Here is a 72089-nt window from a genome sequence, read left to right as displayed (position 1 = left end):
CACGTGAACTTAGTGTGAATCTGTAATATAGACGTTTGATTTTTCATGTAATTTGCATGTTTTTACACTGAAAGCAATTTAATAACTTTTTTTTTTTTTCTGTGGGAGGAAACACCAGACACTCTTCCATATGAAATTTGACTCCCAGCCCTTCTAATGTCAGAGTAGTCACTTTTATTTTCTTGTTAAATTGTGTTACATTTGATCATATATGGACACTGTGGATGGAAAAACTAGACCAGATTAAAACTACACATTAAGGATGTAACGATATGAAAACTTCATATCATGGTTATTGTGACCAAAATTATCACAGTTATCATTTATTATCGTGGTATTATTGAAATTGTGCTCAAAATGTTCAAAAAGTACTAATACACACACTGAGATAATTTAAGCATGTTGTATTTAAAAAAATAAATACATAATAAAATAATTGGCACAATGTACCTTCTGTTGCAGAAACATTCAAATATTAACCCTTAGTGGTCTGAGCCTATTTTGTCCGTTTTTCAGTCCTTTTGATTTTACCTTTATATACTATATAAACAAATGTTTACTATACCCATGTTTGGGATCTTTTTTCCAGCACAACTTCATCTATATCATCTGTCGATTATTTTTTCACTTTAACCTACTATATCAACATAAAAGGACAAAAAACACAAAAAAAATATAAAATCCAATTTGAAAAATGTATATAATTTATTGCATAAATAACAGACAGATGCTTAACAAACCTTTTCAAAGACTTTAAAAGTGAATATTGGTTCCAAATATTAGGTATAGAAAATCTAAATTGTAATAAATTAAAACTATACTCAAATATTTGACATAAAAGCGGATCTTTATATGGGCGTTTTCTCTGGAAAAGTGCGGTAATCAAACACGGTTATCATGATAATTAGAATTTAAACGGTAATACTAACCGTCTGCAATTTTACCGCGGTTTATCGTTATACCGGTAATCGTTACATCCCTACTACACATTAGGGCTGTGCAATTAATCGAAATTCAATTACGATTTCGATTATTACACACAACGATGACAAAAATTATGTAATCGAGAAAAAACGATTATTAATTTTGAGTTGTTTAATTCACGCGCACGCAAGCTACCATGAGCTGCTCTGCCCCGCCCCCCTCTAAGCTACAGCTGCCTGCTAGCCGGCAGGTCCACCCCAAGAGGAAAGTTGTACCTAGCGGTCTGGAAAAATAGCAGGAGAATCGCAGCAGAAGTGCTTGGTAAACAAAAAAGGCAAGTCAAATTCAATTGTATGGAATCACTTTGGGTTTGATGAAGAGCAAAAACCCATTACGTGCAAAAAGTGTTTCGTAGTTGTGCCCGCACCGACCGGTAACACAGCAAACCTTTTAAACCATCTAAAGTTTAACCACCCCCACCTTTATCATAATCTTATGAAAAACTAAAACACATTAAAAAAAAAACTTCGTCTACAACTTCGTCCGCAATGCAGTCTTCAGTCTCCGAATCACTTTACGCTGCAACTCCCGTATTAACCTAACTGAAACCTCACGGCACGCCACTGAATTTACTATGTTTCATACCACATTGTAAGTAAGTAAATTTTATTTATAGAGCACTTTTCACAGACAGAGTCACAAAGTGCTTTATCAATTCAAATCAAATCAATTCAAATCAAAATCAAATCAAGTTTACAGAGACCCAACAGAATCCTTCAGGAGCAAACACTTGTGATTGGTGACAGTGGCGAGGAAAAACTTCCCTTTAACAGCAGAAACCTGGAGCAGACCCAGACTCCTGAAGGATGGCTGTCTGCCTTGACCAGTTGGGGTTAAAGAGAGAGAGAGAGAGTAAAGGAGGGGGAAAGAGAGAGAGATGGAGATATAGAGAGACTGGGGGAGAGGGGGGCGGGGGGGCACATGGAGTACTTTATGATGAATACATAGAGTGTAGTCAGTCTGTGGTGGTCCTGGGTCAGGTGGGAGACTAAAAAGCCTTTTTGAACAGGAGGGTTTTGAGCTGTTTTCTAAAGCTCTCTACAGAGTCCATGGACCGTAGGTGTAGAGGCAGGTCATTCCATAGACGTGGTGCCACAGCTTTAAAAGACATTGAACATACTTGAATTTATAATTTGCACTTTCCGTAAGTTTTTTTTTTTTATTGCTCCAGTTCTATGGCAGGTCTAGAGCAGTTTAATTCCAGTGCACTATTTGTTTACAAAAGGAAACATACTTGAATTTACAGTACACTTATTTGCATTCAAAGATTTTTTTTGTTTCGTACAAAAGTGAACATACTTTGTTTTAATGGTTAAAAGCTTTATTTATATTTAAAGAGTATATCTTACATTGTTTTGCAAGAAAAAAATAAACAACTTTAAGGTTAACAAATAATCGTTTTTAATAATCGTGATTTCAATTTTTGCTAAAATAATCGTGATTTTTTTTTTTTTTTCTATAATCGAGCAGCCCTACCAGGACTAGTAACATCAGCCGGAGTGAAACAGCTGCATATCTGAGCTCAGCAGAGGTATTTGTGATCATGTTAGGAATGGTAAACCTGGCAGTGTTCGTACCATAGTGTCCTCATATGGTGTCACAGCTTAGCTACAGTTGAGGACAAAATTATTAGCCCCCCTACAAAAATGTCATTGTTTTAAAGGTATTTCCCGAGTGCTTTTACACAGAGCAACACATTTTTAACACAGCTTTTTTAGATATCCTAGTTTTATTTTGGATGCTTACATGATTGTAGTTTGCACACAAATGAAAATATTCCACAAAAAACAAAAAGTACCAGGGTCAAAATTATTAGCCCCCCTGATCCTAATAGTCAGTTGTGTATCCTTTTTGCTGGATAACAGCCTGCAGTCACAGTATTTTTTTATTACAAGTCTCTGACACTTTTTTGAGGAATCCCAGCCCACTCTTTTTTGGCAAATCTTTCCAGCTCCTCCAGATTTGGTGGCCTTCTGGCATGGATGTTCTTTTTTAGGTCACCCTGAATATTTTCAATGGGATTTAAGTCAGGGCTCTGTGCAGGCCACTGAGTTCCATTCACTTTGGTCTTCTGAAGATAGCTCTTCACCAACAGAGATGTATGTTTTGGATTGTTGTCATATTGGAAGATGAAGCAATGACCCAGACCCAGTGTTACTGCTGACTGCTTAAGGTTTTCTTTCAAAATCTCCACATCTTTCTTTGTTCATGATTCCTTCCACCTTGACCAGATTTCTAGTTCCAGATGCACTCTAGCATCCCCACAACACAATACTCCCACCACCATGTTTCACTGTAGGGACGGTGTTCTTTGGGTTCTATGCCTCTCCCTTTTTTCTCCAAACATAAACGCTGCCTCTATGGCCAAAGAGCTCTAGTTTTGTCTCATCAGACCATAGGACACACTTCCAGTATGCAGAATGTTTCTCCAGGTTGTCCTGAGCATATTTAAGTCTGGCTTAAAGGTGTGTCTTCTTCAAAAGTGGAGTTTTTCTTGGTCTGCATCCTCTCAGTCCATTCCAGTTCAGAGCTATAGTGACTGTCTTCTTAGACACTATGATTCCTGATGTGGCCAAGTCATTCACCAGTGTCTTGGCAGTTGTTCTGGGGTCTTTAGACCCATCTCTCACTAGTTTTCTTTCCAGGGTCTTTGAAATCTTTCACTTCCTATCTCTGCAAGGCTTGTTCTGTACTGTGTGGCTGTTTTTGGATTTCTGGATTATACTTCTCACTCCAGTTCTTGACACTTGGAAATGCTTGGATTGCTTTGTGCATCCCTCTCCTGCTTTGTCTACATCAATAATCATTTTTCTCGGGTCCAAACGGATTTCTCTAGTTTTGGGCATGGTGCTTTCTCAACTGACAGCTCAATGAGCCATACTGAGGCTTTTATACCATGTTTTAACTTAGATGTTAAGTGAAATCACTTGATTCACCTGATCACTTTTAAACACATCACCTGTGAAGTTACAGCACATCATTGCACAAAAGTGGTTTGTGCCATGACTTAATAAATGGTCATTTCTTAAAGGGGGCTAATAATAATGTCCCTGGTTATTTTAGTTTTTTTCTAAATAATGCTGTTTTGGTGTGCAAATATAAATAATTTGTGCCTTCTAAAGAAAACTAGTATGTTCAGAAATGCTATGTTGAAAATTCCTTGCTCTGTAAAAAAAAGTACTTAGGAAAATCTTGAAGAAACTTAAAATTTCATAGGGGGGCTAATAATTTTGTCCTCAACTGTATAGTTTGTCACTCTTATCCTCTGTTCCTCTTAGGGATGTAACAATATGAAAATTTCACATCACGGTTGTGACCAAAATTATCACAGTTATTATTATCACAGTATTGTTGAAATTGTGCTCAAAATGTTCAAAAAATACTTACGCACACACTGAAATAATTTAACCAAGTTGCATTTTGAAAAAAAACAAAAAACAAAAAACAAGAAAACCCCAATAACAAATACAATAATAGTCACAATGTACCTTCTGTTGCAGAAACATTCAAATATTAACCCTTAGTGGTCTGAGCCTATTTTGTCCGTTTTTCAGTCCTTTTGATTTTGCCTTTATATACTATATAAACAAATGTTTACTATACCCATGTTGGGGATCTTTTCTTTCAGCACAACTTCATTTATATCATCTGTCTATTATTTTTTCACTTTAACCTACTACTATATCAACACAAAAGGCCAGAAAACACAAAAAATATATAAAATCCGATTTGAAAAATGTATATAATTTGTATAAATAACACAAAGATGCTTAACGCACCTTTTCAAAGACTTTAAAAGTGAATATTGATTCCAAATATTAGGTATGTAAAATTAAAATTGTAATACATCAAAACTATACTCAAATATTTGACATAAAAGCACATCTTTACATAGGCGGTTTTTCCCCTAAAAGTGCGGTAATCAAACACGGTTATCACGATAATTAGAATTTAAATGGTAATACTAACCGTTGGCAATTTTACAGCTGTTTATCGTTAAACCAGTAATAGTTACATCCCTAGTACCTCTACTGATGTTTTATCACTAGAAGTACCTTACAGTGCTTTACAAAACCCAGCAGGAAGCTTTCAGGTTGAATTGGGTTTCTGACTGGAATCCAGGAGCACTCTGGTATTGTATTAGGTTTCTAAAATGAGTTGTTTTTCATGCTTCCCCTCCTCCAGATGTCGTATGTGCTTGAAAACCTTTTATCTTATCACTCAGCTGTCTCCAAGTAATAGGATATGGGACAAAAAAGACACAGAATTATATTAGAAGAACACGCTGAATAAATGAAACCTACTGATTGCAGATGCTTCAACAATGGAGTAACATGGTATGATTGAGTGGTCATGCTCTGTGACGTATAGAGATGATGAGCAGACCCCCACTTGTTCATTAATGGAACACTGATGGCAGGAGCACAAATGGCCAAGGTTTCTATAGGAACGGTGACGCAAGTGATGTTTAGATCTATGGGAAATGCACATCAGTGAACAGACTCAGAAATAGGCTTCTGTGGATTTGTCCAACACATGGAAATATCAACAGCTAAAATGTCCGGTGGGAAAATCCTCCACGTCCATGAATTTATAGATCTCATATTAACTAGCCTCATAATATGTGACCACAATTATTATCATTAATGAAACCTAACGAAATGATGAAAAATAGAATTGTAAAAACATTTTCGTTAACTGAAATAAATAAAAACTGTAATTAAAAGAAAAAAATGGTAACCAACTGAAACCGTATTGCGTGTTTACAAAACTAACTAAAACGGATAAAAATTATGGATAAAATTCCCTTCCTTTTCGTTATTGTCAGTGTCAGACTAGTTTTTTTTTTTATATATATATATATCTTTTCTCTTCTTCTCTGTCATATTCAAATAAATCCCAGACAGGACTCTGCTGCTTTCTCTCAACTTTAGTCTCCATGTTTCCAGGTAGAGTGGGGACCAGAAGACGACTGGAAACCACAAGTGAGGGACCGTTAAATATCACATGGTGCCAGCAGCTAAAATTGCTTGAGGGAAATAAATCGATTTCATATCAATCTGACATCGACAAAGATGAAAACGAAGGGAATTTTATCAATCATTTTTATACATTTTAGTTAGTTTTATAAGCACACAATACAGTTTCAGTTAGTTATCGTTTTTTTTCTTTTAATTATAGTTTTTATTTATTTCAGTTAACGAAAAAGTTTTTACAATTCTAGTTTTCGTCATTTCGTTAGTTTTCGTTAACGATAATAACCTTGGCGAGTACCTGACCCGGGTACCGCCTCCATCTCCCTCCCCTGGGGGAAATGGGGCATCTCTCGATCTCGCTTGCGATGGTTCTGGCGTGGGAGGGACGCGGGGGAAGGGTGGGGAAAACACCTCCGTGGAAGGTCCTCCATCCTCAAACTCGAACCTGCAGTGTGAAGGAACTGGAGGCTCTTGGATGCGGAAGCTGGTCGTTCTAGAAATATTCACTTGGATCGGTCACAGGTGATACTAGAGCCCAACCGATATGGGATTTTTGGGGCCAATGCCAATACCAATATTGGAGGCTAAAAAAAAAAGCAGATATCCAATATATTGGATGATATCTGATATTGGCCGATAACCAATATATATTGGCCGATATATAAAATAAGAACATTGATCTACACAGGATATAATAATCTTATATTAGATAAATATGGACAGGTGGATTAACGTTGCATAAATCTTTGTTTATCTCACAAAGATAATTTACTAATACATTGGTTAGATATTGGCCGATGTTGGTTAAATGGTGATACACTATAGTCGGCTGGCAAATTAATCAGTCAGGCTCTAGGTGATACTGTCACCTAGGGCTGTGCAATTAATCGAAATTCAATGACGATTTCGATTATTACACGCAACGATTACAAAAATTATGTAATCGAGAAAAAACGATTATTAATTTTGAGTTGTTTTAATTCACGCGCACGCAAGCTCCCATGAGCTGCGCTGCCCCGCCCCCCTCTAAGCTACAGCTGCCTGCTAGCCGGCAGGTCCACCCCAAGAGGAAAGTTGTACCTAGCGGTCTGGAAAAATAGCAGGAGAATCACAGCAGAAGTGCTTGGTAAACAAAAAAGGCAAGTCCAATTCAGTTGTATGGAATCACTTTGGGTTTCATGAAGAAGATGAAGAGCAAAAACACATCACGTGCAAAAAGTGTTTCGTAGTTGTGTCCGCACCGACTGCTAACACAACAAACATTTTTAACCATCTAAAGTTTAACCACCGCCACCTTTATCATAATCTTATGAAAAACTAAAACACATAAAAACAACTCCGTCTACAACTTCGTCCGCAATGCAATCTTCAGTCTCCGAGTCTCTTTATGCTGCAACTCCCGTATTAACCTAACTGAAACCTCACGGCACGCCACTGAATTTACTATGTTTCATACTACATTGAACATACTTGAATTTATAATTTGCACTTTACAAGTTTTTTTTTTTTTTTTTTATTGCTCCAGTTCTATGGCAAGTCTATAGCAGTTTAATTCCAGTGCACTATTTGTTTACAAAAGGAAACATACTTGAATTTACAGTACACTTATTTGCATTCAAAGATTTTTTTGTTTCGTACAAAAGTGAACATACTTTGTTTTAGTGGTTAAAAGCTTTATTTATATTTAAAGAGTATATTTTACATTGTTTTGCAAGAAAAAAATAAACAACTTTAAGGTTAACAAATAATCGTTTTTAATAATCGTGATTTCAATTTTTGCTAAAATAATCGTGATTTTTTTTTTTTTTTCTATAATCGAGCAGCCCTACCAGGACTAGTAACATCAGCCGGAGTGAAACAGCTGCATATCTGAGCTCAGCAGAGGTATTTGTGATCATGTTAGGAATGGTAAACATGGCAGTGTTCGTACCATAGTGTCCTCATATGGTGTCACAGCTTAGCTATAGTTTGTCACTCTTATCCTCTGTTCCTCTTAGGGATGTAACAATATGAAAATTTCATATCACGGTTATTGTGACCAAAATTATCACAGTTATCATTATTATCACAGTATTGTTGAAATTGTGCTCAAAATGTTGAAAAAATACTTACGCACACACTGAAATAATTTAACCAAGTTGCATTTTGAAAAAAAAAAACAAAAAAAAAACAAGAAAACCCCAATAACAAATACAATAATAGTCACAATGTACCTTCTGTTGCAGAAACATTCAAATATTAACCCTTAGTGGTCTGAGCCTATTTTGTCCATTTTTCAGTCCTTTTGATTTTGCCTTTATATACTATATAAACAAATGTTTACTATACCCATGTTGGGGATCTTTTCTTTCAGCACAACTTCATCTATATCATCCGTCTATTATTTTTTCACTTTAACCTACTACTATATCAACACAAAAGGCCAGAAAACACAAAAAATATATAAAATCCGATTTGAAAAATGTAAATAATAATTTGTATAAATAACAAAGATGCTAAATGCACCTTTTCAAAGACTTTAAAAGTGAATATTGATTCCAAATATTAGGTATGTAAAATTAAAATTGTAATACATTAAAACTATACTCAAATATTTGACATAAAAGCACATCTTTACATAGGCGGTTTTTCCCCTAAAAGTGCGGTAATCAAACACGGTTATCACGATAATTAGAATTTAAATGGTAATACTAACCGTTGGCAATTTTACAGCTGTTTATCGTTAAACCAGTAATAGTTACATCCCTAGTACCTCTACTGATGTTTTATCACTAGAAGTACCTTACAGTGCTTTACAAAACCCAGCAGGAAGCTTTCAGGTTGAATTGGGTTTCTGACTGGAATCCAGGAGCACTCTGGTATTGTATTAGGTTTCTAAAATGAGTTGTTTTTCATGCTTCCCCTCCTCCAGATGTCGTATGTGCTTGAAAACCTTTTATCTTATCACTCAGCTGTCTCCAAGTAATAGGATATGGGACAAAAAAGACACAGAATTATATTAGAAGAACACGCTGAATAAATGAAACCTACTGATTGCAGATGCTTCAACAATGGAGTAACATGGTATGATTGAGTGGTCATGCTCTGTGACGTATAGAGATGATGAGCAGACCCCCACTTGTTCATTAATGGAACACTGATGGCAGGAGCACAAATGGCCAAGGTTTCTATAGGAACGGTGACGCAAGTGATGTTTAGATCTATGGGAAATGCACATCAGTGAACAGACTCAGAAATAGGCTTCTGTGGATTTGTCCAACACATGGAAATATCAACAGCTAAAATGTCCGGTGGGAAAATCCTCCACGTCCATGAATTTATAGATCTCATATTAACTAGCCTCATATTATGTGACCACAATTATTATCATTAATGAAACCTAACGAAATGATGAAAAATAGAATTGTAAAAACATTTTCGTTAACTGAAATAAATAAAAACTGTAATTAAAAGAAAAAAATGGTAACCAACTGAAACCGTATTGCGTGTTTACAAAACTAACTAAAACGGATAAAAATTATGGATAAAATTCCCTTCCTTTTCGTTATTGTCAGCGTCGGACTGATATGAAATTGATTTATTTCTCTCGAGCAATTTTAGCTGCTGGCACCATACGACACTTCACTGTCCGTCACTTCTCATCACTTGTCGTTTAGAGTCAGCCTCTCGTCCCCACTCTACCTGGAAACATAGAGATTAAAGTTGGGACAAAGCAGCAGAGTCCTGTCTGGGATTTATTTGAATACGACGGTGAAGAAGAGAAAAAATATGAAGAAACTAAAGCTAATACTAAAACTAAGCATTTAGAAAAAAATTAAAACTAATAAAAACTAGCAAACCTGCTCTAAAAACGAATTAAAACGAACTGAATTAGAGAAATAAGTCCAAACTAAATAAAACTAACCTATAATGAAAAATCCAAAACTATTATAACCTCGTATGTGACATATAATATACAACTTAAATATACTCTTAAGGCCTATGTTTGGTTTTTGTTCCATTGTTTCAAGGTGTGTGTTTGCTCATGTGACTGAAGTGTCGTGCTACACCTTTGGTGTTGTATAAGAATTTTTTTATAGGGTAATAATTAGGGCTGGGTAAAAAAATTGATTTGATTGAGTTTAGATCTATTTCATTTTAATTTTATGTAATTAATTAATAGTGGATGAGATCAATTTTTCAGAGCAGGAAAGCGCATTATAGTTTAGTTTTATTTAGTTTTGACTTTTTTCCCTCTAATTCAGTTAGTCTTGATTAGTTTTTAGAGCGGGTTTGCTAGTTTTTTTTAGTTTTCGTTATTTTCTAAAAGCTTAGGTTTAGTTTAGTTTTTATATATATATATATATATCTTTTCTCTTCTTCTCTGTCATATTCAAATAAATCCCAGACAGGACTCTGCTGCTTTCTCTCAACTTTAGTCTCCATGTTTCCAGGTAGAGTGGGGACCAGAAGACGACTGGAAACCACAAGTGAGGGACCGTTAAATATCACATGGTGCCAGCAGCTAAAATTGCTTGAGGGAAATAAATCGATTTCATATCAATCTGACATTGACAAAGATGAAAACGAAGGGAATTTTATCAATCATTTTTATACATTTTAGTTAGTTTTATAAGCACACAATACAGTTTCAGTTAGTTATCGTTTTTTTTTCTTTTAATTATAGTTTTTATTTATTTCAGTTAACGAAAAAGTTTTTACAATTCTAGTTTTCGTCATTTCGTTAGTTTTCGTTAACGATAATAACCTTGGCGAGTACCTGACCCGGGTACCGCCTCCATCTCCCTCCCCTGGGGGAAATGGGGCATCTCTCGATCTCGCTTGCGATGGTTCTGGCGTGGGAGGGACGCGGGGGAAGGGTGGGGAAAACACCTCCGTGGAAGGTCCTCCCATCCTCAAACTCGAACCTGCAGTGTGAAGGAACTGGAGGCTCTTGGATGCGGAAGCTGGTCGTTCTAGAAATATTCACTTGGATCGGTCACAGGTGATACTAGAGCCCGACCGATATGGGATTTTTGGGGCCAATACCAATATTGGAGGCTAAAAAAAAAGCAGATATCCAATATATTGGATGATATCTGATATTGGCCGATAACCAATATATATTGGCCGATATATAAAATAAGAACATTGATCTACACAGGATATAATAATCTTATATTAGATAAATATGGACAGGTGGATTAACGTTGCATAAATCTTTGTTTATCTCACAAAGATAATTTACTAATACATTGGTTAGATATTGGCCGATGTCGGTTAAACGGTGATACACTATAGTCGGCTGGCAAATTAATCAGTCAGGCTCTAGGTGATACTGTCACCTAGGGCTGTGCAATTAATCGAAATTCAATGACGATTTCGATTATTACACGCAACGATTACAAAAATTATGTAATCGAGAAAAAACGATTATTAATTTTGAGTTGTTTTAATTCACGCGCACGCAAGCTACCATGAGCTGCGCTGCCCCGCCCCCCTCTAAGCTACAGCTGCCTGCTAGCCGGCAGGTCCACCCCAAGAGGAAAGTTGTACCTAGCGGTCTGGAAAAATAGCAGGAGAATCACAGCAGAAGTGCTTGGTAAACAAAAAAGGCAAGTCCAATTCAATTGTATGGAATCACTTTGGGTTTGATGAAGAAGACGAAGAGCAAAAACACATCACGTGCAAAAAGTGTTTCGTAGTTGTGTCCGCACCGACTGCTAACACAACAACCCTTTTTAACCATCTAAAGTTTAACCACCGCCACCTTTATCATAATCTTATGAAAAATTAAAACACATAAAAACAACTCCGTCTACAACTTCGTCCACAATGCAATCTTCAGTCTCCGAGTCTCTTTATGCTGCAACTCCCGTATTAACCTAACTGAAACCTCACGGCACGCCACTGAATTTACTATGTTTCATACTACATTGAACATACTTGAATTTATAATTTGCACTTTACAAGTTTTTTTCTTTTTTTTTTTTTTTATTGCTCCAGTTCTATGGCAAGTCTATAGCAGTTTAATTCCAGTGCACTATTTGTTTACAAAAGGAAACATACTTGAATTTACAGTACACTTATTTGCATTCAAAGATTTTTTTGTTTCGTACAAAAGTGAACATACTTTGTTTTAGTGGTTAAAAGCTTTATTTATATTTAAAGAGTATATTTTACATTGTTTTGCAAGAAAAAAATAAACAACTCTAAGGTTAAAAAATAATCGTTTTTAATAATCGTGATTTCAATTATTGCTAAAATAATCGTGATTTTTTTTTTCTATAATCGAGCAGCCCTACTTCACATTACTATCACATTTGTCAGAAGTCTTCAGTAATATCTGACCTTACTAATATACTCAGTTACATGTGAGGGACGGTCCACAGATGTGACCACTCACCTTCAAACGTCTCCTTTCCAAAGTTAAAGAGTACGACTCCTACGTTGCCCCTGTAATCTTCATCCACGACTCCAGCTGAGGAGGATGCGAACAAATGAGACAAATACAGACAAAAATATGGACAAATAAACAACACAACTGAGGCGGTTAACGACTGATGACTGGACTCACCGCCAACGTCGATGAAGTGCTTCGCTGCCAGTCCAGATCTGGGCGCTGATGAGAAAAACAGATTCATATTTATGGTTTTACTGCGATCCAAGGATCCACAGCTGCTGCAGCGTCACCAAACAGGACCACAAACATGAGCAGCAGTAACATTGAAGGTACACACACCAGTAAACACTAGGGCTGTGTTTTGGCAAGAATCTGGCAATACGATATAAATCACAATACTAGGATCATGATACGATATATCACGATACTGTTAAAAAGGCATTTTTTTGTTTCTTTTGGGTTTTTTTGAATGATTTCATTTCCTTGAAGAATTTAATTACACCCAAAATCTGCACAAATACTAAACACATTTTTATTTGATCAGAACAGGATCTAATGTTATATCACAAAATTTCCGTGCATGTTCAAACTGAAATTCTGTTTTACAGACATTACAGTTTAAGGTCCTGTTCAAATGTTTATATTCTATTAGTTCAGAACGAACATCAGAACATGATTTTAGTTCAATCCCAACAAAGGAACGAACATTATTTAATAAAAGAGTGTTAAATACAGGGTGAGTCAGAAAAAACGCTCTTTCCATTTAAAGAAATTGTACTGCTAAAACGGAAACACTGATTTTTCTTTTGACCATACAGTCATATTGATGTGGTTATTGAGCATGTCTGGTGATGTAGTCATAGATTTATTGCATTGCATAAGAGAGAGAAGGTCCATTGTTTATTGGGCACTGAAATACCTGCCAACACAATGTATGCCACAGTGAACAAACTTGAAATTGACAACAATTACAGGAGTCGGGGCTTTGCTTTCACACTCAGGACATAGGCCTACATGACAGTGCCCAGGGAGTTTTCATCATGGCAAGACCACAGCGATTGCAGGTATTATTTCCTCATCGAGTTGTCTGTTTGGGTCAGGAGAGAGAGTGGCCACCTAGATCCCCGGACTTGACCCCCCTTGATTTTTTCTTGTGGGGGTATCTTAAAAACCGTGTGTATCAGACTGTTCCACAAACTCTTCAGGAACTCCGAAATCGCATCACGGCTGAAATCCAAGCCCTACGACGAACACGAATGGCGAGAAGAGCTGTGTTAGAGATGCGACAATGAGCACAGATTTGCATCAATCTGAATAGTAGCCAGGTTGAAGGTCGTGCCGGACGACTTCGTTGAGACAAAACATTTTGATGGCGAGTAAACATGCTGTAATGGTTGACAATTTCAGTTTCATTCACGGTGGCATAAACTGTGTTGGCAGATATTTCGGTGCACAATAAACAATGGACATTCCCTCTGTTATGCTATGCCATAAATCAATGATTCAATCGCCAGACATGCTCAATAACCACATCAATATGACTGTATGATCAAAAGAAAAATAAGCATTTCCATTTCAGTGGTACAATTTCTTTAAATGAAAAGAGCGTTTTTTCTGACTCACCCCGTAATAATAAATAAAATACAAACAAAAACAAAAATGAACCTCCACAATATCTGCTTTTGAATAAATACCTAAAAATATTGATACAGTACTTTTTAATATCGATACAGTATTGTGAAATGAAATATTGCGATATACTGCAAATCCGATATTTTCTTACAGTCCTAGTGAACACACTCACCTACTCTCCCATAGCAGCCGTGTGGAACTGCTATCTGGATGTCTGTCTTCACTATGGCCTTGTCCATAGGTCCAATGGAGTAATCGTAGGCACTGTCCACAGAAACACAAACACACTGGGTCATTTAGAGGACGTTTCATGTTTTTACCACCTGCTCACAGTTTAGCTGCTTTTGGATTCCAGTCAGTGTTGGCAGACGTACAATAATTTGACCCTCTGTACGATCAATAATTCCAAAAATCCCATAATGTACAATAATGTGACAGCTCATGACTATTAGCAAACAAACAGGACACAACCTGCAGTGCACCTGATGTCTCATGTGTCTCTTTATAGTCAATCAATGCACAACATAGCATGAGTGACACATGACATAGCACGGCAACACAAAACGAAAACAACAATGGACAATAAGCGGGTCAGCGCATAAAAAGCAGGAGGGGGAAGACGCATTAAGGTTTTACCTCAGGTCAAAAGTTATTTGAAGGGACACATGATTGTCATCTTAATTTTTGATTCTAAAAGTTACAGGTTTCAGCAGCTCCAGTAAAGTGTTGTTTGAAGAGACACCTGATTTTCATTTGTGATTTTAAAAAAATGTTTTAAACCCAGTACCTTTAGCAAGTTCTTCAATTACACTGGTCTACAATTTTTTTTAGAATTTATCTGCCTCAGAGATTAAATGTGCTAAATGTTACATATTTTAATCAGATTAATTGAAAATAAATGACCAAAGTGTTGGTTTGCTGCTGTTTTCCAGGTATATGATGGTGTGTTCTTCCACATATATGTTGGTTTGTGTCCATTTATCTAATAGATGTATAAATGTTCCACTGATAGAACCTGCACAGTCCATGTATTGTCATGTGCAGACAGTGTTTGGAAGTAGATCAACCAGCATTTAGGACTTTTTTTTTTCTAATCAGTGACTCTTGCGGTCAAATTTGACTACTTTTATTCTGGAAGTATTTGACTTGTAGACCAGTGTAATCAAGTATTTTAGTGGTTGAAGTGGATTCACTGATGTTTATTCCTAATATATAAACAGATTAAATCTCCAAATATTGATGATCCAGGACCTTGGTCCATGTTGATTCAGTAGATGGTTCAATCTGACTCCTTTTCAGGGCTGCTCAGTGCAGCGGCTTGTCCTCTTCCACACAGGTGGGGGCGCTGTTCTGCCAGTGCTGTTGGTTTATTTAAAGGTGCAAATGCATCATAAGACACACTGTACACAGTCTGTGGTCATGTTTTACTGAAGCACATGGTCCTGAGCAATGTCAAATCACATATGTACGAGAACTTTCCTCAAAATACGATAATTTTAAGCCTCTGGTTCGATAATTTGTCATTTCCTATCTGGTAACGCTGATTCCAGTATTTCCCCTCAGTTTGGTCAAGACTTAACTGAGGAAAGAACATGTTGCATATCTGAATAAAAGGTAATTTCATTTTGACCATTATTACCAAATCTGTGTAAAAAAAAAAATGCGAAAAAGCAAGAGCTGATAGACGAGAAAACTTACTGAAGAAATCATTCGATTATTTAGTTAGTTTTGATGTTCTGCACATGGGTTTTTATGTACAATATTTGGTGTCCAAGTGGCCTCAGCCTTGTATTAGAACGGAAAAACCTACATGTTGACACTTTTATCCAGACTACACTTTACTGGTCCTGTGTTTAATGGTGCAGATGCCTGCAGTTCTAGGGTTAATTTCCAGGGTTTGTACACATTATTCTAGGTCAAATTCAAGCACTTTTAAGGGTAATTTTCAAATTTTTACAGCACACACCTTAAAAAAAACCCCACATTTACAGGAATACATATACTTACTTCACTTGTTATCACAATAATGTACACAGTATTATGCTAAAAATCTCTAAAACTATGTTTCATGATAGCAAAAATGTTTAGAAATTAAAGAACACAAACTGTTATCCAATAAAAAGGGAAGCTACTCTGTTCTTCAGACACACTCACACTGAGGGAAAGATTAAGATCAAAATGTACCTGGAGTCGACCTGAGAACACCTGGGAATGATATTTTTGGCATAAAGTTTTATTTTTCAACATGCATCACCTCAGTAAGTAGCTTTGGTTCTAATTACAAGCACTTAAACTGAAATTCAAGTACTTTTTAGACCTTCAGATCATATAAATTTGACAAAGTTTTATTTTTTAAATGTATCACCTCTGTCAGTAGCGATGCTGCTAATTGCAACTCGCACTCAACCCTTTCATGAATGACGTCCACATTTGTGGACACACAGTTTAAGCTCACTTTCCAAAGGGTTATAAAGGCAGTATTCTCCAAACCACATGACTATAGACCCTAAGTAATAGAATGAAAAAAGTATCATCTTAGTTTTAGAATTTGGACCGCTTTGTGACCTCATAAAATTAACCTCCTAAGACCCAGCTATGGGTTACTGTCCAGTTTAAAGAGTTTCACAACTTTATACAAAAAACATCTGTCCACTGCAAAGCACATTCCATAAAAATCTTTTAAAAATGCATCTGAAAAAAATGTTGCATCACGAGGTTTCCAATATGAGCAATTATTTAATTTAAAAAAGGCATAACTTGTACTTTCCTGGATCTCAGGAGGTTAAATATATTGTCAATAAAACCATATTTTAAAAAAAATTCAAAATGCATTTTAACTTTAGCCGAATTTTATCTAAAAAAAAAAAAATCTAGATACTTTTTTTTCATAATTCATGCGTGAAAGGGTTCAACTGAAATGCGTGCATTTTCCAGCCCCCATATAAAGCCCAGTCTTCCCTGTGCACCTCACCTGTACAGGTCATATCCTGCAGCTTTGGCTGATCCTCTGGTGGGGGCCGTTGCATACTCTGACAGTTTGGCGAACCTGAGGACAGGCCTTTCCTCTGCAGGTCTTCCTTCTGTCCTCGGCCTCTTCGATGGAGAAACTGCAGAAGCGTCTGTAACCTCTAGGACGGGCATGTCGGCACAATGTTGTTCTTTTACTATTAAACACCTTTACACTAGTTAACTAAACTACTGATCATTAAATAAACCAATGGTACCGACGGAGCACTAACTAGCAGCTGACCCACAGACCCAGGAGCAGACCTCTAGCGCAGGATCCGAACACTAAAGCTTCTACTGCAGATCTGGCGGGTGTTCGGCTCTTTGAATGGAATCTCCCGCGCTGGAAATTGCGCCAAATTAGCTCCTCCCCCCAAATCAGGACAAATACATGAACACACAACGGAAAACTAACACGCATTAACTTCGACAGCTCATTTCACTTCCTGTATATCTGACACTGGGTGAAGTTTTGGTCAATTATGTTCTAATGAATGAAAAAGAAGCTGAAAACAGCGTAGCTCTGTAACTATGGCAACTCCTTCGCCACCATTATGCTGCGTCTCAGTTCTCGCGAGAATTGGAAAAAAGAAACTAACCATTCACATACACAAAAACCGAAACGTATCTTTAACAAAATACGGTTCATTTATCTGTCACTGGGTGAAGTTGTGGTCAATTATGTTCTAATGAATAAAAAAGAAGCTGAAAGCAGCGTAGCTCTGTAACTATGGCAACTCCTTCGTCACCGCTATGCTGCATGACAGTTCTCGCGAGAATTGGGGAAAAACTAAAATAAACCATACACACAACACAAAAAAACGGAACTTATCTTAAACAAAATACGGTTCATTTATCTGTCACTGGGTGAAGTTGTGGTCAATTATGTTCTAATGAGTAAAAAAGAAGCTGAAAGCAGTGTAGCTCTGTAACTACGGCAACCCCGTCGTCAACGCTATGCTGCGTGACAGTTCTCGCGAGAATTGGGGAAAAAAAGAAACAAACCATCCACATAACACAACAAACCGGAACGTATCTGAAACAGAATACGGTTGATTTAACGCAGGGACTGCAAATTAATTAATCTGACCCCAGTTCAATTTCTTTGTACGACAAAAAGACAAAGTAATCAAACATGCTACGACCCAAACGAGCAGTTATAAACACCTCCACATGCTAGCACAGCTAACGTAAAACACGGAAAAATGCCGGAAATAAAGGTTCTCATAGTTTTGTCTTTCTTGCCTTTGCTTCGGGTGAGCATCTGAGTGTGAAAGTGCCTTAGAAAGAACCTTGGAGCCGCACCGACAGGCGGCGGAGACCATGGTACGAGAACACCACAGAGACTCTGCAACATCCGTGTCATAGTTGTTGTGTCACGTGACTCGGTCGGCACACAGGGACAGGGCCGGACATGCCTGCAGAAGCTCCGCCCCCTGACCCAGGAAGGACGGGGTGGTTTTTACTGGTCTTTTTTTTTTTTTTTTTTTTTTTTTTTATTATTATTATTATTATTTTTTAGTTTTTTTTTGTTGACAACATACAAATATACAAACAACATGGCATCCGTTTCAAAGAAAATATAAAGGCACAGGTGCAAACAGGAATGAGGTGGATCAATGCTCCTTCTGCAATGGAAGTGATGAAACCTTAGAACACTTATTTTTCTTATGTCTTGCATCCCAGTCCCATGCATGGTCAGTCATAAAAAATTGGATTTCACTAAAAATTAATGATATTCCATGTTTTGAATTTTTTCATATTTTTTATATGGATAATTTGGTCTCATCGGTTTCAGATATTATTAATATAATTTTATTCGGTAAATATCATATCCACTGTGCAAAATGGAGAAATAACAAGCCCTCCTTTTCTGGATTTACAAACAAATTTAAAATGTTTGTTTTGTCTCTAAGAAAATTGGAAAAAAAACAAAACAAAACAAAACATTGCAATGAAAATAAGCTAGAACATTGCTCATTACTAATTATTTTAATTTAAAAAGTCTTCTCTGTTGCATCTCTGCTCCTTTACTTTAATTTAAATTGCCTGATTATTTGCACTGTATTGTACTTGAATGTTTTTGGGGTTTTTTTTGTTCTTGCCGTACATATCCCCATGATTTTTGTACTTTATTATATTTACAGTTGTCCTCAAAATTATTCATACCCCTGCCATTTTTTGTAACTTTTTGTTTTTGTGATGAAATGAATGAGTTTTGTCAAGTTTGTTTGTGACTTATATGTGATACACAAGTGAGGAAATAAGAACAAATGATACTTGGAGAAATATTTTATTTCAGGAGTATTTTATTAGAGGATTTCTAAAAAATGCCATGTTCAAAATTATTCATACCCTAGGTTTATTAAGTCCAAAGTCTTTTCTTAATAGTCAATAGAGTAGCCTTTTTTCTTGATAATGGTTCCTGTAAGTGTCCATAAGTTCTCTTCTGTCTCCTGTGGGGTTTTGGTCCACTCTTCCTGGACCAAAGCCTCCAGCTGGGTCCAGTTGGATGGTCTCCTACCCATCACTCTGGTCTTTAGCTCCCTCCACAGATCCTCTAAATGATTTAGGTTAGGACTTTGACTGGGTCATGTCCTTGAACCACTACTGCACTACCTTGGTGGTATGCTTGGGGTCAGTGTCCTGCTGGGACATCCAATCAGGACCAGTCTAGAGTTTCTCAGCACTTTCACGCTGTCATCCAGGACGTTGATATAATTATGTTAAATTCATGATGCCTTGTAACTTCATGAGGTTTCCAGTGCCACTAGCAGAGAAGCATCCTAGCATTATAGGTTATAACCATAGCATTGTGTTGCCACCAAAATAACCGAGGTATGAAGGTATCACAGACAACCATCCAGCCAGTATTGCACAAAGGAGTTCTCCATGGATGCAGACACAGGAAGATGGCATGACTCAGGATGAAACATCAGGAGGCTCATCTGGCATTTCCTAGAGCTCTTCTTAACCAAGATCCAAGCTTTTGGTCATCAATCCAGTGATTTGATGAAACAAAGATGGAGTTGTTTGGCCACATGGATGTTGACTGCATCTGAAGGAAGCAAGGAGAAGAACGCAAGCTGAACACAGCCCCAACCATCAAGCATGGTGGTGGCAACATAAGGCTATGGGGTTGCTTTTCTGCTAGTGGCACCGAGAACCTCATCAAGATACAGGGCATCATGAAAAAGGAGGATTATATCAACATCCTGGATGACAATGTGGAAGTGTCTGCTGAGAAACTCTAGATTGGTCCTGACTGGACGTCCCAGCAGGACACTGACCCCAAACATACCATCAAGGTAGTGCAGTAGTGGTTCAAGGACATGACCCAGTCAAAGCTCTGACCTAAATCATATAGAGAATCTGTGGAGGGAGCCAAAGACTAGCGTGATGGGTAGGAGACCATCCAACCGGACCCAGCTGGAGGCTTTGGTCTTGGAAGAGTGGACCAAAACCCCACAGGAGACAGAAGAGAACCTGTGGACACTTACAGGAACCATTATCAAGAAAAAAGGCTACTCTATTGACTATTAAGAAAAGACTTTGGACTTAATAAACCTAGGGTATGAATAATTTTGAACATGGCGTTTTTTAGAAATCCTCTAATAAAATACTCCTGAAATAAAATATTTCTCCAAGTATCATTTGTTCTTATTTCCTCACTTGTGTATCACATATAAGTCACAAACAAACTTGACAAAACTCATTCATTTCATCACAAAAACAAAAAGTTACAAAAAATGGCAGGGGTATGAATAATTTTGAGGACGACTGTATGTTCATTTGTATTACTATAATATTGTCCTCAGTAAGAGTTTGTATTTTTTCACAAGTTCAATAAAAAAAAAAAAAAGAATGCAAACAGGAATACACATATAGATGTCAACAGCTATGAAGGCTGCAATTTTGGAATGAATGAATGAATGAATGAATGAATGAATGAATGACTAAATAAATAAAATTAGATGGAGGGCTAGGGCTTGTTGTACAAATTATATTCTTCAATAATTGATAGAAGCTTCAGTGCAGGTTTACTCTCCATGTGATGGAGAGTTTTCACATAGAGCAGAAACTCATTATGGAAACTGGAAAATGTGGGTTTCATCTTCAAATGTTTACATTTGTGTATGTAAAATTGACCCAGATGATGATATTATTTAGTGAAAAGTTGTCTTTGACATTGTCCAGTACATGTCCATAAGTAATGTCCATTACGGAAAATTCTTCAGGAAGGCACACGTTTGTGTGAAGCCAGTTGTAAATGTCCGGCCAAAACGCTACCACATACATACAATGGACAAATAAATGAATTGTGGTTTCAGTCTCATCACAGAAAACACAGTTATTTGTTTCAAAACCAAATCGTTGTTTTATCATATCATTGGAGGGATAGACTCCATTCAGAATTTTAAAATGAATTTCTTTGGCTTTTGAGTTTAAAGGAAACTTTAAATATTGGGTTTGCAAATTTCGTATAGATTTATGTGTTTAAAATTGAGAAATAGAGTTTCTATAGGACAGGATGGGATTTGAATTGTAGTTGAGGATAACTGGTCTTTTAATCAGGAAGTTTAATCCTTTTTTTTTTTTGGCACAAAGCAAATTTATATAACAAGAATGGGAAAAATATTACAGAAGAGTTATATAAAAATACATTTGGAGACATGGTGGAATGGTTAAACACAACTATTACAACTATCTGAAACGAAATAAACAAAAAGATTAAGACATTTGAAATGTAATGAAAATACTGGAACAGAAAGAAAAATAAATAAATAAATAAATACATCTGACTGGACAATAGAGCACAAAGGACTGAGGCAAGATACAATTAAAACAGCAAGGACTTAGATAAACTAAAATAAAGTTTCCTGGCTTTTTTTTTTTTTGGACATATTTACAATATACTGAAGAGATTTGTAACACTTAATATAATCACATAAAAACAAGTTAAAGGAGGGGTTTGTGTTTTTCCACTTACGAGTATGAATACAATATTTACCTAAAATAATAATAAGGTTAACAATATCTTTGACATTAACTTCTAATGAATCCATAAAATAATATCACATAAAGAAAAGGATGGAATATTTTCAATTTTTAAGGACAACCAACTGTGAATATCAGCCCAAAAGGAAATGCTGTGTGAACAATTAAAAAGCAAAAGAAGAAAGTTTAACCCACAAAACATTCATGGCATAAATAATTGAATCTTTAGAACATTTATATTTTGACTGCTCATACACCAGGACATTTTGGACAGCATTTCAAGATCTTCAACATCTGAGAAGGACACTCAATCACCCAAAGTGGAATATAAAGACATTAAATTTGGAGTTACAATGAAAAATAAAAAATGGGAAATTATGTACAACACTTGAATTATTGCTGAACAATTTATCCACAGATGTAGATTCTTAAAGAACCACCCACTGTTCTCAATTTATATATTAATATAATAACAAACTTCAAAAAAACACTGAAACATGTGAAAACCAAAAAAGCCTTGATTGTGTATGAAAATTTAAATGTATTGATACTTGAGTAGACCTCTGTCTTTTATTTTTGTTCTTTATTTTATTTTATTTTTTATTTTTATTTTTTTTTATATGCAATATTCTTTATAAATACTGTTTCAGCATAAGGTTGATATCGATTCTCAGTCTGGAAAAAAAGTACTTTCTGTAATTCTTCCGAATGTATGCCCAGATTTTGTTCAATAAAGCTGAAGGATTAGAAAAACAAAACAAAACAAAACATTCATGGCATAAATTCTTTAACAGATCAAAACAGGAAGAGGTTCAAAGGGCATAGGAGGGATACAAACAAAACAATCAAACTATTTCATAACTGAAATAAAGGTTGTTTTTTTTTTTTTTTTTTTTTTTTTTTTTTTTTTTTTTTTTTTTTTTTTTTTTTTTTTGTGGACTGAACCGAAAAAAAAAACAAACTGTGGCTTTCAAAACCGAAAATGTACCAAACCGAAAATTTGGTGTACTGTTACAGGCCTAAAAAGCGCAGTTGTGAAGCCTGCTACTGGACGTTAGTCTGGTGTTGTCTGTCTTTTATGTTTGTCTGCCACTTCCTGTTTTATTTTGTTAAGTTTTCCTCATGTGTCTTGTCTGTTGTCTTTACTTCCCTTCCTGGTTCGTGTTCACCTTTTCCCTGATTACCTGACTCCGCCCTGATGTGTTCCACCTGTGTCTCGTTGTCTTCCCTCCCTTTTGTGTATTTATACCCTGTCCTTTCCCCTGATCAGACGCCAGTTCGTATTCTCTCGTAGTCTACTTACCAGCGTTTTGATCCTGTCTGTTCGTTTGCCTTCCTGTGTTTCGACCCGTTTTGTCATCCTGTTTTTGCCTGTCTTGCCTGCCTCCATCTGCCTTCCTGGATTTTGACCTCTTCGCTTGGTTTTTGGTACGTGAACTAGCTTTACCCCTATGTCCTGTTGCCTGTCTGTTTGCTCTCCCGTGTTTGACCTGTTTCCGTCCCTGACCTCCCTCTGCTTCTCCCTAGTCGGCGTGCCAACTCAAAACCCGGAGACTAACCGTGGGTTCGTGTCCCTCGCCCGGAGGACGAATCCCTCGAGGACTTCCTTGGCTGCTGTCCTCAAGATCCTGTTCATTATCACAGCCAGTATTTTTGTGATACCTGAATTTAATAAACTCTGTAAACTTTTACATCCGCCTCCTAGTTCTGCATTTGGGTTCTGGGTTCGTACTAGCAGCATTACAGCAGTAGCCAGATCTAGGCTGTCTGACACAAAATGGCAAGTGAAACTAAGGTACGCATCCATGTAGACTGATGTCCACATGTCAGCAGTTCAGCTAACAGCTGAAGTCTGCTTCATTTCTGCCAAGGCCTTCTCTTTGGTTACAGTGTACCTGGCTTCCACCATTGCCTTCACAGTTTTGTGGCTTGGAACGGAGTATGATGGGTCCAGGATTAGAATGAAATTTCTGAACCCTTCACCCTCAACAATCGAAAAAGGCTGACCATCTTTAAGTATCATGTCCACTAAGGCCTCATCCAGCTTCTGTTTTCTGGACACTGTGGGGGAACAGTTGCTATATATGAACATGATACACAACATCTACAGTAAATAGATACACTTACAGTACAGTAGTTTGTTTATATATATATATATAGGGTGGGGAAGCAAAATTTACAATATTTTGAGGCAGGGATTGAAAGACAGTGTATGACCAATTAGTTTATTGAAAGTCATGAGAATTTTGAAGCAATTTTTAAAAAAAAAAATTGCTTTATTTAAATATTCAGAGTACAAAAAGGCACAAACATTGCACAATTACATATTCATTGTCTATTAAGGCACAGACATTGCACAAACTCCAGTTGAAGTATACAAAAAAAAAGACAGACCTATGCTCTCAACAGTCAAATAACGAGAAGACATAAATCAACATAAGAAAAATAAATAAAATAAAGATGTTCCAGTTAAGTAAAAATAACATTAACTCTCTTCCTCTTTAAACCACATATCGTGTAGCTTGACAGTTTTTATGCTCTTTGAATCTAAATATCTCAATGCTTTGATGTATTCCTTAAATTCACAATTAAAACGAATAAAACAGGGGGTTACTTTGGACACTCTGCTTTTGTGGATGTGACATTTCCCAAACAAAATTAATAAATTAGGAAAAGATTCAATTTTGTCATTATTGTGATCAAAATAAGTGATAATGTTTTTACATTCTATCTTCATACTTATTTTAATTTTGCACAGAATATAATTTTCTAATCGAGACCAGAACTCACTTGAATGTACACAGTAATAAAATAAATGTTATTTTTTCTGATTCATTGTTACAGAAAGTGCATTTATTCTCAACATCTAAAAACTTAGAGAGATATGAGTTTGTTACATATATATTGTGCAAAATTTTAATATGTATTTCTTTTATTGTTTATACAAAATCTATATGGTAACAGCCATGCCTTCTGCCAACTGATGTCAAAAAATAAGTTATTCCAGAAAGCTTTTCCTCTTGGAGTAATTCTCCTCTTAGCATAGAATATGTTACGTATACGCTTATTGTTACATTTGGCATCCCTCACATCAATACCATTTATCATCAAAAGAGGTTCAGTCCTCAAACCTTCCTGAAACTGCAGGTGACTCTTCATTCAATAGATCAGTCCTTCAGGGACAGCCTTCATTACTGAACTGAATTCTTTGCTTGTTACAGGAAATGCTTTAGTGAATAAATGCTTTAGAGCAATAGTCCATTGGCATCAAAGAGAGCACATACATATATGATTCCTTTATCAACCCATTTTTTCTTGACAATAGTTTTCCAACATTTTGAAGCAATGACGCGCGAGGAGAAGCAGCGATGACGTTCGAAGCTTCGTACGTCATCACGTGCCGCTGTTGTTCTGACACAAGCTCCGCCTCGGCATCTTCTGCCCATCAGTAGAACCAGTGCACAGTGGAGCTGAGTGGAAGCAGTGCAGTGACACCTGTGTGCTTCTGAAACCTGCTTCAGTTCAGTCACAAGGACATGAAACTACAGCTGTGGACTTTGTGCAGGAAGATGGAAGTGTTGGTGGTGTTTGTGATCCTCATCCACGGTAAGACAAACATAAACAGCCCTCCTCTGTGTCATCTGCTGCAACAGGTCTGTACTGTTACTGCACTGTGAGGGGTCTGGGACATTTTACTCAAATACATCAAATGTTTCACAGACTATGTTTCTGAGAGGAAAACAGACCAACTGTGGATAATTTGAAGGCACATAAAGGGGGGGGGGGGGGGGGGGGTGCGGTCCATCACTGACATCACTAATGAAACCAAAGGTAAACTACCGAGGTGACGTTAGCAGCGGGTTAGATATTCGACGGACATTCAAAACCCATCGCCTTAGGGACTATCAATAAATTACTGCTCTAAATGTTTTTCTTCAATAGCTTCACAGTCATGTGACCCAGAGACTCCAAATCAGTCTCAAATTATTAAAATAAAGAGGACCTTTCAGAAACACCACTTAATATTTCTCTCCAGTCTATATTAATATTTTTTTATGAATATTATTCATATTTTTTTGATAAAAATGTCTGTTTTTCTTCAATAGCTTCTTAGTCATGTGACCCAGAGATTCGAAATTAGTCTCGAATTATTATAATAAAGAGGACCTTTAGGAAACACCACTTAATATTTCTCTCCAGTCTATATTAGTATTTTTTTTAGGAATATTATTCATTTTTTTTTTTTTACAAAAAATGTCTGTTTTTCTTCAATAGCTTCTTAGTCATGTGACCCAGAGACTCCAAATCAATCTCAAATTATTATAATAAAGAGGACCTTTAGGAAACACTACTTAATATTTCTCTCCAGTCTATATTAATATTTTTATGAATGTTATTCATATTTTTTAATAAAAATGTCTGTTTTTCTTCAATAGCTTCTGAGTCATGTGACCCAGAGACTCCAAACCAGTCTCAAATTATTATAATAAAGAGGAACTTTAAGAAACACCACTTAATATCTCTCTCCAGTCTATATTAATATTTTTTACGGATATTATTCATATTTTTTATTTTTAAAAAATGTCTGTTTTTCTTCAATAGCTTCTTAGTCATGTGACCCAGAGACTCCAAATCAGTCTCAAATTATTATTATAATAAAGAGGACCTTTAGGAATCACCACTTAATATTTCTCTCCAATCTATATTAATATTTTTTTATGAATATTATTCATATTTTTTTTAATGAAAAAATGTCTCTTTTTTTCAATAGATTCTTAGTCATGTGACCCAGAGACTCCAAATCAGTCTCAAATTATTATAATAAAGAGGACCTTTCAGAAACACCACTTAATATTTCTCTCCAGTCTATTTTAATATTTTTTTATGAATATTATTCATATTTTTTACAAAAATGTCCTTTTTTCTTCAATAGCTTCTTAGTCATGTGACCCAGAGACTCCAAATCAGTCTCAAATTATTATAATAAAGAGGACCTTTAGGAAACACCACTTAATATTTCTCTCCAGTCTATATTAATATTTTTTATGAATATTATTCATATTTTTTTACAAAAAATGTCTATTTTTCTTCAATAGATTCTTAGGAAAAAAATGACATTTTTATTTAAAAATATGAATAATATTCATAAAAAATATTAATATAGACTGGAGAGAAATATTAAGTGTTGTTTCCTAAAGGTCCTCTTTATTATAATAATTTGAGACTGGTTTGGAGTCTCTGGGTCACATGACTGAGAAGCTATTGAAGAAAAACAGACATTTTTTCATAAAAATAGGAATAATATTCATAAAAATATTAATGTAGACTGGAGAGAAATATTAAGTGATGATTCCTAAAGGTCCTCTTTATTATAATAATTTGAGACTGGTTTGGAGTCTCTGGGTTACATGACTGAGAAGCTATTGAAGAAAAACAGACATTTTTATTAAAAATATGAATGATATTCATAAAAAATATTAATGTAGACTGGAGAGAAATATTAAGTGGTGTTTCCTAAAGGTCACATGACTGAGAATCTATTGAAGAAAAACATTAAGAGCAGTAAGTTATTGATAGTCCCTAAGGCGATGGGTTTTGAATGTCGAATATCCAACTCGCTGCTAACTTCACCTCGGTAGTGAAACTTGATGATTCACGGGGTAAGGAAGTTAAGCTTAAAATCAATTTTTCTGCTTAAGAAATTCAGTTTGTTACATGTACGCATTGTAATCAGCTGATAAGTGATTTTATTAAGTTGGTCTAAATGAAACATATATATATATATATATATATATATATATATATATATATACACAATGTGGGTTTTTTTGGGGGGGGTTCAGTCACAGCACTGGGTTGATCACATAAACTGCACCTGCTGTTCCTGGGCCACCACCCCCTGTACTAGCAAGCAGACGCACCCTGACATAACATGTCCTTACATACAGTTAGTAGCTCTATACTGTAGCAGTGATCATATATGATCTGTGCTCTGTAGGCTGTGGATGGTCAGCTGTGTTTGCTGTTTGAAACATGGATAATAGAAAGAGCAAGGGTGGCACAGAGAAGGCAAGAAAAATGAAAAAGAGGAAAGCTCTTGAAGCAAACTCAGCCAAATGTGACAAAATCGGCAACTTTTTCACAAAAATGACCTCCGGTTGGAAACAACTAATGAGGACGATGAAACGGGTAAACCGCCTTTCAAGTTAGTTAATTATCGAGTCAAAGAATTGTGTGGCATTGTGGCGTGGAACATAACGTTATGCAGTTTAAATAATAGTATGATGCGACGCCACAGAACTGGGAAACTTTGTCTTGTAGCTCCTCAGAGTCAGAACGCAGATCCAGCAGCAGACACCAGCCATGAGCCCACAAGTCCAGAGTGGGCAGGTAGGACTGCTCAGAGAGGGAAGAGGATTAGAAGAAATAGGCTCCAATGAAGAGTATGGTGTAGGCCTGTTCAGTATGAAAGGTGCGCTGAGATGCTCCAGGATTCAGCACTACATGAATGAAACTGACACCAAGGCTTTGAAAATAGAAGATTTGTGCTGACAATTATGAGCATTTTTAAACTGTGCTTTAGTGTCAGAAGCAGAGCCAGGAGCCAGTAGTGATGAGGGGATTGTTCCTGTCAGGATGGAAGGAAAAGGTGAGCTGTTAGAACAGACTGTGTGAACAAGCAGTAGTTCCAGTAAAACCACTTTCTAGACCCAAACCATAGTCCTGACCGATTTTATTTTTTATTATTATAAGTGAGACAGTAAATACACAAAGCCCACAACTGAAAGGCAATAGCATAAAGTAATATTAAATAAGCCTGCATATTTTGTCTATGTAAATATCTGAATTGGTTCAGTAAGTCCAAATGTCTGTAGATATTATTTTTTATTGTGATCCAGGTGCAGGTGAGTCTAGGGAAACTGGAGGAAGTGTGAAAGGGAGAGCAGAGTCTGCTGATGACAGAGGAGCAGCTCAGCAGCACAACCCTGAACCACTAGGCACAAATGACACAGATGAAGAGGAGTCTGCTGTTAGCTTCGATTACTTTGCTCACCCTCAGTCACAGGATATACAGACATTTTTTTCTTATCATCCTCATCAAACCCCTAATATCACTACACCAAAAGTTTTCAATAGCAACGATGGAACAAACCGCAAGTAAGTTGTGATGGAAATCTTTTGTTGGAGAGGATACGAAAATGATAGTTATTAGAAAGTGCAGCAAGCTTTATTTTTTTTTAAATTATTTATTATTTAATATTTTTATGTATTCTTTTATTTCATTTCAAACATTTTAAAGGTTTGAAAAATATTAACACTTATAAGAACAAAAATATAGATTCTGATATTGTTATGTTGTGAGGAATAATAATGTTGGAGATGTGGATGTGCACTCACTGTTGAAATAAATCCACATTGTGAAGCAACCTTTACTTGCACTGAATTGGAAATATTTTCGAAAATACACTGAATTACAAGGCTTTGCAGAACAGTGTGTAGACCTAACATGTAAGGTTATAATTCCATGATTTTAATAATAATTGGTCGTGATCTAAAGTCTGAGGTATGAAACTCCAGGGCTGAAAATGAGTCTCAGTCCGGCCCTGGCCGTGTCCCATGTTGTAACAACAGAAATGATGTAAATAAAACACTCTAATTTCCGCTTTCCTCCGACAAAAAGAAGAGAACATGGCTGAAGTTGGATCTCAAATGATAAATACAGCTTAGTGTAGGCTAGTATCAGTAGCTAACGTTAGCTACTAGTGCTAGCGCTAAACGTTAGCTTATATAATGTTACCTGTCTATATGTACCTTTAAAGCAAAATTATGTGTCAGTTATGTTGTCAACTAACCACATGGTACTTATTCTAATATAGCTAATTAAACGCTAACGTTACTCAGGTACAGTAACATTGGCGTTATTGCCAATGCCAACACCCTTAAGTCCGCTAGCTACTTGCTCTCTCTTCAACCTTGTAGCTCCTCTTTTTCACTGACCCCTGAACTTTCCCCATCAGACTTCCACCTGGCATTAAACTAACTCTTATAATTGAGTTAGTTATATGAGCTAGTTTAAAGCTATACCGTATGATGTGGCATTTTTACACTTTTCTTTTGTCATCTTAAAATGCTCCTAATAAGTGTGTGTCAAACTAAAATGTAAAAGAAATCCACCAGGTATTGAAACTCAAAAATGTTTAATTCTCATATATTTCTGATAAAAGTCTGACCAATCATTTTAGTCGGTCCGAATAAAATAATTGGCCGAACCTGACTGAGCCTCCTGTCAATCATCCATTACGGCCGTCCAGCATCCGATCCATTATCGCCGTCTCACATCCGATATGTGTCCCTCTGAATCTGACGCTTCACTCGCGCTGCTTCTCCTGTCACTGACCACAGTCTACTGTCTAGGATGTGTTTGGATAGAACTGACATGCCTATGTGGAAGGGATTAAATGGATTTATGAACAGAAACGACAACTGAGGGGCACAAATGGGAGTCCGATGAATGAAGGATGGAGATAAAAGTCCGGAAGTCAGCTGTACTGGACTGAACAGGTCTGCATAAAGCTCAGCTTTTATGACGGTGGGACTCATACAGGTGCAATTACATGGTGTCACACATGTAAGATGATGTAGGATGATAATTGTATGGACGATGAAACCTCAAATGTCCACGGAAAATTCGTGGAGGCCACGCATTCATAGTGCGCAGGCCCATCCCCTGGGCACTGCAGTGAAGACACTGACCCAGTACTGCACAGACCAGGTCTACTGATGGAACAGGAGCCGCGGGCCTGCGGCAGGTGGATGATGCATCTGATTAATGAGGGAGGGGTCCACGGACACGCCAAAACGGACCGGACCTCCACCTCTGCTTCCTCCTCCGTTTCCATCGTGCATCAGATGAGAGGAGGAGAGAGGAGGAGGAGCCTCAGAGCTCAGGCAGAGGGAAGGGGGCGAGGCTTTAGAGGGAGGCGGGTTGTTCATCTTCAAACTTTTACTAAGTGCTGTGAGAAATGCCACATTGGTGGGTATAGCTTTAAGCGATTAGCATTAGTGAGATCGAGTAGCTAGCGAACTTAAGGATGTTAGCAATAAAGCTATGTTAGCATTTAATTAGCTATATGGAATAAGTACCAAATGGTTAGTTAACAACCTAACCAACAACACACACACACATACACACAATTTTGCTTTAAAGGGTGTATTCATATCGAAGCAAATGTGTGCCATCAGAGATTGAAAGGTTGTTTTTTGCAATAATTTGGCTTGAAAGGTTGTATTTTGCAATACTTTTTTGAATGGTTGTATTTCATAATTTGAATTTTTTTTTATAGTTGAATTTTTTTTTTTTGAATTGTTGAATTTTTACACATAGATTTTCATATTCTGAATTTGATTATTAAAAAAAAATTTTTTTTAAATTCAATATTCTCAAATACAATGCGTTTCAAATTCAATCTAAAAAAATTCAACCTAAAAAAATTCGATATAACATCTTCACCAGGCAAAACCAATGGAGTACCGAGCCACTCGATCTAACGTTCACCCAATCATGCGTCAAGCTGGATATCATGTGATGCTCAGATGGCAGCGCCATAGACATATATAGTTTTTTTTTTTTTTTTAATTTAGAACAGCACAGTTTACAATTAAATTTTTTTTTTCATATCCAGCCTCAGACATATATACGCACTGCTGTTGCCCATTAGAGTGACATGCCTACAGGGCGCCCATCGTAGTACAGTGCAGCTAAGCTAGCACAGTGCCACTCACTGCTACTGCGCATTAAGTCTACAGAGGAAAGAGGCGTTGTTTGCACTATTAAGGTGATCGTAAATCGCTCAACTGTTAACATATTTACACGGGCTGTTTGTTACAAACGTCAGACGTGGACGACAGATAGAGACATAAATAGAACAAAAAGAACTCAGAAAACGTCAAGGGGTGTTCAGGTCTTTATTTTAAAGAATTGTTTAAGGGTACATATTGTATTTGATTATTATCATAAAAATACTATTATCACTATCATAAATAATGCTATTAGAGTTTGACTATTATAACAACCAAAATCCTAATTAATATTGCTATTATCACTGCCACGTTATCATTATAACTTTGAAATATTTGAGATAAGTGCAAGAACATAAAGAATCCCCCTAGAAAATATTCACAAATTTACAAGAATATTTACCAGAGCTGCCTTTCATTAATCAGGCCTATGAAAGATAAAACCCCTGTGTTAGAACCAGAGACACAAGACTTGGACCCAAATGCACAACCAACAGACAGGAGTAAAGTTAATGAGTGTTTATTAAACACGGACAGAATTAACAGTTCACAAAAAGGTTTCTTTAAGGAGTCTTCGCAGGTCAGACTGTGTGAATTCGTCACGGCGTCCGAGACCAGCAAGGGGAGTTCTCTGCCCGGGTCGGGAGCACACCAGGGGAACCCGACTAGGAGTAAGCAGAGAAGAGTCAGGGGACAGACCAGGTCATACACAGAGGATCCAAAAAACAGGCAACGGTACATGGGGAAAAAGCAAAGCACTAACCGTGAGTCCAGGCAAAAAGTCGAAAACCAGTGAGGCAGAATCAGGCAGAGGTACAGGAAGGGATCTGGCAGGCTCAGAAGTCAAGGAACAAACCGGGTCAGGAACGAACAAACAGGTTCAGAGAATCGCTGGTAAGTAAACACAACACGAGGAAGGAATACGAACTGGCGACTAACTGAGGGAAACACAGGGCTTAAATACACAAGAGGGCGGGAAGACAATTGGACACAGGTGGAGACAATCAGGGAGGAGTAAGATAATCAGGTAAAAGGTGAACACGAAAAGGAAGTAAAGACACCAGACAAGACACATGAGGGAAACTACAAAATAAAACAGGAAGTGACACACAAGACAGACAAAACATACAAGAGTCCAGTACTGATATGACACCCTGAAAACAGAGAACTGTTTTGCACAGCTTTGATTGATTGTTTATTTCAAATATCAACATTTAAAACCAGTAAACCAGAAAAATCAATATTAACCTTCATCCTACCAACATATTTCATATCCTAATCCTACACTGTGATATATGTGATATCACATCTTAGTAACAGACAGGAAGCGTCATTTCATTTTGGAATGTTTTTGTTACGTATGAAAACAGTTTGCATCAGAAAACACCTTTACAATATCTAATTGTGTAAGAATGAGGGTGATACAAATTAAAAATACAAATTCAGCCTCACAGTTGTCCTCTGCCTCTAAAATCGACCTAAGGGCTTGTGCAGCAGTGGACCTTGCTCTTCTATTTCTATTCGCCATCACTTACTGAAACAATAAAATTATATTTTAGATGCTCATTATGGACTAAGAAAAACCGCTATTCAACTGGGGTCCATTTGGACCTCAATCGCAAGTTGAATACAGTACCCATTATGTCAGATTGTTTTTGGAACTAATAGAAGCAATCGAACATGGACATACAGACAGACAAACTCCTAGCACAAAGTGATCATTCAATGAATGATACAGCAGAGACAGAGAAAAATCATGTCCTGGGGTCCAGTTGGACCCCAGCTGGTAGGATGAAGGTAAAAATAAAAAACATATTCGAAAGGAGCAGGATGAAGTTCAACTTATTTACTCCCTCCCCCTTACCCTATATTTTTACTGACCATACATTCTCATGTCAGCTCCTATAAACCTAACAAACCTTATACACATCCAAATACATTCTGACTAAGCCTGCACAAAACACAAAATGTTACTCACATCAAAAATAAACTCTGTCCATTTCATGATAGTGTTATATGTCAAACTGATCATACTGTAACACATTTGAACTAATATTTTGGTCATATTTTCTTAACATTTTTGTTCTGATTGACCTTTTAAATGTGTTATTTGATGTAACTTCATTCAATTCATCATTGAAGTTGTTCAATAAGTTGATTCCTGAAGTCATTGTTATAGTTAAAGTGGTGCAGCCTCATTTTGAGAAACATAGATACTAATCTCAGTAGGTGTGAATGGTGGTTATCAATGCCAAATCGTGTTTCTTCAATATGTTCCCTGAGCAAAAACACATCCTCTGTGTCAATCTCTTCCTGGACAACATGCGTCAATGCTGACACCTTGGGAGTTTGTTCTAATTGGACCTGGCCAATCACCTGCTCTGCTGCTTTCATCACCTTTATACAAAATAAATTTTAAAAAAATGGAATATATGAAACCTCAAAATGCATCAGAATACGTAATGTGATGTGATGATTTGATATGAGCTGTAATTTTTACTGTCTGTAACAAAACCTAATCTGTAGGACTAAAGTAGTTCATGAATTTAACAAGTAGGCAACATGAAGAATAGTGTAGTAATGTATGAAGATGGATGGAGCAGAGGAAAATGGAGAGACTGTGTCCAATAAACATCTGCCTTCAGACCATGAAGGTGTAGTGTGAGGGTGAACTCTCTCTATGCTAACTTCTGACATGAAGTTAGCATAAACTAATTAGTAAAACCCCTTTAAATAATAAAGAAGGAGGAGTCTAACTGAGTGTAAACATTAAGTACCTATATGAAATATTTAAATCAGTATTTCCATTTGACCAGAGGATCATTCCAGTCTGTCCTTCAGCTCTTCATATATGAGGTTCTCTCCCTCAGATCCTCCACAGGAGTATTCCAGTCTATCCTTCAGCTACATGAGGTTCTATCCCTGGAAAAATGGAAAAAGGGAGGAAAATATTGAGTGATGTTTCTAACTCCTCATTTCCACTGCTCGCTCACATGCTTCATCTCATCCCTCAGTCCCACTGTGGGCACCTTGGGTATGAGCGTCTTAGTGTCAGGGACACATATTCAACAGCTACAGTAGGTTTACACTGATGCTCAAGTGGATTTGAGTGGATCTAAAATGAGTGGCAGAAAGCAAGTGTGATGGAGGTTTGAATGTGACCAGGGCCTTGATGCTCTCATGTGTTTGAGAATGATTCCATGTAAATACTTCCAACATTAGCCTGAGGGCCACCCTCATGGAAATGCTGAGGTCAGTCCACCGGCAGGCTCTCTTCAGCTTTCCTTTAAGCTTTTGTGGTCCTTGATGGTGCTGCTAAAAATAAGAAACATAATACAAAACTTCAGAAAAGTATTAAGCATCTGGAAATGTGCTGTACTTTATTCCTAAACATGCAGACAGAAAAAAAGTGTTAGAAACTTGTGGCATTAAGTAGTTATCAAATACTTACAAAGATATATGAATCATAGACACTGGTTATTTAGCTAAATGGCACTTATACCTTTCTGCCTATCTTTTCAAACAACTGTCTTTGGAAAACCTTAGAAATGTGAGAAAAGTCTCCAGAGATGTAAAAAATTGTCTACAACAAAAAAGAATGTTCACCATTCACATAAAGGGTTAGTCCATAATCCATAGGTCTTCATATTTAATGCATCCAATATCTATCATTAATTGTCATCTATTAAATGCTGTATTCTAACATATCAATGATTGCGATCTAAGGTCTGTTTTTTTTTTGTTTTTTTTACCAAGAGGCAGTTTATAGATAAACAACATTGCATTTTAACCTCAGTTTTGTCTCACTTGTACGCAGCTGTGGGATTGTAGTTCCACATTATGTAATAACAGTGCAATATGTAATAATGTAATAATTTTTCACCTCATTATGTAATATCACTGCATTTTGTAATAAAATTCTTGAACGTATTTTGTAATAAACTTTGCTGCATTTTGTAATAACTTATTACGTATTGCAACAGTTATTGTAAAATGCGAGTGTAGCACTTTTTTTAAAAGAAAATTTAATACTTTGGTGCATTATGTAATTAACCATCGAAAAACCATTGAAATTAGAAAAGCACTCGGAGAGTGCAGACCTCCGCCAAGGCAGATCAGTGCCTCCCCCATCCCCCCAGTCACCACCAAAATTTAATCATTTGTTCCTTGTGCCAGTATCAACATTTCCTTGAAATTTTCATCCAAATCCATCCATAACTTTTTGAGTTATCTCGCACACAGACAGACAGACAGACAGACAAAGCAACGCTGGCAAAAACATAACCTCCTTTGCGGAGGTAATTAATGCCTTAATTGGAAAAACCATCATACTAGCAGAGCAACATTAGGCATTCAAGCTTAAATAGAATTCATTAAAAAAACAAACAAAAAAAAAATAGTCAAATGTTTCTTTGGTCAAACCTAAATCAAGTGTAACTGTGTATTCATTATAATGGGGGATGTGTTTGCAAACTAGAGACAAAAGCTGCACTAATTAAGTATTACTGACAAGAAACTTACTGGTACACTTACATTTCTGAAATTATTACAAAATGCAGCAAAGTTTATTATGAAATCCGTTAAAGTTTTTTTTTTTTTTTTTATTGATAATTTCTGACAGACAGAAGTAATACACATACACAAACAGACAAGGCTGGGATGGGGGTGGGGGGTTACAGAGCATTATATTAGTATAATTTGTTACACAAAAAAGAACAGGACCGTCAAATTAACATATTTTTTAAGCAAACCAGATTTGACAGTGGCCCATGGCCCTAGTGTTTATAATCACTGGTAGAGTTCAAAATAGTGAGACCTGTTCCATAGAAGGAGGTCCAGAAAGTCCCAGTACCAGCTGTCGATACCAATACTGTTGTGTTTGAGTTCCAACCAGTTCCAAAGATTTTATTACAAAATGGGGTGAAAGATTATTACATTATTACATACTGCACTGTTATTACATAATGCGGCGCTACAGAGATAACGTAAATTGAGCTGGTAGACGCAGAACAGAGGGTTTCTATCAGTCCGGTCTCGATTTATATCACTACCCACCTGCTCACTCAAATGTATTCCTTCCTTCCACCTTACCTGTGAAAGGTGATTCTGCAAGATCTTGTGTTTATGTTCCACTCGTTAGAACAGCCATAAGCGCCACAGAAGTCCAGCATCATTTACGGTTCTGTCAGGAGATTGTCTGTTGGAAACATTACGTAGAATTTGGATTTGGGTAGTAAAACCGACATTTTTTAAAACGCCAAAGCATCCACTATCATACCTACATGTGTGATGTTTTCAACAAATCAAACCGTTTGGAAATCGGCCAAAATTTCAGCATTAACCAGCGGCACATTCAGAGGATAGCATGGGGGCTAACTTCGGATGCTAGCGTTAGCACGGATGCTAAACTGATTAAAAATTCAACATCAGTAAACTGAAAACTCATTTATTAATCAATTATCAATTATTATAGGATGAGTCGGATATTACAAACAACAAGTTACAGGAGTCTGTCCTTCTTTAAGTCATGAATAATAACTTTAATGAACTTTTATTGGCAGAGCTCAGCTCTACAACAGCTCACCTGGGGAAGGCTTTAACTGGAGCACAGCCGGACGTGCCTACGTCATCGCACTGGAAGCTGCCACTCACACACATACACAAGGCTCTACACACACACAGGCAGGATATGATGGTGAAACTAAGAGTTTTTTAGGCAGAAACAGGGGGTGATTTTGTGAAATTCATAGGCTATCTATATTCAACCGTTTCATGTGTGAATCACAGCGCCTGTGCCACTGCCTGACTATCACATGATCTTTGGCGTGATGTATGACTGGGTGAACGTTAGATCGAGTGGCTCGGTACTCCATTGGTTTTGCCTGGCCAAGATGTTATATCGAATTTTTTTAGGTTGAATTTTTTTAGATTGAATTTGAAACACATTGTATTTGAGAATATTGAATTAAAAAATTTTTTTTGAATAACTGAATTCAGAATACGAAAATCTAGGTGTAAAAATTCAACAATTCAAAAAAAAAAAATCAACAATAAAAAAATTCAAATTATGAAATACAACCATTCAAAAAAAAAATTATTGCAAAATACAACCTTTCAATCTCTGATGGCACACATTTGCTTCGATATAGTCACAACTGAAAAGTCCTTTGGTCCACTTATTTGATTCGGATCAAATGCGGACTTTATTTTTTTCATTTGGGTCGGATCGCATTCACATTGCACTTTTTGCTAGTGGACCAAAATGCATGAACACAAGCACGCATGTGACAAACTGCGCTGGCATTGGACAGAAAAGTCGGGGGCAGGGTAAATCAGAGACGGCCGGTGCGGATGAAAATACACGTGGTGCTCCTACATACAGTTATCATTTTCGGAACATAAATTGTTTTTTTACACAAATTTACACAAATTTACAAAAATAATGTTAACACTCATGAAAAGCTCAGTCGGAGCCAGTTTCGTAATATGGGCATCTGACCAAATGTCAATGACATATTCAATTTCCTCATTGCTCCACGACTGTCCACAGCTCATAGCTGCTACTATTAGCTCTGACCACCCGTAAACCTCGGCTACTTCCAGCGGCTACGGTGGCTCGTCAAGCACAAAAAGGCTCAAGATTCCTTGGTTTGGTTCAGGTCAAGGTCGGTTATATTCACACCAGAAGTGAACCAGCCCAGATTTCGTTTGGAAGCGGACCGGTCCGCTTGTTTGGTTCAAATCAGAGTTTGCATGTTTGTATTCACACCTAAAAAAAAGTCTGGACTTTCTGGGGAAACGAACTCTGGTCCAGACCAAACGTGGTAGGTGTGAATACACCCAAAGTTACATATAGACAGGTAACGTTATACAGGGTGACACAAAAAAATGGGAACTTTTTAACAATCCAATAAAACCAAGAGTGATGGAAGAAAAATATTTTATTCATAGTAATTGAATCCTTAAAACATGCCATTTAAGAAACAATGATGGAATTTTCATTTTTTAAAAATTACTTCCTGTAGATGGCGTCCTCCTGTACGAATGCATTCTTGAAATCTGCTGTTGAGATTCCTCATTGACCGCTGCAACATCTCAGCTGGGATACTGTTCCACTGATCCATGGTTACTAAAATGGGGGTGTGTTTACTTGCTCAAGGTCACTGTCTCGCAGTGCTGCCACTTGCTCATGTTTGCCAATACACACTTCAAAAATTCCCGTTTTTTTGGGTCACCCTGTATAAGCGACCGTTTAGCACTAGTATTAGTAGCTAATGTTAGCTCCTGATGCTAGCCTACACTAAGCTGTAATGTTCATTTGAGATCCAACTTACTGTATCAACTTCAGTCATCTACTCCTCTTTTTGTTGGAGGAAAGCAGCATTTCATATGTGTATGTGTGCGTTTTCACGTGTGTGTGTGTGAGTGCATTTCATATGTGTATGTGTGCGTTTTCACATGTGTGTGTGTGAGTGCATTTCACATGTGTATGTGTGCGTTTTCACGTGTGTGTGTGAGTGCATTTCACATGTGTGTGTGAATGGTTATTCTGAATAATGTCCCATATGGCCCCTCATATGTTTTACTGACAGACCGCACCTGCCAGAAGAAATGGAGGGAAGCACAGAAAGAAAAGGGAGAAACATGATTTTACACAGAACTTCACTAAACGTTAAGGCTGGATAAGTAGAATTTAGCTTCGTTTTATTCACAACAGCTAATAACTATCAACACAAACGACAAGAAATGTTTTTTACACCACACTAAAGTCTTTTCCTCAGTTAGAGGTGGTAACATTTAAGCTAGTAACGTAAGACTTTTAGCTAATTGACGTAGCAATTCCACCATAACATTAGTCTGTTAGATTTTGTTTTACGGAAGCGGAATGGTGTTATGGTTATTAACTGGCCCTGAATTTCTGCAACAGTAGTTTCAATTATGCAAGGACTGGATAGCACATGTTTTACTGCTTTCTAATTTAAAATGGTAGTATATATATTGGCGTGTTTGCCGCATTGCATTGTGGGTATTAGGTATAATGTTGAAAATGTGTTATTTTATGTGCAGGGGTTCAGCAGGGTTGTGGTGTTGGTGTTAATTTGGAGTTAATGTGTGCATGTTAATGTTTATTGGCCTTTTTGTGTTTATTTTTGTATTTTTATAGAACTGCACCATGAGTCAGAGCCACAGGCCAAACAACGCCTTTCCTGTTTATCAACACTTGTAATTATTCTATTTGATGTAATTCCTCATTGCCTAACAAAGACACTTTAGTGTTATTTATTATATAGAGGCTATAGCATTGTGTGTCATTGAAATGACAACTTGTAGCTTATTCTGGTTAATAAGATGCATGAGGATATATTAATCAATTTGATCATGAAACTAAGTTCTAAGTGTAAGTTGTTCTGACATACAGAAATAAGTTAGACCTACTCAAAAAACTAAGGTAACAATTTGCATGGACATTCTTTAGTAGAATAAAAGTAGAACAATAAGTCAGTATAATTAAATGGAGTAGTTTTGACAATTAAAATTAAGTTGGTTGGACTTAATTTAGCTCACAAAGTACAAAGCAAATCATGTTGTTTGTACTAAAGTAATAGAGTTTGCCTAACTAGAGAAGTCTTGTGGCATTTACACAAATATGACCAAGTTGAAATAGCTTAAAAAGATTAATGGAAATTGTTACATCAATTTTTTACATTGAGCCAGCATATCATTTTTTAGAGTGTACTTTCAACGTCCAACTCTCTGGTTCTATTCCTCTGTTAAACAGTGGATCTTAAACAAACTTTTCACAACTTCTAACCTGTATCCACTGGACACACAAATGCTGGGCCACATAAATTTGTCCCATTTACCCCCCCTTTACGGCACCCCAGTGCATGGGGACGTTCATGAATTCTGAGACTGTGACAGTTGAGTTCAGGTGAACGTTAGTGTCAGTATTGGAGGATATAGGAGGAAGAAAACTGACACAACCTGATGGGATTTACATTAGTTAGCTGTCCACTCCCCAAGGATGAAATTCATTCAGCAGAATTAGGGACGTAAAAACCAGAGGGGGAATGGGCCCCCCATCCCCCCCAACAAATCACACCCTGTATGTTATGACAGGACGAATTTGACAAAAGTTCAGGTTGAAAATCCCAGCCATATTTATGTGAGTGTGGAACAGATAGGGATGATCAACAACAATCAGAAGGAGGAAACTGAGGAGGACTCACCTGGGTTCTTCTGGTCCCATTTACAGATGAACACACTGTTTCTGTGTCTGTCCTCAGTTTCCCAGCATGCATTGGCTGTAGTGGTGCAGGCGTATGAGGGGATGGAGTCGGTCCTGCTGCCCTACCGATATTCTGGCATGTTACCGGAGGTTCCTTCAGTGGTTTGGAGACGCTCTGATCTCAACCAAACAGTCATCCACCTGCTTAAAGACAAAAGTGGCGATGTGAAAAAGGAATACCGTTACAGTGAGCGCATGTCAATGAAGACCAACGCTCTGGAATCTGGAGACTTCAGCCTCACTGTGAAGAAACCACAACTGTCTGACAGCAGTAACTACACCTGCAACCTCCAATGGGAAACCGAGTGGAAGGAGACTAAAGAACGGAGACTGACACAAGTACAGCTGCAGGTCAAAGGTCAGACACAAACCACACCCACTGCAGTAGACACAGGTCAGAGGTCAGATATAAACCACACCCACTGCAGTAGACACAGGTCAGATATAAACCACACCCACTGCAGTAGACACAGGTCAGATATAAACCACACCCACTACAGTAGACACAGGTCAGAGGTCACACGTACATGTGTCTTTGTATTCAGCTCATTTCAGTTCTGTTTTCTTCACAGCACAACCTTCATCAAACATGTACCACTTCACCCTGACTGTTTATGCACAGAAGCTACTGACTGGATTATTCCATTTTGTCACTGGTTCAGGATGAAGGGTTCAGCTGAACTTTTGGTCAATCTGTTGCTGAAAACACACCTTGGATTGTTATTGTTCCTCTCCATTTAATGTGAATAGTGTGTGTTGTTGAAGTTCTAGAGGGCTTTATTGTATGTTCTAATCATTGTGGTCTGTTTCCTGTCAGATGATGAAGAGGAGGTGGAGGTCGAGAATAGGGCGGAGTCTATCCAGCTGCCTTGTAAAGCCTCAGCCGATCTGCCTGAAGACACCACAGTGGAGTGGTCTCACTTGTGGAACCCACAACTGTTCGTGGTCCATGTGTACCGGAATAAAACTGATGATCTTCAAACACAGGCCATGTTTTACCGTTACCGCACAGAGATGAATGAAAACATGAGTCTGACTCTGAAAAACCCCACAGAAATAGACGGAGGTGTGTATATCTGCACCGTCTACAGGGAAGGAGACGTCCTGAGGTCTAAAGTCCTGCTCCAGGTGGTCCGAGGTCAGTGCTGGGATAGACCACATGAAACAGCTCCAGTCTGAAAACACACACCTTCTTCTGCAGCTCACACTTCTGGGTCTAAAACATTAAATATGGAGATCCATGTCCTGATGCCATTTCATGCTAATGTAGAAAAGACACTTTTCAATACTCTTACTGTCAATACTACTTATCACTACTCAGTACTACAGTCAGTACTCCACCTTATCAACTCTGGCTCTTTCATATGATCAGCTGTCAAACAGGTACACAGAATAATACACATCTTTCTTTTCAGCTTCATATAAAGCAGGTTTTAGGGTACCTGATAATGTCTTTAAAGATTTGTTAGGATTTGATTGATACGTCATCATACGATCATGTCTTAGCTGGAGTTTATGTTGGTGTTTTTTGTCGTCCACAGAGCGTATGCCAGTCTGGGGAGTTCTCCTGATTGTCTCTATGGTTCTTCTCCTTGTACTCCCTCCAGGACTTGTATGTATTTTTCACGAGTATGTTCTGCCAGGTATGTCACATCTGTTCCAATATTACCCATTGTGCTGTTCTTTATCACGTTTTTCTTTGTCTCATGTGATTATAGAAGCAGACTGTCACTCATACATATAGAAACCTACATACCAAGTTTGTGATTGTAATGTGTGTCTGTGTCGTCGCTGCTGAGGAGGTCAACAGTCAGGAGTCACAGTGGACTGATCAGAGAAATGCTTCAGATAATGTTTATAATTTTACAGTACACAGACCCAAACAACAGTCAAACTGGTGTCTTAAGTCTTTTTCATACCTAATGGTAGACTTGGTTCCATTGGGGACTCAGTTCAGTTGGGGGCTCGGTTCGATTAGGGAATCGGTTTGTGGGAATAGGTTTGTTTGGGGATTATGTTTGATCGGAGACTCAGTTTGATTCGACAGGGGTTCCAACATTCAAGTTCAGTTGCATGTTCACACGTCCCCAAATGAACCAGATTATCAGAGGAAAACAAACTGGTCTACTTAAAGCAAACAAACACCTTTGATGTGAAAGCCCCTTAAACTGCTCCTTTAAATGATGTTGATCAGAATCAGCTTTATTGGCCAAGTATGTGAACACATACAAGGAATTTGGCTTCGGTTTTTACATTGAGAAGAAGACCAACAGAATAACATGTGGACCTGGACACAATCTAGACCAACAGTCCACTAGAGACAGAGGCAACAATGGGTTGAGATTTACAGTGGATTTACAATGGAACATGTACAGAGTGCAAATTGGAGTTTTTACACAGTGAGTGGATATATACAGGAATACTGTCTGTAAAAAAAAAAAAAAAAAAAAAAAAAAAAAAAAAAAAAATATATATATATATATATATATATATATATATATATATACATGTATGTAATTGTAGTGCAAATAGAGTTTTTTTTACATAGTGCAAATTAGACAGTTTTATAAAGAGTGCAAAATCTAAGTTTGTGAGTTGGTGAATTGGAGTCGGGGGGGTACTGACACTGAATTGGTCATGAGGTGTGAAGTGTTCATCAGTGACGGCGCGGGGGAAAAAAATAGGATGTCCGAGGTGTTAGGGGTCTTCAGAGATGTTTCCTGCCTATTTCCTGATTCTGGAGGTGTATAAGTCCTGAATGGTGGGCAGATCAGTACCAATGATCTTCTCTGCAGTCCTGATAGTCTGTTCCAGTCTGTTCCTGTCCTGTTTGGTGGCTGATCCAAACCAGACGCTGATGGACGTGCAGAGGACAGACTGGATTATTGCGGTGTAGAACTGGATCAGCAGCTTCTGGGGCAGGTTGAACTTCCTGAGTTTATGCAGGAAGTCCATCCTCTGCTGGACTTTCTTGGTAATAGTGACTATGTTGGAAGTCCACTTCAGATCCTGAGAGATGGTGGATCCCTGGAACCTTAAGGCTTCCATAGTAGTCACCGTGTTATTGTGGATTGTGATGGGGGCCAGTTTAGGGGGGCTACTCCTGAAGTCCACTGTCATCTCCACAGTTTTGAGCGTGTTCAGCTCCAGGTTGTTCTGACCACACCAGAGGACCAGCTGTTCCACCTCCTGTCTGTATGCAGACTCATCACCGTCCCGGATGAGGCCGATGACTGTTGTGTCATCTGCAAACTTCAGCAGTTTGACAGATGGATCTGCTGAGGTGCAGCCATTGGTGTAGAGCAGGGGTGTCAAACTCAGATCCTCAAAGGCCGTTATCCTGCATGTTTTAGATGTTTCCCTCTTCCAACACACCTGAATCAAATGATAAGCCTGTCATCCAACTCTGCAGAAGCCTGATAACGACCGTCAGGTGTGTTGGAAGAAGGGAACATCTAAAACATGCAGGATACCGGCCCTCAAGGAGCAGAGTTTGACACCCGTGGTGTAGAGGGAGAAGAGCAGTGGGGAGAGCACACATCCCTGGGGGGCGCCTGTGCTGGTTGTCTGGGTGCTAGATGTGAATTTTCCTAACCTCACCTGCTGTCTCCTATCTGTTAGGAAGTTTGTAATCCACTGGCAGGTGGAGGCTGGGACGGTGAGCTTAAAAATTAAGTTCTAATCGTTTATCCATCAACAGCAATTGGACCATAATATTTAAGGTACACAACAAACTTACAGATGATACAGTCATAAGACACAGACCATGTGCTCACCTTTCACATCAACACCACATGAAGCAGATTTATTAGTTCCACAATAGTAGAGGAGGCATTAAAACACCTGAACCTTTGTGTCTAAACCAGGGGTGTCACACGCATTCAGCCCAATTTGATCTGAATCAGGCTGCACCAGTAAAATAATAGCATAATAACACTGTAAATAATATCAACTCTAGATTTTTGTCTTTGTTTTAGTGTGAAAAATGTAAAATTGCATAATGAAAATGTGAATAACCTGAACAACCCTGTACAACCACAAAAATAATTTCAACAATACTATGTCTCATCTTATCATTTACACATGTGCTTTACAACGTACAGATCACAGTGGATTTACAAACACACAAGACATTTAGTAACAGGTGGAATATTGCTATCTATAAGTTATAATGTTATTACACTGTTTCCAATAAAATTTGACTAAAATATTTTTTCATGTGAAATATGATTTATCCTTGATAGATAAGGTGTAACTGGGACTCAGTATGTAATCATTGTACTGGGTCAGAAGTGATTAAATGGAAGAGGAACATGTCCCAAAACTGAATTGTTCCAACTTCATTGACAACAGTGTATTTGTACTGGTCTGACCCATTTGAGATCAAACTGGACTGTATGTATCCCCTGAACTAAAATGAGTTTGACACATTTGATGTTCGCAAATTCATCCCATGGTTTGGATTGGACCCTTTGACGGGCCAAACCCCCCCGTCTAAACAGACAAATATGAATATCCCAATTGGATGTAAGTAGACAGGTGGTTTGTCTTTCCTCAGACAGATAACTTGTCCTTGTTGTGAACCTGCTCTTTGCTAGCACTAGGAGAATGTATTTGAGCTGGAACATTTGTCATGGAACATTTGTCTGAACCAGTGCAGCTGCAGCCTTTTGTTTGCACTCTGGAGCTCTTCAATGTGCTTTCAGTACCTGCATATTAGACACACACAGTTTTGGGTGTTCATTTAATGAGCTGCCATGCTTCTAAGACAATGCTGTCCACAATATTTTTGGTTCATAATGAGATTATGTTGGAATAAAGCACACTACTGCAGGCCAGCCAATGAGGTGTCTACTTTTTGATATCTTACCGGCTGACAGGCCGTAAGCTATTGTCGTCATGCGGCGTCCGGCATCGGCGTCATCGTCTGTCGCTTGTTACAAAACATTCAATCGTCGTCTTCTCTGAAACTACAATTCCGATTGACTTCAAACTTGGTATACAGCTTCTTTATAATGATGTCAACAAAAGTTTGTGAAATTATTTGGATCTGGATCTGATTCTGGATTTGGTGCCACTTTAAAAAATTTCCCCATTATAAGAGATAGGAAGTGGATCAATGCAATAACTCAGTAAATATAAATGATATCCAGTGTAAATTTCTACAGTCCAGCCCTGATGGGGAGATGACCAAAACATAATGGTCACATGCTGATCAGGATCTTCTTCTGGATCCGGGAACTTACGGAAAATTTAACATGGGCTCTTATGGGGAAAACATTCCAATCGTCTTCTTCTCCGAAACTCCAGTTCTGATTGACTTCAAACTTGGTATACAGCTTCTGTATGATGATATCAACACAAGGTATTGAAATTATTTCGATTCGGATCTGATTCTGGATTTGGTGTGACTTTGAAAAATGTTCCCATTATAAGAGATAGGAAGTGGATTGAATCAGTAAGTATCAATGATATCAAGTTGGAATTTGAATTTTTTACAGATCTGATTGGAATATGACGAAAACATGGGCTATTTCTGTAATATAACAAATACACATAACTGGGTGATAATAAATGGCATCTGGATACATTTCCCAAAGCTTTTAATGTGGCCATTGGTCCTATTTTTATTTGTTTGTTCTCAGTCTATGAGGTGGCGGTGGATTCAGGGGAGGAGTCTGTCCTGCTGCCATATAAAACTATGGCTCACCTGACAAAGAACTTCAGACAAATCAGCGTGGAGTGGAGGAACTTAGAAAACGATCAGCTCATTATGCATAAGTGCGGCTCTGGCCAACCTGATGAACAGGACCAGATTTACAGAAACAGAACAGAGATGAAGAAACACTGGCTGAGAACTGGAGACTTCAGTTTAACCCTGAAACACCCAATGGACTGGGAAACCAACAGATTCATATGCACCGTCTACAACAAAAACGAGGTCCTGGAGGAGAGAGTAGTGGCGCTGGAGGTCAAAGGTCAGTGCTGTAGACAGAAGATGAGAAAACTAAAGGCGCCTGGATTATCAGACACAAATGTCAAATGTAGTTGAACTGAGAATACGAGTTAACAGTTTAATAAGCAGTCAGTTCTGCTGATGATTCAACACAGATTGAACAAATATTACTTAGAAGTGTATCCATGGCAGATGTTTTCCTCTACTGTTGTCTGATGGTATGGTTGTTGTTCTCAGTCCAACAGGTGGAGGTGGATTCAGGGGAGGAGTCTGTCCTGCTGCCCTGGAAAACCACATTACATATAGAGGACGTCAGTCAGGTCACAGTGGAGTGGTCGGACATTCATGGCAGGAAGGTCCATGTGTATGAGGACGGCTCTGACAGAACTAATGAACAGGACGATGAATACAGAAACAGAACAGAGATGAAAGAAGACCCACTGAGAACTGGAGACCTCAGTCTGACCCTGAAAAACCCCACAGACTGGGACACTGACAGCTACACCTGCATCGTCTACAACAGAGACGAGCAGATCCTGAGGAGGAAACAAGTGCGTCTGGAGGTCAAAGGTCAGTACTGTAGACACAGGTCATTCCTAGTTCTAGAATACTGAGCCCTTCTTAGAGTCACCATCCTAGACGTGGGTCAGTCCTCCAGATACAGGTCAGTGCGCTGAAGGGAAACCAAAAACACTGCAGCATTCATTAGTATTTAAATGCCATTAATTGCTCTTTCAAAACTCTGAAAAATGTACTTGTTATTTTTTCCTGACATTCCAAAGTAAAATAGAATTTGTCAAATATTTTACATCAAGTCTCACATTAACACTATGTAGATCAGGATGATAGCATCAACTTATGGGTTTGTTTCTACAGTCCTTTGACACAACAGAAATATTCCTTCATTTTCCAAACTGTTTAATCCTTCATTCTGCTCACCCTCTCTTAGGGGGACACAAAAAACCTCCAAGTCCTTCACAAGTGTCAGTCTTTCTTTTCATTCCTTCTGGTCTTTTCTGTTCAGATTGTTGAAACCACTTCTTCAACACGTTTGTATAAACTGGCTTTGATGGAATGCCACATTTTTATTAATTCTCGTTTTACTCTGTGGTTTGTTGGTTGAAGTTTCCTTGTGCGACATTGTCTTTACTGATGTTTAATATCCTGAGAGTTACTTTCAAATCAAACTGGATCATAAAAAAGGAGTGTGGTTATTGGCTGAACCCTCACTGAGTCACTCCTATTATTTATTATTTCCCCAAAATCCACAAACATCTGAGGAAACCACCTGTGAATACAGCATGGAGCAAATCCAATCAATTATCTAGATTTAACCACATATAAAGATAAAACTGGAGTTCTTCACACATCTGTTGAAAAGACATTTTAGTAGCAGTCATCCCAAACATATGACAGATAACATACCAGCAGAGCAGTTTCTGAGACTGAAATGGAATTGCTCTGATCCTGATGACATTCATAAACATACAAAAAACTTCAGACACACACATAAGTACTTGGTTCTGCTGCTGATTGGATCATCATTTAGAAGTGTATCCATGGCAGATGTTTTCCTCTACTGTTGTCTGATGGTATGGTTGTTGTTCTCAGTCCAACAGGTGAAGGTGGATTCAGGGGTTACGTCTGTCCTGCTGCCCTGGAAAACCACATTACATATAGAGGACGTCAGTCAGGTCACAGTGGAGTGGACGGACATTCGTGACAGGAAGGTCCATGTGTATGAGGACGGCTCTGACAGAACTGATGAACAAGACGATATATACAGAAACAGAACAGAGATGAAAGAAGACCCACTGAGAACTGGAGACCTCAGTCTGACCCTGAAACACCCCACAGACTGGGACACTGACACCTACACCTGCACCGTCTACAACAGAGACAAGCAGATCCTGAGGTGGAAAAAAGTGTGTCTGTGGGTCAAAGGTCAGTACTGTAGACACAGGTCATTCCTAGTTCTAGAATACTGAGCCCTTCTTAGAGTCAGCATTCTAGACGTGGGTCAGTCCTCTAGATACAGGTCAGTGTGCTGAAGGGAAACCAAAAACACTGCAGCATTCATTAGTATTTAAATGCCATTAATTGCTCTTTCAAAACTCTGAAAAATGTACTTGTTATTTTTTCCTGACATTCCAAAGTAAAATAGAATTTGTAAAATATTTTACATCAAGTCTCACATTAACACTATGTAGATCAGGATGATAGCATCAACTTATGGGTTTGTTTCTACAGTCCTCTGACACAACAATAGAAATATTCCTTCATTTTCCAAACTGTTGAATCCTCTGGAGGGTTGCAGAGATGCCAGGGTCAGGATGCCTGACTACCAACAAGGAAATGCATGGTTTACTCTGAATATTTGTCTAGGTCATCGCCAACATGTAGAGACTGACAACCATTCACTCTCACACTCTTTTGATTTAGACTCATCAATTAACCCATAAAAATGCATGTGTGTGGATGGTCGGCGGAAGCCAGAGTACCTGGTCTGAGAAAGGCCACCACCAGCAGGTTTATGTTTTTATAAAGTCTGATATAAGACTGTGTGCTGTGAAAAATGTGATGGAATTCCAACTCAATACCTGTTAGTGACTGTTTTCAAAAATAATGTTTTCTCTCATGTTGTACATTAAATTATGTTTAAAGTTGAAAAGACATTTTAGTAGCAGTCATCCCAAACATATGACAGATAACATACCAGCAGAGCAGTTTCTGAGACTGAAATGGAACTGCTCTGATCCTGATGACATTCATAAACATACAAAAAACTTCAGACACACACATAAGTACTTGGTTCTGCTGCTGTTTGGATCATCACTTAGAACTGTGTCCATGGCAGATGTTTTCCTCTACTGTTGTCTGATGGTGTGGTGGTTGTTGTCAGCCCAACAGGTGGAGGTGGTTTCAGGGGAGGAGTCTGTCCTGCTGCCCTGGAAAACCACATTTGATATAGAGGACGTCAGTCAGGTCAGAGTGGAGTGGATGGCCTATGGTGCCAGGAAGGTCCATGTGTATGAGGACGGCTCTGACAGAACGAATGAACAAGACGATAAATACAGAAACAGAACAGAGATGAAAGAAGACCCACTGAGAACTGGAGACCTCAGTCTGACCCTGAAACACCCCACAGACCTGGACACCCACACCTACACCTGCACCGTCTACAACAGAGACAAGCAGATCCTGAGGAAGAAACAAGTGCATCTGGAGGTCAAAGGTCAGTACTGTAGACACAGGTCATTCCTAGTTCTAGAATACTGAGCCCTTCTTTCCCCCTTTCCTGTCTAACCTGCACAGTCACAAACAGCACAATGTGGAGTTACTCATGGTGCAGATTTTAATGATATATATTTTAGTATTTTTAATCATGCTGGATAATCCACCCACCCACCCTGTGCAGCTTCTCCATCAGAACACCAAGGTGTTCCCTGTCCAGCTGTGTCATATAGCATTTCCTACATATTCCAGGGGGTTTCGTCCTCATTGGACCTGCCCAAAACACCTTGTGCCATGTGTTCTTAATTACACTGTTGTGACAAAGTGTTTGTTCTAGACAAACTGTGTCTAGTACAGAGGTCTAATAATAGAAAAACCCCAGGTTCAGATCCAGCAGACCATTCCTCCCAATCACACTCCTCCTGGTCTCATTGTCATTGACCATGTGAATGTTGAAGTTTCTCAGTAGAACAGTGGAGTCCCTGAGGGGAGCGCCTTCCAGCACACAACCAACAGACTCCAAGAAGGCAGGGTACACATGGGACAGACAACAGTCACAACCTGTTCCCTGAACTGAAGCTCAGCCCTCTCATTCAGTGGGGTGAACTCCAACATAAAACTACTGAGCCAGAGTTCTACCAGAGGGCAGAGCAGGTAGGAGTAACCCCACACCTTCTGCACACCTCTAACCCTGAACAACTCCTGAATTAAATGAAAAAAAAAAAAAAAAAGAAAAGAAAAGAAAAGCCCCACCACCCTTGAGGAGATCGGTTCCAGAGCCCAAGTCTAGTCTGTACCTCTCAACCATCTGCCACAACTCAGCCTCCTTCCCACCAGGACAGTAGCATTCTGTGTCCCTAGAGCCAATTTATGCCGCATTTCTACTACGTGGAACCAGCTCGACTCGGTATTCCTGGAGACCGTTTCCATTACAAGATACTACCGACTTAACTGTACCTGGACGTCACAGCGATGTGGCACATTATTTCCGTGTCGTCTGTTCAGAGAGTTGCTGATAAACTCGCTCATTGCATGTTGTCTTGTCTGAATTTTTACATCGGCCACTAAAGACTGAATCTCCTCGACCGACCATGGTGTAGTTTTGGGCTGTTATCATGTGTATTAATGTACCGCTATATTTACTGTCCACTTCTGCATCTGTTTTTTGTAAAACGGCGGGTCACAGAGAAAAGTCTCTGACCAATCAGTGGTCTGCAGTGTTTACACGTCACGTTTTAGTATCTGGTCCCCAGTCTGGGAACCTCGGCGGAGGTGATACCAAAAAACTAGCACCGGGTACCAGATTCCAGGTCCTTTTTTGTAATGGAAACGCAAAAAGGTTGAGTCGAGCTGATACCACACAGTGGAAACGCGGCATTAGACAACCATGGATTTCTGAGTGTAGTCATCTTATCATCCTTCTCTGCTGTTCCTGGTCAAAGTACTTAAGTTGAGCAATTATTCAATCTTTTCCTTTTAAAGAGGCTGATTTTCCTCCATATTGAAGATTTGATGATAAAAAACTGCCCCGTGTTGATGTCATGTTTCCTCCCAGATCAAGAGGTGGAGGTGGAGGAGGTGGCGTGGCCACCCCTGATGCCCCTTCCGCATGACCCCTGACCTGCCTCAGGACGCCACAGTGGAGTGGAGGTACTATGTAAATGACTGGAAATACATGTATGTCCATGTGTATGAGAAGAAGTCAGCTCAACTTGGTCAACAGCACTATAAATACGAAAACAGAACAAAGATGAATGAAGACCCATGGACGACTGGAGACTTCAGTCTGACCCTGAATGACCTCCAACAGGACGACTCTGGAAGATATGAATGTAAAGTCATCAGAGATGGAGTCACCCTGAGATGAAAAACAGTGGAGCTGAAGGTCAGAGGTCATGTGGGTCTCTGTCTTCTGACTCCTCTGCAGACAGATCTCAGATCACATATCAATTTCCTCCAATAAGAGAAGATGCAGAAGCTGAGGAAGCTGTTTGATTGATCTGTTGTGTATGTATTTCTATTTATCAAGTCAAACTCCTAAACTGAGGTTTGATCTTATTCTTCTTGAATATATGAAACAGGTAAATACAGTACAAATCTACACACTTCAAACCACTCAAACTATGCTTTTAGACTCTTCATTATTGTATTTCTAGTGTTTGTTGTTCTGTGATGACAAATTTTTCACAGCAGTAGTCTGTCCTCCAAACCAAAGAAAATCCAAACAATCAAATCAAAACCACTGCAGCAAAATCCAACAAATGAACAGTGTCAAAGAGGATGGATTTTCCAACAGGATGATGATCTGAAACCTATCTGTAAATCCACCATGGACGACCTCAGAGACTGCAGCTGAAGGTTTTGAAACAGACCTCACAGTCCCAGACTTGAACATCATTGAACATCTGTGGGTAGATCTGTCATGGGGGGGATTTAATGTGATCAAAGCTTCATCTGTATTTAGTTCTAGTCTGTGTCCATTTAGTTTTCTCCTTTTTTGTTTAATGCTTGGACCAAACCTCTATATATGCTCCCACTGTGTCTCATTTTGTTGGGTCAGTTTTTGTCAGTTTGTTTGGTGCATCAGTTCTTGTTCTCAGCCTTAGTTGCTATTATTTTTGTGTACAGTTCTGTTATGTTGACCTCTTTTACATACTTAATTGTTAAAACTATCATTTGTAATCATTTTTTGAATAATTTTGGGTGAATAAAAACCCACACCTGTCTCTTGGTCGTCTTACTGCTCGGTCCCTAACAAAGATAAAAGAGAACAGTGAAGCATCAGTCCAGTCCTACAGAGACAGCACATCTAATCCAAACATATACTGACAGTCAATAGAAACTTTGAGGTAGAAATGTCTGCATATTTCTACTTGTAGGGGAGTTGTAATTATTCATTGTGGATTTATTAATGACTTAGTGCTCGGGTAGTTGAGATAATGATGAGTTGTCATGTTGTCACGGTTCATTGCACGTGGGTTGATCTCTTTGCAAAAGTGGACCAAATACACTTTGAGCAATACTCAGTGGGTATCTGCACAATTTGAGGATTGGTTTTGAAGGCCTATATTAAGGCCCAAAAAAGGCCACCATTGTTAGTCCAGTGAACGGCGTCATGCCACGTCTATCACATGAACAATGTCTCGGGGTTGGCACTGGGTATGGTGGAGGCCGGTTTGAGCCCCAGTGATATAGCCAGACGTACGGGCTGTTCCCAGCCCAAAATCAGAAACCTGGTTGAACGCCACAACACCACAGGCTCTGTTGACCATAGACTGGGTCCAGGGTCCAAGAGAGTGACAACTGCAGACCAGGACCGCTACTGTTGGGACTTTGTGTTTGGCAGGTGCCATTTTCTTTTAAGTTTTTTGCTTTGAAATTATTCTTGAAACTTTAGATTTTTGTTTCTGTATGCCAATATCCTAAACAAATGATTCATATGAAAAAAAAATCCAGTTTAGGGTTTCAAAATAAAAATTATGTCAAAAAATATGGTCTCAAAGTTTTCATTGACTGTGAGTGTATAAAAGCAGCACATCCAGTAGAATCACACAGAATACATCAGCACAGAATCACAGACAGATGTAAACAGACATTACATATAGAAAAACAGCAGCTATGATCATGACACAAATAACACACACATATGTTGGTGTGTACAGGTGTAGTTGTCTGCAAACCATGTTTTTAATTTGGCTGTAAAAGTGCAGTATGTATGTGTATGTTTAATGTGGGTGGGAAGTGAGGTCCAGTTTTGTGTCGCTTTAACATGAAATGAGAACAGCGTCATGACAGTGGGAGTGAGTGAACAGAGCAGAACAGAACTATAATTAACTCATCCTCCTCTTCTTGTCACAGACCAAATTCCAGAAAAGCCTTGTTGATTGGCTGGTATCAGGTCAAAGCAAGGATATCATCAGCAAACAACATTTATGGTGACAAATGGGCCCAAGGAATGGACCTAAGACAACAAAACCTAAGCCCATAGTCTAAACAAGGATTTAGGTACTTGGGGATTACTTTAACACCTGAGGTCACAGAACTTTTTGATGCAAATTATAATAAACTTCTTAAACAAATAAGAAACGACCTCAACCGGTGGGAGGTCCTCCCCCTATCTCTGTTTGGTAGAGTTGTAACAGTAAAGATGAATTTACTTCCTCGTCTTCTGTTTTTATTTCAATCGCTACCCATCAGAGTACCAGTGTCTATCTTTAAGATGCTGAACAAACTAATTTCTCAATTTATATGGCAACATAAGAGACCCAGAATTAAATTTAAAATACTTTATTTGCCTAAAGGTAAGGGTGGTTTGGCCTTACCAAACTTAAAGTTTTACTATTGGGCAGCTCAACTTGTAGCAATTGTGACTTGGATCAGTGGAGATGGGGAGACAAAGTGGGCTCAAATAGAACAGGGTGAAGTTAAAGGTGTTCAGTTATCAGTTTTACCTTTTATGGATCCAAAACATGTCAATAAATTAAAGATTGGAAATGAATGGGTAAAACAGTCAATACAAGTTTGGGCAGAGGTAAAAAAAAATCTGAAAGATAATGGATCGATCTCTCGAGCCATGCCCATAGTGGGTAATCCAGACTTTCCACCCTCGATTGGGGATTATGGGTTTAAGGGATGGGCAGCTAAAGGTCTAAAAATTCTCAATCAGCTATTTGAAGAAACGCACCTAAAGTCCTTTTCACAACTTCAAGTACAGTTTGATCTCCCCACAAAAGATTTTTATAGATACCTACAAATCAGACACTATATTACAAATCATAAAGAGAATGAGAGAATTAGGAGAACACCAAATGCTGTAGAACAATATTTTATCGCAATTTCAGAAAAAGGATTTGTAGCGGGCAAACATATCTCTCATCTCTATGAAAGACTCTCACCAGACACCTTTCAAAATACCTATGATATCAAAGAAAAGTGGGAATTGGAATCAAATACTGTTATAGAAGATGAATTGTGGGACAAATGATGTAATATTATTCATAAAGGCATCAATAGTCAGCAGTGGAGGGAATTTGATTGGAAACTCAAGACCAGATTTTTTCATACTCCTTTGGTTATATCTTATTTTGTCAAGGATCCATCTACAGCTTTATGCTGGAGAAATTGTGGTACAACAGGTGACCATACACACGTATTTTGGGACTGTCCGAGCTTGTTTATATACTGGAAAAATATTAAAGAAGAAATTGAAAGAATTGTAAAAAGAGAAGTCCCTTCAAATGTTTTGTTGTATTTACTTGGAGTCATACCGATCAATGATTTTAATGCAGAGCAGAGATATATTTTACATATTTTACAATTGATTGCTAAAAAAATAGTAACAGTAAATTGGAAGAGTGTCAAATCAACGATAATAGAATGGAAACAAGGACTGAAACAAGTGTACACTATGGAAAGAATGACTGCATCATTACAAATGAAAATGGATCTTTTTAAGCGGAGATGGCACATGGTTGAAGACTATTTGTATAATTAAACTTTTTGGGTTGTTAACGAGAATTGCTCTTATAAGCCCTGACATGAGGTGTTTTGTATTTATATAGATGTGTGCATATGTGTACAAATATATGAATATTTCGATACTTGGCAATGTATCTATAGATGTAGTGTAATATCTGTAACAATAATAATACTATGTGGTATAATTTATTTATTTCATTGTTTTTATTTATGTCTTGTCCCAGATGTTTTGTTCTGTTTTATATTATGCAAAAATCTAAATAAAAAATAAAAAACAAAAAAAAAAAAAACAACCTAAGCCCATTGTCATCTGTTTTTCATCAGAGCCGTCTTCTCTGCCATGATGAGTTAAGGAACACAGGAACTGGGTGTTTACATTCTCCAACTCCTTACTTTGAACATCTTTGTTTTATTTCTTCTGTTTACCCAGAAGTGGAGGTAAACCCAGAACAAAGAGACTGAATAACCAAAATCCTTATCTGTTGCTATGGTAATAGTGTCACAGTAATGTGTTAATGTTGATTGTACTCAGCATGTTACCCTTTGATGTATATCTATGCAAGAGCCCATTTGCCTGACCTGTGGTTTCATACGTTATGTCTTGTTCATGTCACTGTGAATTATGTTGAAACTCAGAGTAACACTGTTTATAACATGTCTGATAATAGTGCTGCCATCTTACTGATGCTGAGTGAGGTTACAGTTGACGTATAAGTTTGAGTGATTTTGTTTAAGGATGGAGCCAGTTTTCTTATAAGTTTGCACAGGGTCCACTCTCTCTCTCCCGAGGGGGGGAGAGAAACGTGACGCTTTTGGGAGCGTGCAAATGACCTGTGAGGTGGGCTGGACCGGCGCCAAAACGGACAAAGAAGGCACGGCCTAGAGGCATCGATGACTCATCAATATGCACGAGGAGGGCGTGCCCGGTTGGTTCCTGGCAAAACTATAAAAGAAAATGGAACCAACTTCTCCTTGCGAGCACTCCAACCTCCGCCAGCGGCGAGCTCTTCAACACCCCAGCCGCCAGCTTTCCACCTCCTCCGGCCAGCAGAGCTCCAGAGCTCTCCAGCTTCTTGGGATCTTCTCGCTTCATTTTCTCTGCTCTTGCTTTTTCGCCTCCGTGCCCTCTTGCCTCCTCTGCTCGGGCCGCTCCGCCGCCTGTCGCTGCTTCGAACTCCGTCAGAGGACGTCACCCCAACTTCATCCATCCGCCGTCAAGGCCGCTCCAGCTGCTGCATCCTCAACACTGCCGTGTCACTCCAGCTGTGCCTGCTCCTTCTCCAAAGTCAAGACCTGCATCCTTCAAGACCTGCAACTTGTACGGAAACTTGCTCCTGACTTGTCTGAGTTGGTGTAATTTCCAATTTAAGTAGATTTACCTCAACTTAACCTTACTAACGTTATAATATCTTTAATATAGCCATCTATCAACTTAGTCTACATTTCTCCTGTCCATAATCTCCTGCTCCCTTTTGTCTTATTTGTCTCGTCTTTGTTTTATTTGTATGCCTTAGTTTAGTCAAAGAATTCTTTATGTGTGTACAAATCTGCTGCTTCAGTTATTTTTATGTACTGCATCTTTTCACACTAGGGTTCCCTGCAAAGTCAACGACCCACTAAATTCAAAAGGTTTCCAAATTATTGGTTTGGGTTGATTTAAGTTTAACATTTAATAGTTAGATGTGGGTATCTTCAGCTATAAATCTATAATAAAATCAATCAATAAATCAACTCTCAATTCTACACCAGGGTGACACGGTGGTGCAGTGGTTAGCACTCGTACCTCACAGCAAGAAGGTCCTGGGTTCAATTCCAACACCATTCGACAGGGGGTGGGACCTTTCTGTGTGGAGTTTGCATGTTCTCCCCGTGTCTGCGTGGGTTCTCTCCTTTTACTCTGGCTTCCTCCCACCATCCAAACACATGCACTGATAGGTTAATGGGTTAATCTAAATCGCCCATAGGTGTGAGAGTGATTGTTTGTCTCTATATGTTCAGCCCTGTGATGAACTGGCGACTTGTCCAGGGTGTACCTTGCCTTCGCCCCTATGTAGCTGGGATAGGCTCCAAGCGACCCCTGTGACCCTAGTGAGGATAAAGTGGGTTCAGAAAATAAATGAATGAATGAGAACTGACCAAATTTGCTTTTCCTGAATGGAACTGATAAGTCACCCTGTGTGGTGCTTCTGCTGATCGGACTAGTGTTATTACGTTGGTTTATGAATGAATTTCATGCTGTGACCCTCAATAAAGGGGTCTGACTAATTACAGAGTGTGGAATTTTTACACGTCACAATTGTGTCTTTTAATGCTGACAGTTTTTCCCCATATCCTATAGAGCCCAAAGTTTTTCACTCAGCTATATTTCATACTGTAGGTGTATAAGTCAGTTTTGACCTGGAGTAGATTGTGGTCAATCTGTGCAAAATGAAGAATACACGTTAACTTGATCTGTTGTTGTTGTTGTTGCCTCTACATCTTCGGCATCTTGGGTTATCTGAAGATCCCAGTTCAAGTCCAACACATACTTGTTTTTGTGTTCTAATGTGTACAGAGATACTATAACATGGAGATCCTGTAGGTCTTCTTTCCAACCCTTCTAATATGAGATCTAACCCTTATTGTCCAGTCTCCAAAAATCAACTCTTTTAATAAACTAAGTCGACTTTCTGGTCCTGCCATATGAAGATGTGTCCAGCAGATGGCACCACTGTTTCTGCCTGTGAACTTCATTTGGATCCAGAGGGTCACACAGCTCCATTTCCAGTTCTTGCTCAGAAGTAATCCATCCCTTTCAGACAGGGCTGTTTCAAGATATCTGGGGGCCCTAGGCAAGAAAGTAAAGTGAGGCCCCTAATACGCGAAGATGTAGTGGTCAAATCACTGAAGAAGAAAAATTATTATTATTATTATCATCATTATTATCATTATTATTATTATTATTATTATTAGGCCTATTTATTATATAATAATATGCAATTAGTACTGATTGTGATAGATTTAATAATGATAAGATTTTTCTTCCTAGACTGTGATGTCACTAATTCCATGTCGCCTGACAAATACCTTCAGCTTGTGAGGAGGTGGCATTGTCACTATCAATTGGCGCTGACAGAAATTTAATCAAAGCACCTAAAAATGAAAAAAAAAAAAAAAAAAAAAAAAGGCATTTTGTGAGTAGGCTTACTTTTGTCCTTATTCTAGAAGTATATGATTAAAGTGCGGAGGATTTGATAGTAACTTTACAGGAGAAGAACTTCACTTCCCATAATGCACCAAAATGTAACGTCAGACCTCATCGCCAAAACTACCTGAGCACATGGTGCAAAATACTAATAAAGCTATGTGTGATGCCTCCATCACAATACTGGATATTGAAGATGCTATTAAAAAAATGAAACTCAATAAGAGTCCAGGGAATGACGAATTGACTTCAGAAATATACAAATTATTTTCCAAGGATTTATCACCCTTTTTACAGAAGGTATATATAGAAAGCATTGCTAATGAAAAGCTCCCTCCTTCTTTGACTCAGGGACTAATCACTTTAATTCCTAAACCACAAAAGGATGTTCTATTGTTAGATAACTGGAGACCTATTTCACTCCTAAATAATGATTACAAAATAATTGCTGTGTTTGGCAAAAAACAAACAAACATACACTTAATGATATCATTGATGAAACACAGTCTGGTTTTATGACTGGCAGACATAAAACAAATAACAGAAGACTGATAATTGATATTTTGGATCATTCAGAATTAATTACAGATGACAGTTTCAGTCTTTTTTTGGACTTTTATAAAGTTTTTGATTCAATTGAACATGAATTCATGTTTAAAGCACTTGATATTTTTGGTTTTGGAAATATGTTTAAAAAATCCATTAAAACATTGTATGCAGAAGCAAATAGTTCAATCAAGCTCCCATATGGCACGACTAAAAGATTTAATATTAACTGTGGGATCCGTCAAGGATGTCCGATTTCAGCATATCTTTTCCTTCTTCCTATGCAATTACTTTCTATTCATTTTAAAAACAGTGGTGTATTAGGTCTCTCTATTGTTGGCAGAACAGTATCTATTACTGAACTACCAGATGACACAACACTTTTTTTAAAGGATAAATCTCCAGTTGGTGAAGCACTCAGTCATTAATACTTCTCAATGGCCTCTGGACTCAAACGGAACATTCCAAAATGTGAACTTCTCCCTGTTAAAAACTGCACAGATACTATTATTTCAGGAGTCCCTGTTAAGGATAAGGTTAAATATCTTGGTATTATCATTCAAAAAGACCAAGGTGCTAGATTATCTGAAAATTTCAACCCACTCATAGCTTCAATACAACAGAGATTTAACCTTTGGCTTCAAAGAGATTTATCCATTACTGGAAGATCCTTAGTAGCCAAAGCTGAAGGTCTTTCCAGACTTATATATGCAGCCATGGCACTTGATGTTTCAAAAGAAATATGTACAAAAACTGATAAAATATTATTTCATTTCATTTGGAAAAAGAGAATACATTATATTTTTTGAAAAATGTCATGATAAATAAGCTGTGTTCTTGTGGTTTAAATTCTTTAGACTTCACCTCCCTAAACTCTTCTTTTAAAATCAAATGGATCAAACTTTTCGTTAAAAATCCCATTTCAATCTGGGACTTTATTACTGCTCATGTTTTTAACTCACTTGGAGGAATGCATTTTCTGCTAAGATGCAATTACAATATTTCTAAATTACCAGTAAAACTGTCCAACTTTCATAGTCAACTCTTATCCTCTTGGTTAATGCTATACTCACACAACTTTTCTCCCCATAAATATTTAATTTGGAACAATCAAGATATCAAGTTTAAGAACAAGTCTTTACATATTCAGAAATGGGTTGATAGAAACATTTTACTTGTTAGTCAGTTGCTTAATGACAATGATCAATTTTTTTCTTATGAAGAGTTTTTGTCTATTTATGATTTCCCCGTCACTCCAAAAGAATATGCCGCAGTTTTTGATGCAATACCAGATGGAGTTAGAAGGTTACTGATGTCTGCTCCTAAAGGCAGAAGTTGTATTGTCCCAGAAGTAAATCCTGTAAACATATATATTGGTAATATCTGTCCTTTATTGAGTGATAAAGCCACTAACCAATGTATTAGAGAAATTATTCAAAGAGATATTGTTTCCAAACCTGCAGCTGTTTTTTATTGGAATAATATTTACAATGACATAGACTGGAAAAACACTTGGATCCTGTCAAATGTATTATTACTAATAAGGTACGAGAAGTTACTTTTAAATCGATCCATAGATGTTATCTGCTGAAGACCTATATGATTAAATATAAAAGAAATATTGATACTCTTTGTTCTTTTTGCAGCAACGCAGAGGAAATAATATGTCATTTATTTTGGGATTGCACCTACACACATATATTTTGGATTGATTTAAATAATTTTATAAACACAAAAATTGACTCTTCATGTAAATTGAACTTTCAACACATTTTATTTGGCCTATCACACAATGATAAAATAACTCCAGAAAAAAGATATATTATCGACCTTTTGATTATTTTTGCCAAATTTCACGTTCATTGCTCCAAATTTGCACATCAACATCCAAACATCACTGTTTTCAAACCCCTTTTTACCAATTACGTGGACAATTTGAGAAACAGTATAAATTCTGAAGCAAATAAAACAAAAAAAAAATATGTCAAATGTATAATCTTATTCAATTTGTATGATTTCTATTTATTCCTCGAGCAATTTTTATTTTTATTACATATTATTTATTTATTTATTTCCTAATGTTTTTACTTGCATATATTTCTCTATATAATGTAAAAGATTTTGTGAATTATTAAAAAAAAAAAAAAAAAAAAGAGCACATGGTGCAAAGTGTTGTGATGTGTTGATGGGCAAGTGTGGGAAATATAGATAATTACAGAGTTTAAAATGTAGGATTGTGATTACATGGATCACAGATATGGTTCACAGACACCGCCATTCCTTTTTTTTTGATGTTGTATTTGAATATTCTGAATATGTGACGATTTTGAAAAGTGTTGTAATTTCCTAATGTGAACAAAATAATATTACATTATGCCTATAAATAATGACAACATCAAATTTGTCTTTGTTTTAGTGCAAAAAAAAAACATTAAATTATGAAAATATTTACATTTACAAACTATCCTGTAACAATAAAATATGAATAACCTGAACAAATATGATCAACCTGAAATGTCTAAAGAAAATTCAGCACAATTTTAACTCTTTTCTTCCTGTTCCTCAGTGTTTAGTGTCTTTGTAGATCCGATCCATAATGCACATGTAGAAATGATAAGTGGAGGCAGAATATTGCTAAAATTGCACTTATTTTTCTTAAGAAATTTCAGTTTTTTCAGGTTATTCACGTCTTTTTTGTTTGGATAGTTTATTAAAGTAAGTATTTTCATAATTTAATGGGTTTTTTTGCACCAAAACAGAGACAAAAATTTGGACTTGTCATTATTTATATATTATTCTGTTATTATTTTACTGGTTCGGCCACTGGAGATCAAATCAGGCTGAATGTGGAACCTGAAAGAACATGAGTTTGAGAGCCCTGGATTAAAGTGAAAGAATACCTGGCAACAACTGCAACACATCAGTGCCTGACATGAAGCTCAGTGGTTTAAGAACAAGCCAGATGTCACAGGCTCATCAGTCTGAGGTTGGAACATCAAATCCTACTCTAGTCTGTAATTTTTACAAGGACAGAAGAAATCACATTTTTACTGTCAACAAAAAAACTTCTGGATCCTATTAAATACAGTCTAAGAAAATGTCATTCAATTGATTTATTCATTCAATTCTATAACCACAGTAATATTTGATGAGCTAATACCAGACAGTTAGTTCACATTATAATTATTTCTACAGCTGCATAACTTGTGTCTGTGATTTCACGTGTCATTAATGGTCGGATCAAACTGCATCAGAGCTGAAGAAAAGCCCATCACCACAAACGTGGTGTGTTCAAGTGGATCTTTTTTGACTGAAAAAGCTGTAATTGTTTATTATGAAGAGGAAAATTTAGATTTGTTTTCATAGTTTAAATACATATGACTAGTGCGTGGACCCGTGGGAATCCACAGGTTCTAGAAGCAACTAGAAGCACTCGGAGAGTGCAGACCTCCGCCAAGGCTGATCAGTGGGCCCCCCCGTGGGCCCCCCACCCCCGATCACCACCAAAATTTAATCATTTCTTCCTTATCCCATTTCCAACAAACCCTGAAAATTTCATCCAAATCTGTCCATAACTTTTTGAGTTATGTTGCACACTAACAGACAGACAAACAAACAAACAAACCCTGGCAAAAACATAACCTCCTTGGCGGAGGTAATAAAGTTGATCAAATGGGGAGCTGAGCAAAACTCACTGGTGTAACACACAGATTAGAACAAATAGAAAGTCCCTCATTTTGTTTTGTATTGAAATCCAATATAACAAATAAGAATGCATTCATAGTTCCCTTACATCAGGGGTGTCAAACATGTGGCCCAGGGGCCAAATCCGGCCCGCCATAGGGTCCAGTCCGGCCCGTGGGATGAATTTGTGAAATGCAAAAATTAGTCATAAGATATTAACAATCATTTTATTTCAGGTTCCACATTCAGACCAATTCAATCTCTGTTTAGATATATTTATTAAAGTAAATTTCAAATATAGAATACACACAGGTATTCAAACATAAAAATAAATAAATAAATAAATAAAATAAATAAAATAAATAAATAAATAAATAAATAAATAAAAAAAATCAAACAAAACCCACTTAACCCTCCCAAACCCCTTGCTGTCACCAATCTATATGCATATACAATATGGCACTGTAAATATAAATAAAGTCACATATCAAGGTGTTACAAATACATCTTGACTTGTTAAGGGCCTTGTACATGAGTCATAGGATTGTCAAAGAAGATTAAAAAAGATTTCCACACTTTATGAAACTTCTGTTCAGATCCACGTAATGTATATTGGAGATCACATTGTTGTATCCTTTGAACATTATTATAATTGATTTATAAGCTATATTTCATGATTTATGTTCAGATAGTTTAAATATATAAGACAGTATTAAAATACAGTTAAAGGTAAGTCGCTTCTATACATAATCTTTGTTCATGACATGTGATGTTCACACTCGGCCACAAGGGGGCATTTCTTGTTTTACATTTCAGTTGTAAGGAGGTTAACAAAAAAAAAAAAAAAAAATCGAAGAAGAAAGTAGGAAGTAACCGTTGAAATAAGAGAGACGTTGTTTTTGTATACTGTTAGCCATTATTTTAATGTACTGTGCCAACGTTTGTCAGTAAAAACTCAGAAAGACAACGAGAAGTCCTGCTTCGTTTTTCATAGAAGCTGCAGTTAAGTTCCCACATATTTTTGGTGCCGAAACCCGGGACACGGGAGACTAAAGAGTGAAGACGGGAACCGTTAGCCGATAGCTGTAGCTAACCGACCGACAGCAGGAACCGGGACAATGACGGAACGGCTACAGAGACTAAAACAAAAGCGAGGAGTCGTAAGAGCCTCCACGACAAAATTGCTGCGGGCTATTGAAGAGGAGACATCCAAGGACGATGTGAGTTGTGACCGCATACGAGAGCTGCTGTCCATGTTGTCGGTGAAGGAAGCGAATCTCCTAGAGCTAGAGAAGGAGCTAGAAGGGGAGATACCGATGGACGAGCTGGAGGCGGACATCGTAAAGACTGTGGATTACCAGGACAACCTTATCCTCTGGAAGGCTCGAGCCATGAGACTGATTGAAAGAGAAGGAGCCGCCGCGGGTGCACAGATGTCGCCGCGGCTGAGTGACGCCAGCGCCCACTTGAGCAAAGTAACCAGCAGACCAACGGTAAAGTTGCCCAAGTTGTACATAAATAAATATGACGGAGATATAGCGATGTGGCAAGAATTCTGGGACCAATTTCAGACTGCTATTCATGAGAATGTTGAGCTAAGCAAAACGGAAAAGCTTACTTACCTGAAGTCCTATTTAGTGGGTCCAGCAGCCAGAGCCATTGTGGGATTAAAGATAACAGAAAGCAATTACGACGCTGCCATAGACATGCTCAAGGAGAGATTTGGAAGAAAGGACCTGATTGTAAGTGCACACATGTCTAAACTGTTGAGCTTGACGCCAGTTAAAAGATCTTCAGACATTGTTGCTCTCAGAAAACTTTATGATGAGTGTGAGGTTCAGATTAGAGGCTTGGAAGCAATGGGAGTCATGTCGGACACATATGGAGGATTGCTGTGCCCCATATTACTGCAGATGATCCCAGACGACCGTGCTCTTGCTTACACACGTGAAATAGGTTCAGATCATGAACTGAAGGTTCCAGAGCTCATTACCTTTCTACAGCAGGAAGTTGAAAGCAGAGAGCGTGCCATGCACCTAACTAGAGCATCAAACCAAAATCAGGATTCACAGTCCTCTAACCAGCACAGATACAAACCTGATTCATCAAGCGGGAAGTTCAGAAAGCCAAATCTGCCATCAGCTGCCATGCTCTACACCAGCAGCTCACAGTCCCCTCTAGGATGTATATTCTGTGACAGCACAAGTCATAAATCTGAACTGTGTACAGACAACACACTTAACCTGCGAAAAGAAAAGCTGAAGAAAATGGGACGGTGTTTCATATGCTTAGGACAGCGACACATGGCCGAATTCTGCAAAACTAAGGGAGTGTCATGTAGTGTGTGTGGACGGAGACACCACCCCACGATGTGTGACAAGAGTGAAATCAGTGAAACCCAGAACAGTGCTCAAGAAATAACTGAGGCTGTCATCTCATCTGTGGCCCCTCACACAGTAAAGACAAGCACAGCCAAGCAGAACACAGTTCTCCTGCAAACAATAACAGCATTGGCAGAGGGAACAAAAGGGAAAAAGAAGTTACGTTGTCTGATGGATGGAGGAAGCCAGCGCAGCTTCATCCTGGAGAAGCAAGCAAAGGCATTAGGATTACCTGTTGTGAGAATAGACTTTAAAGCTCCACACCTTTGGCAGTGACACCCCAGTAACAATGGAACGAAATGTTGTGAAGTAAATTCTGCAAAACGTCTGTGACAAAGAGAAGACCCTTGAGATTGAGGCTGTTGAAACACCACAAGTTGGCTCCGCCATCATGCAGGTTCCAGGAGAGCAAATCCAGCAGCAGTTAGAAAGAAGAGGACTGACGTCAGCAGATGTTTCAGGCAGCACTGACCAGGAGCTGGAACTGTCTGTATTGATAGGTGCTGATTTCTACTGGAAGGTGGTATCTGGTAGAGTTGAAAGACTGTCAGACTGCTTAGTTGCCATAGAAACCATTTTTGGCTGGACAGTACAGGGCCCAGTCTCCATGTTAAGCATGAGTGAGGCTTCATGTATGAAAATCTGCACTGAGGAGACCATGCAGGTTTCAAACCAGCTGCGTGCATTCTGGGAAATAGAGTCTCTGGGCATCTCCTGCAAAGGTGAAGGACAGGCAGCGGACACTGAGGCTCAAGAACACTTCAACAGGTCAGTCAGCTACAAAGAAGGGCGATATGAAGTTAAGTTGCCATGGCATCAAGATGCAATTGAGCTTCCAGACAATCTGAGAATTGCCCAGAAAAGATTTGAAGGTCTAAAAGGAAAACTGAAAGCTGATGTAACACTGTTTAAGAGATACAATGATGTAATAAACGACTATCTTCATCAAGGAATATGTGAAGATGTCCCAGAGCCCAAAGTCACAGTTGGAGTCGAAAATAGCAACGTCCAATACTACTTACCTCACCACGCTGTGATAAAAGAGGACAAAGCAACAACCAAGCTGAGGGTCGTTTTTGATGCTTCTGCACATGAGAATGGCTGTCCATCTCTTAATGACTGTCTGCTCACTGGACCGAACCTGAACCCAGACCTCCTCACCGTCCTTGTCAGGTTCAGGTTGCACCCCATTGCGTTCATGGCAGACATTACAAAGGCTTTCCTACAGATATCAATCGCAGAAGAGGACAGAGATGTGTTGAGGTTCCTGTGGCTCACTGGTCACCCTGAGGCTAAGAACACAAACCTGCGTGTGCTGAGAATGACACGTGTAGTGTTTGGTGTATCATCAAGTCCATTTTTGCTGGCAGCCACAATCAGAAATCACCTTAAGAAATACCAGTCTAGTCACCCACAGGTCATTAACACTCTGAAAGACTCTCTGTATGTTGATGACTTTATTGCCAGCTCAAGCAGTGTTGAAGAGGCTTACGCTTTGACAATAACTGCAAAGAAAATAATGTCTGACGCAAGCATGACCCTCTGTAAATGGACTACAAATTCCTCTGAACTGAAGGCCAAGTGGCAGCAAAGTGATTTTGACTTTGGCATGGATCCAGAGGCATGTGGCTGTGTGTTAAAGGTGCTTGGCCTAGAATGGAGGCCAGAAACTGATGACTTTGTTTTTAACCTGAAGCACCTGATGGACATTTTTAAAGACAAAGAGAACACGAAGAGGAGTGTCCTGCGTTCTTCAGCTAAATTGTTTGACCCCATGGGCTTTCTGACACCATTCACAATAAGAGTGAAATGTCTCTTCCAGGACATGTGGCAAAGAGGCATCAGCTGGGACGAGGAGCTGCCAGATGATCTTTCACAAACGTGGCAGCAGTGGTGTATGGAGCTTCTTCAGCTCCATCAGATTGCCATTCCCAGGTGGTATGGAACTGAGACGCTACAAAACAGTCAAGTTCTTCATGTTTTCAGTGATGCAAGTGAGAAAGCATATGGTGCAGCAGCTTATCTCCAAGGACAGACAGCTGAGGGAGAGTCCATGACTAGACTGGTCATGTCCAAGTCCAGAGTTGCACCCATTAAGAAACTCACACTGCCACGCCTTGAACTAATGGGGGCTCTGGTGGCTGCAAGAATGGGAAACAATTTGCTTCGAGCACTGAATATGCAGCCGAACCAAATCCGAATGTGGACAGACTCCATGATTGTGATTCAGTGGATTTCTAGTTCACCACATAGATGGAAACAGTTTGTTGCCAACAGAGTGATGGAGATCCAGTCCCTGACCACACCAGAAACCTGGTCCCATTGTAGCGGGAAACTCAACCCAGCTGATCTCACTACAAGGGGCCAGACAGTCACAAGGCTGAAGGAAGAGGAGCTTTGGTGGTCAGGGCCACAGTTTCTGAGTTCAGCAGAGCAACAAGAGTTTCCTGATGAAAGGTTCTGGGAAGAGGAGGTAAAGACTGAGCTTAGGCCAAGTCATGTCACAGTCCAGCTCAACAACATGGAACAAACATCAATAGATCCACTGTTAAAACTGGAAAACTACAGTAAGTTGAAAACAGTTCTCAGAGTCACAGCATGGATTAGAAGATTCACATACAATGTACGCTCAAGTGAAAAGAAGCAAGGAGAGCTGACGGCTGATGAGCTGGCTGAAGCTGAAAGATACTGGATTCTGGAGGCACAAAATCAAGGTTTCCAGAGGGAGAAAACTGAGTTACGAGCAGGAAAAGACATTTATAGAGGCTCAAGAATCAGAGAGCTGAAACCATTTCTAGATGAGCACGGTTTGATTTGTCTGGGAGGAAGACTGCAACACTCAGACATGAGCTTCGGTGAGCGACATCCATACATTCTGCCCTCAGATCACAGACTCTCTGAAATGTTGATCAGGTGCTGTCATGACCAAGTGATGCATTCAGGTATGAGAGACACTTTAATGCAACTAAGAGACAAATACTGGATTCCACGAGCCAGACAAATGACAAAGACAATCATTGCAGCCTGCACTATTTGTAAAAGATTCAGAGTAAAGGCAATGCAGCAGACAACAGCGCCCCTGCCAAAAGATCGGATTACAGAATCACCTCCATTTGAAACTGTTGGAGTGGACTTTGCAGGCCCTCTGTATGTCAAGACTAAGAAAGGCGAAGTGGAAAAGGCATATATAGCACTGTTCACCTGTGCTGTGACACGTGCAGTCCACCTGGAGCTGGTGTCAAACATGTCAACAGAGATGCTCCTCCTGGCATTTAAGAGATTCATATCCAGACGAGGCCTCTGTAGGGTTGTGTATTCGGATAATGCCCGAACCTTCAAACGAGCTGATCGAGACCTCCGAGAACTCTGGACAGCCATCAAGGAGCCTGAACTCTTAAGGTATTTCACCGAAAGGGGCATCACATGGAAGTATATTGCAGAACGAGCTGCCTGGTGGGGGGGATTTTGGGAGAGGTTAGTTAGATCAGTTAAAACATGTTTAAGGAAGGTGATGGGAAGAGCTTCACTGAGCTTTGAGGAGATGACATCTCTATTGGCAGGAGCAGAAGCAACAATAAACTCACGACCACTCACCTTTGTTTACAATGAACCTGAAGAGCCTCAGCCTCTCACCCCAGCTCACTTTCTAATTGGAAGGCGACTCTGCTCTTTGCCACCCAAGCCCTTTCATGCTGCCAGTCACACCCCCCGCTCCAGCAGAGAGGAGCTAACACGGAGATGGAAATATCGCCAGCGTCTGCTCAACGACTTCTGGACTCGATGGAAAAGGGAGTACTTACTGGAGCTGAGATCTGCGCACACCAGTAAGAACTCTCATTCTACCCCTCTCAAGGAAGGGGACCTGGTGCTTATTGGAGAGGAGAGGACACCGCGCCAGATCTGGAGAACTGGGATCATCAAAGATCTCTTTCCAGGAAGAGATGGACTTGTGAGATCCTGTGCTGTACGCACATCAGATGGGATGATATTAAGAAGACCAGTTCAACTGCTGTACCACCTGGAGCTTTAATTCCATGAACTGTCTTCATGGGGGGGAGGATGTTGTATCCTTTGAACATTATTATAATTGATTTATAAGCTATATTTCATGATTTATGTTCAGATAGTTTAAATATATAAGACAGTATTAAAATACAGTTAAAGGTAAGTCGCTTCTATACATAATCTTTGTTCATGACATGTGATGTTCACACTCGGCCACAAGGGGGCATTTCTTGTTTTACATTTCAGTTGTAAGGAGGTTAACAAAAAAAAAAAAAAATCGAAGAAGAAAGTAGGAAGTAACCGTTGAAATAAGAGAGACGTTGTTTTTGTATACTGTTAGCCATTATTTTAATGTACTGTGCCAACGTTTGTCAGTAAAAACTCAGAAAGACAACGAGAAGTCCTGCTTCGTTTTTCATAGAAGCTGCAGTTAAGTTCCCACACACATCTCTGACCCAGTGTCCAACAGAGGGTGGGGCAGGTTCCTTCCATCTTGTAAGAATAAGGCGACGTGCCAAAAGAGTAGTGAAGGCGACCACCTTGAGTCCTCCTGCGGGTAACTGCGGCCTTCCAGGAACGATACCGAACAGTGCAGTTAAAGGGTCAAGGGGGATCATAACTCCTAGTATATTAGTAAGCACTTCAAAAATACTCCTCCGATAGTGTTCAAGACTGGAACAGGACCAGAACATGTGTAACAGTGTTGCTTCATTTGTTTTACATCTATCACAGGTAGAATCAATTTGGGGAAACATTTTAGTCAGTTTGGACTTTGACATGTGTGCCCGATGAACAATCTTAAACTGAATTAAAGAATGACATGAGCATATAGAGGACGAATGAATCTGCTTCAAAACCGCAGTCCATACATCTTCACTTTTTGTCACCTGTAGGTCTTTCCTCCACAGTTGTCGTGTTTTCACATTGAAAGGATGAGCTATAGCAGACATTCTCCTCATTATAAAAGAAATGGCACCCTTTTTCTTCAGATCAAAGGTAAAGACGTCATCTAAAATGGTAATATTCGGCTTGTTTGGAAAATCTACTATAGTGTTCTTCACATAATGCCTAACTTGGAGATACCTGAAGAAATGTGATGCTGTAAGATTAAATTTCTGTGCGAACTGATCAAAAGAGGCAAATATGCCTTGCATGAATAGGTCCCCTAAGCATTTGATACCTTTGCTGTGCCAGACAGCAAATGTGCTATCAAGCAGCGAAGGTTTAAAAAAGTGATTGTGTGCAACAGGGCCAAAAAGACAACTTTCCTGTAATTTGTAATGTTTTCTGAATTGAGTATATATCTTCAGTGAATTGGTAACCATTGGATTGGAGCTACACACACCTGTCTCAGATATGGGCATGGAAGAGGCTAGAAGAGCAGGCAGAGATATAGACCCACAAGAGTCCTTTTCCATGCAAACCCACATGGGACAAGTCTTACCAGAGTTATAGTGAACCCAAAAGGTTAAACAGTGCAAATTAGCAGCCCAATAATACATTTTAAAGTTTGGGAGAGCCATGCCTCCATCTCTTTTTGGCTTTTGCAAGATGTCTCTACGTAAACGTGGTTGCTTCCCATTCCAAATATACACAGAAATAATTGCATCCAATTTCTTAAAGTAGCTCCCAGGAATGAACACAGGCAAACTTTGGAATACATATAAGTACTTTGGGAGGACCATCATTCTAATTGCATTGACCTTGCCAATAAGTGAAATTGGAAGTGAGGACCAGGCAGCAAACTCCTGTTTTGTTTGAGTAAGAAGACTCCCAAAGTTTTGTTCAAACAGGTCTGAAAAGGCTTTGGTCACCGTTATACCAAGATAAGTAAAACTGTCCAGAGTTATTTTAAACGGAATCTGAATACTCTTTAATGCAAGGCTGGTAATATTAAGTGGCATCAATTCACTTTTTTGCAGGTTCAACTTGTAACCAGACAACCTCCCAAACTCTTCTAACAAAGTGATAATATGTGGAATTGTAGACTCAGCTTTTGATACATATAAAAGAAGATCATCAGCGTAAAGAGATAACTTGTGCTCCGCATTTCCCCTAGTGATGCCTGTAATCAGACTGTTATCCCTTATAGCTATAGCTAAGGGTTCGATCGCTAAAACAAACAAAAGTGGGCTTAATGAACAGCCCTGCCTTGTTCCACGGTAAAGATTAAAAGGTTTGGAGTAAAGATTGTTGGTCAGGATCATGGCTGAGGGACATGCATATAAAAGCTTAACCCACGAAATAAAAGATGGTCCAAATTAGGGCTGCATGATATGGCCCAAAACCAATATCTCAATATTTTTAGGCTACCTCGCGATACACGATATATATCTCGATATTTTGATTTCTCCTCTAAGTCACTCTATAAATGTTAAATTCAACCCTCTGACGCATAACACCAGTATAATGATTCAAGCAGACCCTTCTATTGGAGTTTTTTAAATTTGCATGTAAAAAGGGGAAAATCACAGTCAAGTTAAGTTTAGCAAACCTTTTATTTCAGACCAGGCTGCTGCACTCACAAGCTTTTAACAAATAAAAATAAATAATGGC

The 72089-nt window shown here is 38.4% G+C and overlaps 2 protein-coding genes across 3 annotated transcripts in view; one reads left to right on the top strand and one right to left on the bottom strand.

Annotated features, from left to right (window-relative positions):
• Window positions 1-18378, bottom strand: part of dut (deoxyuridine triphosphatase) — a 20415-nt gene extending 2037 nt beyond the window's left edge. Inside the window, exons 1-5 of one of the 2 annotated variants that reach the window (XM_030131141.1) lie at window positions 18226-18378; window positions 16946-17102; window positions 14147-14238; window positions 12517-12561; window positions 12346-12420 (exon numbers count right to left, since the gene is read on the bottom strand). In XM_030131141.1, the coding sequence (XP_029987001.1) occupies window positions 12346-12420; window positions 12517-12561; window positions 14147-14238; window positions 16946-17102; window positions 18226-18346 (490 nt within the window). In that variant the 5' untranslated portion in view covers window positions 18347-18378. Of the gene's footprint in view, window positions 1-12345; window positions 12421-12516; window positions 12562-14146; window positions 14239-16945 lie in introns of both variants that reach the window. The other variant, XM_030131142.1, reaches the window with a different exon arrangement.
• A 27195-nt stretch (window positions 18379-45573) lies between these two features.
• LOC115413193 (uncharacterized) lies at window positions 45574-51875 on the top strand. The gene is made up of 6 exons (XM_030125947.1): window positions 45574-45592; window positions 46711-47043; window positions 47259-47591; window positions 48633-48965; window positions 49924-50256; window positions 51811-51875. Exons 1-6 carry the CDS (start codon window positions 45574-45576, stop codon window positions 51873-51875), a joined length of 1416 nt encoding a protein of 471 aa, XP_029981807.1.
• Window positions 51876-72089: the final 20214 nt, after the last annotated feature.

This window comes from Sphaeramia orbicularis, chromosome 3 (genome assembly GCF_902148855.1).
Source record: "Sphaeramia orbicularis chromosome 3, fSphaOr1.1, whole genome shotgun sequence".
NCBI classification, from domain to species: Eukaryota; Metazoa; Chordata; class Actinopteri; order Kurtiformes; family Apogonidae; genus Sphaeramia; species Sphaeramia orbicularis.
Note: the sequence above shows the minus strand (reverse complement) of the source record. Positions and strands in the feature narration are given on the sequence as shown.

Excerpts from the sequence above, each read along its gene's own strand:
- LOC115413193 (XM_030125947.1), top strand. Across the intron at positions 47,592-48,632 it reads AGTGCGTCTGGAGGTCAAAG|TCCAACAGGTGAAGGTGGAT; the intron begins GTCAGTACTGTA and ends TGTTGTTCTCAG. Across the intron at positions 48,966-49,923 it reads AGTGTGTCTGTGGGTCAAAG|CCCAACAGGTGGAGGTGGTT; the intron begins GTCAGTACTGTA and ends GGTTGTTGTCAG.